General features: G+C 33.7%; 4 protein-coding genes across 8 annotated transcripts in view; 1 reads left to right on the top strand and 3 right to left on the bottom strand.

Moving 5' to 3' along the window:
* The first annotated feature begins 18287 nt into the window (after window positions 1–18287).
* On the top strand, window positions 18288–29719 carry LOC130942856 (protein argonaute PNH1-like). Of its 4 annotated transcripts, none has more exons than XM_057871062.1 (24): window positions 18288–18507; window positions 19572–19771; window positions 24685–24978; window positions 25098–25306; window positions 25390–25536; window positions 25626–25759; window positions 25846–25955; window positions 26040–26146; window positions 26236–26374; window positions 26484–26600; window positions 26858–26965; window positions 27067–27138; window positions 27209–27331; window positions 27429–27588; window positions 27690–27811; window positions 27903–28040; window positions 28125–28267; window positions 28406–28468; window positions 28562–28625; window positions 28713–28848; window positions 28928–29001; window positions 29082–29176; window positions 29267–29298; window positions 29385–29719. In XM_057871062.1, exons 3-24 carry the CDS (start codon window positions 24706–24708, stop codon window positions 29549–29551), a joined length of 2733 nt encoding a protein of 910 aa, XP_057727045.1. In that variant the 5' UTR covers window positions 18288–18507; window positions 19572–19771; window positions 24685–24705; the 3' UTR covers window positions 29552–29719. The 4 variants fall into 4 exon arrangements, with proteins under 4 accessions (XP_057727045.1, XP_057727029.1, XP_057727022.1 ...); XM_057871046.1 differs by having other exon boundaries at window positions 18308–18499; XM_057871039.1 differs by having other exon boundaries at window positions 18308–18503.
* Window positions 29720–30249: 530 nt separating this feature from the next.
* Window positions 30250–32330, bottom strand: LOC130942194 (protein SLENDER RICE1-LIKE 1-like). Its single transcript, XM_057870893.1, has one exon. The coding sequence runs from the start codon at window positions 32300–32302 to the stop codon at window positions 30812–30814; it is 1491 nt and encodes a 496-aa protein (XP_057726876.1). The 5' UTR covers window positions 32303–32330; the 3' UTR covers window positions 30250–30811.
* A 6483-nt stretch (window positions 32331–38813) lies between these two features.
* LOC130934807 (uncharacterized) lies at window positions 38814–39872 on the bottom strand. Its single transcript, XM_057864342.1, has one exon. It carries the CDS (start codon window positions 39870–39872, stop codon window positions 38814–38816), a length of 1059 nt encoding a protein of 352 aa, XP_057720325.1.
* Window positions 39873–71553: 31681 nt separating this feature from the next.
* Window positions 71554–72089, bottom strand: part of LOC130944816 (GDP-fucose transporter 1-like) — a 2957-nt gene continuing 2421 nt past the window's right edge. The window contains exon 2 of one of the 2 annotated variants that reach the window (XM_057873362.1): window positions 71554–71807. In XM_057873362.1, coding sequence (XP_057729345.1) covers window positions 71737–71807 — 71 coding nt within the window. In that variant the 3' untranslated portion in view covers window positions 71554–71736. Of the gene's footprint in view, window positions 71808–71882 lie in introns of those variants that run through there. The other variant, XM_057873368.1, reaches the window with a different exon arrangement.

The following is a 72089-nucleotide window of genomic DNA, read 5'->3' as shown; positions in this document are numbered from 1 at the left end:
CTTTGGCAATGATTACTACTACTCTTTACTACTAATAATAATGATTATTATTTATGATAAGCTAGTGCGCGGCATCAATAGCACCCATCCAATATTTGATGATTTATATGGCAAAGAGAATGTTGGTAAAAAGGAAAATGATTAAGGGTTGTACAAAAGCGATTCCGATAGATGATTGTTATTACGCAAACCAAAAGTCTGAACCGAAGATAGCTGGGGATAAAAGTTAATAGTTAAAAAGCAATGATCCTTTTCAATTAAGATGACAAATTATAACTCAAACTAACCTTATTATTCATGATAACATATTAACATCATATTAATTATGATCTTTTAATTTATTAATTAAACTAATCCCCATCATTCATTGCAAGTATACTCGCTTTGAAGGGGCACCTAAATGAATGAATCTCTTTACCTTGAAATTGATGGATATTCCCATAATCATTCTTAACTTTATGTACATGCTTGCTCCTTTTGATGGTAACGTTTTGTCAATCATTTGTTGTGGTGGGGGCGACTCTGTCTTACGTTCAACAACTTTAAAAACAAAAGCACAATCATTTCTCCATTTGACTTCATCACTTTTTGTTGCCTTCTTAATTTTCTATATATTTTATTTCAAATTTTATCACATCAAATTTCCTCGGATGATGACAACATCTATATGAATGATTCAACTTTATAAATTAAAATAACAAGTTCTTATATATGGACTATGGAGTAATATATAAGTCCCTTATTAAAAAATATATATATGGTATATACAAGTATACATTATTAATATCGAAGTAAAATTTCAGCCTACAACTCCCAGTGCACGCGATATAGTCGTAACATGTCACATCATATCCAAGTCATGCCTCTCTCGTAAGTTACTAACTACTAATACTTTGCTCTCTAGTGCAAAAAATTGCTACGATAATTTTCATTATATAGGTTGCATTATTATTGTGGAATCCTCTCTAGGCAGTGACATATTAGTCTCATCTAACCTTAGATCATGTCTCATCCCAAAACATTAAAATCCTGCCCATAACTTCATGCATGATCTTACGTAACTTCCTTTTCGGGTAATCAGGAAAATACCGACATCAACGTAAAGGGACGGTTACGAAATACGAATTTCTACAAGAGGAGAAACTCCACCTTGCATTGCCTTAGCTTTTCTTTAATAATTCTCACATGCATAGTTGCATACGTTTTCATTTGAAAAAGTATAGGTAAATAATTTATACTCAGCCAACTTTAAACAACTATAATTAATAATTATTAAGTTTATATTTTTAAAAAATAAAATATAATTAATTATAATTAATTAATATAAAGTATAATTCAAAAATACTTGTTAACTTGTTGTTGGCTAAATCTTGTTAATTATTTAGAAAGATTATTTCAATTTTTTTATAAATAATGACGGATCAATAATTTATAACATTTTATTTCAAAAATTAAAATATAATGGTTGTTAATTTAGAAGTTAATTAATTAAGGAACTGGTGTTTATCCGCTTTGATGAGCTAGTTAGCGATAACGACAGTATAATATAATATGTTCTGTATGTAAAAGATGTAGTGGACATTAAACAAATTTGAGTAATAGTGTTAGTGCAGGTCAAGAAAAGTAAGACTCTGTTAGAGTGTTAGTATGAGTCATAGTATAAATAAGAAGTCATTGCTTTCAAAATGAGGAGGTGTAATACATATTTCTCATAATTCCAATTTTACTTTACTGTATTGTCTGCTTTACTAAGTTGTCCTAAGTTCTTTTTTGGTTTTCACTATCTAGCTCATATACATCATCAACATGCCCCTGTTTTCTATTCATCTTTCTCCTTGAAAATTACATGCTTCAATTCTCTTGAGATGGTATCTAGAGCTTAGATTTCTACTCTTCAATGGCTGAATCACTTTCCAATTTCAACTCTATCAACAGTAACAACAACCCCCCAAAATGCCGTCACATCGGTTCCTACCAATGCATCCTTCTTGAATCAATGACTACAAGATCATCTTCTAGCAGAAAAAATTCTCCCTCAATACCTTTCTAAAGAAGATCGAATTGTTGGAAAAGAATCTGCTCACTACAAACAGTGGAGGCAAGATGATTCCAACCTCATGTCATGGATGCTTGCATCAATTGATCCGAATTTTAAAAACAAAATGGTAGACAGTGCTTTTATTTTTTTGGAAAAAGATTGAAGATTACTTCGTTAAGTCAACCCTGTACAAAATCAAATAATTCAAGGCATAATTAAAACTCATCAAGAAACATGGATTATCTGTCTCTGATTATGTGTTCAAAATCCAATATGTTTCTGACTCTCTTGCGACTTTAGGAAGCCCTCTTACATTAGCAGAGCATATTGAAGTACTTCTTGAGGGTCTGAATTCTGATAATCAAATACTAATCTTTATTGTCAATGCAAAATCGGAAATGTACTCAGTAAGTGAAGTTGAAACTCTCATTATGACTCATGATGACATGGTAGATAAGTTTCGAAATTCAGATAGTTTAATAGCACAGGCTCATTTGACACAAGGCAATTTTTTTACCCTCCATCAATCAAGGAAGGGGTTTTGGAGGACGACGAGGTGGAGGGGTAGGTTTTCTCGAGGAGGCAGGTTCTTATTTCAAATTCTAGACCACAATGCCAAGTTTGTGGTCGTATGGGTCATATTACTTGGCATTGCTATCATAGATTTGATCAATAAATTCCTCCTCCCTTAAATCTCACTAAACCCTTTTCCAGACCTCAATCTCATTTTCCTTCATCTTCTATACCATCATTCACAACCACCAGTGCTATCCACCACGCCACCATCACCTACAACATCTTTTCATCATCCTGAGACATACATGGCTGTTCCTTCATCAGTAGCAGACACTTCTTGGTACCCAGACACATGTGCATCTCACCATGTCACCCCAAATCACTCCAACCTACTTATCAATACAGAATATTTTGGCCCAGATCAGGTTCTTGTAGGTGATGGATCAGGTTTGTCTATTAAACATTATGGAAATTCAATTCTTTATGCACAAGACTCAAATAGATGATTTCAATTACAAAAGTTAATTCACACACCACAGATCACGAAGAATTTAATCAATGTTTCTAAATTTGCTCAAGATAATAATGTTTTCTTTGAATTTCATACCTTTATTCACTTTGTTAAATGTCAGTTCTCCAAGAAGGTTCTCATGCAAGGATTTCGTAGAAAAGGAATCTACAAATTTATTAATGTTGATGTTCCTGCTCATTTTTCTTTTTTAAATTTTGTACCTAGAGTTCTAGTTATTAAATGTTCTTCTTTTGAATTGTGGCTAAGAAGTTGGGACATGCTGCCAAACGAACTGTACACACAATCTTAAATAAATACAATATTATTTCTCAGAATACAATTGACTCCTTTAATTCAACTTCTGATAATTCTTTGTGTGAAAACTATGTTTATGCAAAATTACACAAGATGCCTTTTTCTAATTCTACTACTTACATTGCACCCTTTCAATTAGTATATTCTAATGTTTGGGACACAACCCCTATTATATCTTATCTTGGTTTTAGGTATTATATTATATTTGTTGATGCATATAGTAGGTACACTTGTCTATATCTATTACAATCTAAATCTCAAGTATATACTGCATTTCTATAATATAAGACTCTCATTGAAAACTTAACAGGACATAAATTGAAGGAGTTACAAACTGATCATGAAGGAGAGTATAGTCCTAATAGTTTTAAAGAATTTATACTTAAATATGACATACATCATAGATATTCATGTCCTCATACACATGAACAAAACGGCAGGGCTGAGAGAAAGCATCGCCATGTTATAGAAACAGTTTTGGCAATGCTTTCTACAGCTTTCCTTCCCCTTACTTTTTGGGATGAAGCAGTAATTACTACTACATACTTAATCAATAGATTACCTACTTCTATTCTCCAAGGTAAGACACCATATGAATTGTTATTTAATTAAATTCCTGATTATCAATATTTGAAATTTTTTGGCAGTACATGTTATCCACTGTTGAGACCATATAATAGACATAAGTTTGATTATAGATCTTACAAGTGCCTTTTTCTGGGATATGCAGTTAATCACAAAGGTTATAGGCGCTTGTCACTCACTGGTAAGATGTTTATTAGTAGACATGTTGCCTTTGATGAATCTATATTTTCATATAAAGAATTATTTATAAATGTATCTAATGACTTACGATATACGAAAACTAGTACTGATAATAATATCATTAATAAAAGTTCTTTTCAGACTATTCCTACTATACCAACATATGCTGGTTTACCTACACAAACACTCTCTCATGATCAGCCCTCCCATAATTCAACTCTTCATAAGTCAAGTAATAATACTAACACTAGCTCTAATATAGAAATTTCTCAGCCTCATCAAGTTTCTCCTTCAATTCTGCATCATAAAACCTCTATTCCTAGTTCTGCTATAGAGGGTCAGTTACCTTGTGATAGTTCACAACACAGTCATAATGTGCCATAAAATTTTTCCATTCCATCAAACACTAATGTCCACCCTATGAACACCAGATCCAAGACAGGCAAGTCTAAACCTAAAATTTTTCTAACTAAACATAATGATGAAAAATCTGAAGAAAGACCACCAAAAACTATAGCTACTATTCTCACTATACCACACTTGTATGAGGCTATGAAGGAAGAATATAATTCCCTTATGAGAACTAATACCTAGAACTTAGTGTTGCCACCGTCTCATGCTAAAATAATAGGTTCTAAATGGATTTTCACTACTAAAAAGAACCCTGATGGATCTATGCAAAAATACAAAACATGATTAGTTGTACAAGGTTTTGGACAAAGTGAAAGTTTTGCTTTTAACCAAATTATTAGTCCAATGATTAGGCCTACTATGGTGAGAATTGTGCTAAGCTTAGCCTTATCCAAACGTTAGGTTATTTGACAATTTGATTTTAATAACGCATTCTTGAATGGAGATTTATCTCAAATTATTTATATGCAGCATCCCAGAGATTTTGAAGTCAATTCTAAAACCTTAGTGTGCAAACTAAATCGATCTCTATATGGCCTAAAGCAAGAACCACGAGAATGGTTCCTAAAGTTGAACAAAACTCTAGAAACATTTGGTTTTACCACTGCAAAATCAAATACCTCTTTGTTTTTGAAATACACTTCTAATCATGTCATATATCTTCTATGCTATGTAGATGACATCATTATTACAGGGAATGATTCAACTCAAGTTGACTTGATGATTAAAACTTTAAATACAGTTTTTTCATTAAAGAATCTAAGTGAACTGAGTTATTTTCTAGGTGTTGAAGTTAGAAGAACTACTGCAGGACATATTCATTTATCTCAAATAAAATATATGAATGATTTACTCTCAAAATTAAACATGGTAGAGGCAAGTGCAATGCCAACTCCAATGATATCATCTCTTCACCTGTTGACTACACGTTCAAAAGAATTTGAGGATCCAAGACTATATAGATCTATTATTAGAAGTCTTCATTATCTCACAATAACCAGATCGGACGTTTCCTTCGATGTGAGCAAGATTAGTCAGTGTATGCATAAACCTGTGTTTGTACATTGGAAGGCTCTAAAGAGAGTTCTTCGGTATCTTCATGGCACTAAGCAACAAGGGTTATTCTTTCATAAGAATACAGACTTCAGATTGTATGGATTCGTTGATGCTGATTGGGCATCAGACCTTGAAGACCGCATGTCAGTCACTGAGTTTTGCATTTTTTTAGGATCTAATCTTGCGTCTTGGTATTGTAGAAAGCAAATCCCTGTTAGTAGGAGCTTGTCAGAGGCTGAATATCAAAGTCTTGTAGCATGTGTAGCAGAAACAATTTGGATCAGGAACTTGTTGCTCGAATTAAAAGTTCAACTTCAGACATTTTCAACTATTTTCTGTGACAACTTAAGCACTGTAATGCTTGCTTCCAATCTAGTGTTACATGACAAAACTAAGCACTTACAACTTGATATACAGTTTGCTCGAGACAAGATCAAAAGCAATGAACTACATGTGGTCCATATCCCAGGCCAAGAGTAGATTACTGATATATTGAATGCACATATAAAATAATTTTACACTTATAGTGCATTAAAATTAAATCCTTATTTTAAAATCTTGTTTTTTTAATGTTGAGGTGTCTAGAGATATTTGTCACATGAAAAAATTTAAACAAAACAAAATACTATGAATACCATCCGAATAACTTGTTTAGAATTATTAGCTCAATTTGAGCCTGTAAAAATATATATACGAGAGATTTAATTTAGGGTAATTCACATAATTAAACTAACCCTGATTCAATATTACGCAAATCACCCAAAATCGTAAATCACCCTCAATGACATTTCTATATAAATCGAAACGGCTAGAGTAGATTTAGATTTGAATATAAATTGAAACGGCTAGAGTAGATTTAGATTTGAATATAAATCGAAACAGGGTTGTTCGATTTATATGGTATTCTAGTAAATCTAATGGAGCTATTTCGATTTATATATGCATGCAACGTTTCCTAGTAAATCTAATTAAACCGTTTCGATTTATACACATTGAAAGGCCATAGTAATTCAAAACAGCCTATTTCGATTTACACTATTACATAAATCAAATGGCCTGATTAGATTTACTGTGCGGTCAACCTATATATATATATATATATATATATATATATATATATATATATATATATATATATATATACGTTCAATTATGGGGGAGAGAAACAACACAATAGCAAGTGAGGAAGTTCTCTAGTACTAGTGCACTATAGAGGGTCGATTAAAAAAAATACGCTCTGGAATTAAGTTTACTGATAAGGATCCTCTTAGTATTTTTTTAAAGCCTTCAACGAATTTTGCTAGGTTCTTGAATTCTATAATAAAAAAAACTGGGGTTGCAAGGAGTGAAACGGGTTGAGAAATCATTCTATAAAATTATAATATCAGTTTTGCGGAATAACGTGAAATACGATTCGTTCGTCATAGGGAGTGACGAAGATTTAGAAGTTCTATTCCATTGTCGTAGACAGTTTTCCAAGGTGAAGACCCCTGAGCTGTTGGCCAAGCTCGTAGATGTGGTCTTCAACTCAGGCAATTCGAAACCGGAATCCTGAAGCTCCAGCGACTGTAGCCTGTTCTAGTTCGAGGCCTGGCGGTGCCTCCTCATCTGTGCCTGTGATTGTGCCTGAGGCAATGTACGTTGTCTCTCCGTCCTTCGCAGCTGATTTACACCATAGTGGTGACGGAGTTGTAGGTGGTACTGATACGGCACCGGTTTCATTACAGGGTAGAGTACCGGATTGTATAGATGAAACAGATAGGAGGCACCATCAGGAATCACTTGGAATGTGTTCTGCATCCAACTGCGTTTCACCTTAAACTTGTCGATGCAGTTCCTAGGAGGCATTACACCCAGCAGCTCTTGGAACCACACCCAAGCTGGGTGACCACCCTAGATGTATCGCTTAAACTCCGTCAGGCATCCACTAATGTACTATCCATCGATCGGGAGCCTTAACTGGTATGCCACGTTCTGCAGTGTAATCGTATACTCTTCGAAATGGCATATAAAACGTGTGCATCTCTGGACGCCATCTTTCCACGAATGCACTCACCAACGGCTTGTCCAGCCTAAACTAGGCCTCGTTCAACCTCGCAAGATAGTATAAACCGGCCATCTACAAATACGAAACGATCCTCTCATCCACCCGCATACCTTGCTGTCGTCTCATGCTACCGATACATCGATGAGGCTGCATAAACAACATAACAAATCGAACATATCTACATAACAATATCAACTAATGCATATCTTAATGCAAATAATGCCACAAAGGCAACCAAATAATGTAACGGGTACGAACACAAAATAAATTAATGTATTCATCAAACTGGGCCTAATAAAAAAAGCTTAATAATAATAAAACATTCTTTTTTACTGCCCAATTCACGACATCGATTCCTATGACTAGACTTACTCGAACTAAGTTTCACTACACATTATCTTCACTACTCATATTTTTCTACTTATTTGTAACCACTATCCAAATTAGAACTTTTTCGGTTAAACCTCTATAGATTATTAAGCTACTGATCTAACCACTCTATTTAGTTTATCAATTCGAATAACGACTATCATTAAAATAAACAAAAAATATTAACATAAATTATTTAATACTATTTTTGAAAAAAAATTATATACACTAACCTCTTCATTGATAACACTAGCAATGTGGGCAACTCCGTCTAAACGATAAAGACGGTTTGGATTATCCCCCATCAATTAATTTTTTCTAAATATTGGAGTATTTTGGTTGAGGATTCGGTGGGAAAAGCTTTTGGAATGTGGTTCGAATGGCTCCAATTCGAACTCTATTTATAGGGATCCTCCTAATAAATTTAATGGAGCTGTTTCGGATTACAATGGGCACGAAACATGCATAAATTAAAACAGGCAGTTTCGAATTACCATAGACTTTCAAACTGCATAAATTGAAACGGTAGGCATAGATTTACTAAGGTACCGGTACCATATCTTAAATAAATCGAAACGGTGTTATTAGATTTACTAAGAAACGTTGCATGCATATATAAATCAAAATAGCTCCAATAAATTTACTAGAATATCATATAAATCGAACAATCCTGTTTTAATTTATGTTCAAACCTAAATTTACTCTAGCCATTTTGATTTATATAAAAATGTCATCGAAGTGATTCACGTTATATTTTTCATGTTGATGATATACATAATATTGAATCAGGTTGGTTTAATTATGTGAATTACCTTTTAATTTATTAAAGGTGAAGTATGATATGTTTTATTTTCATTCCAAATCTTATTTAAGAATAAAAAAATCATATTAAGTTGATTTAGTGATATATGAATCAGATTTGGGAATGGAATGATGATGATGAGAGTGAAGAAGCTAAGCTTGAAAATGTGCAAATATAGTTCCCACACCTCAGAATGTGAAGATAGGATGGGGACATATTGAGATGTGTGGCTCTTCTTGTTCTACTCATTGTCTGTCTCATGTCAGAGGAATAAATATTTATCTACCTACCTTTGCTTTTTCAAAAAGGATGTTTTTTCAAAAATGGCTTAACTTCCACACACTTACATTGTGAAACCATATTTTCCCCATTATGTAAATTACTGCCTGCTTCTGCTTGCTTTAGTTGCAATGGAGTAGTAATAATTACTCTGTATATATGGAATTATTTTGCATATAGCAAGATATAATAAATTAAAATTATTTTTAGAAATATAATTGACTTTAAAAGATATAATATAATTTAAAGTTACATAAATTAATGATTCTTAGGGAGGATAACGATGATATGGGACCAAAATGTTTGAGTTTTTAAAATACTATATTTTTGTTATTTTTTTATAATATGATAACCATTTTATAAAAAGAGAAAATGAAAATATTTTTGCAATTTTTTACATAAAGCATAATATGTAATTTTTGTTATTTTTACTTATTTAGATTTTCTTTTTAAAAATGGTAAGGAACAGTTTGATCAAGCCAACAAATTGTTTGGTGCCCTAACCATTTGAGTGTATTACTCTTCTCTTTTTGTGTCATATATGTGCATTATTTCACCTATGTTACATAAATTACTTTTTCTCAAAATTTAGAGACGTAAATTGAGTTTTTCTTCCTTTACAAAGATAAATATGATTATTGACAACAAGTGAAAGTAAAAAATAACCTTAAATGTTAAGACAATAAAAAAGTGCAATTTCTTATCTTAACCCAAAACAGATAATTAACACTTAAATCTGAGAAGAGAATATAAAGAAAAAATGCAGACCACATGAAATAAAGGAAAGCTGATAAAAAGAAGAAACAAGTTAAAGGTGTATATGGGCAAAACCGCAAAAGGGATGAAGCTCGAGAGAGGATAGGGAGAAGGGGGGTAAAGTATAGTTTTTATTTTTGAAATTTGTTAAAAATTTTAAAAATATTTTTAAATTTTATTTTGTATTAATTTTGTTTAAAAAATTTTTATTTGTATCAAATATATTTCTGACAGTTAATTTTTAAAAAAATTAGGATCAATTGAGCAATAATTTTACAAAAATAATTTTTAACATAAACAAATCGGATATAGTTATTATGTATTATTGCTAATTAAATTGGTCCTAAACTTTATGAAAGTTGGGCTGTCATGAGTATATACGGTAACACTCTAATTTTTAGCACCTCATGATCATACTAAAAATCTAGGCGTTACCTATCTCTACTCCTTTATTTTAGTATTATATATATATATATTGAGTCTTTGCGGATACAGTCAGATTATGAAAATGAAATGCCTTTATTTTGAACTACTTAATCGCATAAGTATATGCACATAGTATTAAATACATAAAATTATCCTACAATCTCCAAATACAAGTCGTATCCTTCTAACACTCAACATGAGAAAAAAAACTAAGAATCCCAACTAAACTAAATACAAAAGTATAAATCTATAAAGCTTTGTTGTTCGGTTGCAGCTTCGCACCAAAGCTTCCTGAACTTGTCACTGAAATGTTGGATATAAAAAGGGGTGAGAACAAACCACACTTCTCAGTAAGGATCGGAAGGGAATACCATCAAAACAAAAAGATACTCGCAAATAGAAATAATTTCATTATAAAATCAGTTTATGTTTAAATAACTCTTCGGAAAAAAATTATATGAGAAATCTTACTTTGAAAAGATTGTAATGAATCTCCTTTAGTTTACAAAATCGTAAGGTAAATTGTTTAAAAAGGAAAAAGATCAAAGACGTTCCTAATGGTTTCCACCCAACAAACTTATGTCACTCATTCTTATCTATCCAATACATAAACTAAAATATCAGGACAATACCAGTCAAAAGTAGGGAATCAAGTTAAGCATTCCACAAACCTTAAATCACCACATTCATCTCATGAACAACCCTCAGCATCACCATCGCCAGCATGAGAGATTTTTGAGTTATGCAAACACAGACAAAATAATACAAAGAATACACAGATAGAGAGAACAGATAAAGCATTTAGATCAAGTAGCATATAGATACATTTAATCAAGAAGGCAAACCAAATACAAGATGCACACCAAAACAATACACACAAATGCAAATTATGCATGTCTGCCCTATGACCAATGAGCTCATCTGTCGGTTATACAGTCAAACCCGACATGTTCAGTAACTAACCCTGGACAGTCCCTCAGTGCGCACATCCCCAAGAGGAATTCACATCTCAAGGAGGTAATTATCCGAAAAGGTATAAGTGTCCAACCACATTTTGCGACGAAAGGTCAACAAAGTCTCAAGTCTCAATGCGGAGCAAGTGGGGCGAACCACTGCATCTACCGGGAGAGTCTCAATCCTTAGATTCAATTCATCTCGCAAGCGGGATAACACCCAGACCTAACCATAAATAGAAATTCAATCAATACACATGCGGGATATCACCTAAACCTTGCCAACTCAGCCAATCAGGCCATACTCAATCATCATCAATCTCATCGTCCATGGCTTATATCAATTTAGTATTCAGTAAATTCATTACTCACGCGTTCATCAATATTCATTAACATAATCATAATCATTATCCTCAATCTTAATCTCTCGCACGTATCTCAACTTAATTAAGTTCTCATCATAGGTTTCATATTAATCTCACTTCTTATTAGTGATCTCATACTAGACATAATTTTCATCATGATCATAAACTCCACTTTGCTTCGTACTCCACACACTCCAATGCTCAACGGGTTAGGCTTAGACCGTTACATGAGACTTGCGAGTATGAGTTCTCTAATACGATATCGTAAACTTGAGGTCAAGGTTGCATACCAACTCAAACAGAACATAATAATTCATAACCAATATCAATCTAACTCAAACACGGCATATTCCATTCAATCTCATTTAAATTATTTCTCTAATTAGTCACTTTATAGACGGACAAGTCCAACTTTCATAATCCTCAATTTCAATTTAATACTCCCAAGGTCCTCAACCGTTATCACAATTCAAAGCATAACTGCATCTTTTTTTCAAATATCTCTTTTTTCTTCCACTCTATTACTTAACTCTATTAACATTACCTCATTTCACACTTCTTAGACCCGAACCCATTAACTGATAAGATGATTTATCTTTTTAAATTTTTAACTAAAACAATTATACCCTTTTTTGTTATTATTCAAAATTAGCTAAGTTAAATTATAAACTAATTTCACAAAATCATAAAACTCATTTCTTATTATTTAAACTAAATCATTTAAACCAAAAGTTTTGACCCAATTTTAAAACCATTCTAAACTCTAAAAACTTTTTTAACAAGGTTCAAAGTCATACCAGTTAAAAATTAAAAATCCTAATTGAAAACTCCAAAAGTTTTTATTCTCAAATTCATTATTTTAATTACTCTAAAATTTTTAATAGTACTCAAGACATATTTCTTTTAATAAAATTAATCAAACTAAACTCATTTTTCTTTAACCAAAACTTTCAACCCATTTTGAAAACCATAAGTAAAAGTTCTAAAACTCTTTAAATTCTTATAAAAATTCTGGCAGAATCTTTCCTAAAAATCAGAGTTTACCATCCTTCACAGGTTCCTTTAATTCAATCTCAACCGACTTCCATAGCCAACTGATGAGAGAATTTATGCTAGTCTAGAATTCTTCAATAAAAAAGAATCTCTTCGTTGCAAGCATAGTCTAGACCAACAATGAACTCTCCATCAAAGTTTAGTTTTGGTTGTCACAAGTTCAACCCAATAAAAATAACCGAGAGTATTACTCCTGGGTCGTTCTCCCTAAGAATTGCAATTGAATGTTCAATTATTGGTCATGAGATTCACGGGGTGGTTTGATAAAAATGCAAGAATTTAAATAACAAGAAAGTAAATCAAACAACTAAAGATAACAAATGCTAAAGAGGAATTCATGGCAAGAATTGAAAATCAAGGTCTTCTATCCTAGTAATTAATTATAACAATATAATTACCAAGAGTTAAGCCTATTACGTTTCACATTGGAAGAAGGTCAATTAGGCCTAGTTAATCCCAATCTATAAGTAATGTTAATAGAAACAAGATTAACTAACAACTCTAGATCACCAATCCAAATTGAGTATTAATGACTCAAGACTACCAAACTTCTCTTTTCAAGTCAAGAATGCTCAAAAATCCACTCTAAAACTAAACCAAGCATTTTATCAAACACTTGGTGTGCATAAAAAGAAAAGCATATTAATTGTAAAAATAATAAAATCTAAGGCTACTAAATGCAAGAAAATAGTAACAATAACTCAAACAAACATCAAAGAAACATAAAAAACCAAATTACATTAAAAAGAAATTGAAATTAACAATAGTACTCATAAACTAAAAAGTGACATAAAAGAAAATTAACAATGTAAACTAAGAGAACAAAGATGTAAGAACAAGAAAATGACCTAAAACATGATTTCTAAGCTAAATTAATTGCTCCCTCCTTGTTCTTTCTTAAATTCTACCTTAAATATTTCAGAAATGAGTTGGATTTGGGTTTGGATGAGCTTAGAAATCACCAGCCACATTTTCTTTGATAAAGTCACGTGCCGAATGTCACGCGTGTACGCGTGAGGCATGCGTACGCGTGGCCATGAAGAAAGAACAATCCTTGCCTCATAAGCCTGAAATCACTAAACAAACACATCAAGGCATCGAATAGAATCAAAGTGAATTAAATATAGCAATTTACGAGTTTAAAAAGCATGTTTTCAATCTTAAGTGTAATTTAGGAGAAATTCACAAAATCATGCTATTTCATTGAGTCAATGTGAGATAAATTGGTAAAATCCGCTAAATTCAACACAAAATAAATCCTAAAATTGGGGCTTATCATCAACATCAACATCAACATTTAAACATATTTCAAGTCATCATCGGCCAATCAACAATAAATCAATTCAAACTAAAATATTGCCGAAGGATTAAAGAATTGATTCCAAAGTTTCTAAATAATTCTTTGATTGTTAAATGAAAATATTTGCCTTTCATTTTCAAAAAGAATAAATAAATAAACAAACAACTTATTTAATCGGTCTCACCAAAATTTCAAAAATCAACCAATCAATAACACGAACAATTGCACATTCAATCACAGTAGAAAATTATTTATATCACATGCATTCATTTATTTGCACTAATTCACTAAACTTGTCAGGTATTCAAAATTTAAAGCATTTTTAATTATCCCCTACCTCAGCTGATCAAACTCGTAGCAATCAAAACGCAATAAACCCTTTCCTATTAATCCACGACAGCAACAACAACATTCACTGTTTTGCAGTTACAACAATTTGACCCTCAGATATCAGGATCTCAAAATTCTCAGTAACAAATAATCAGAATACTAGCAGTGATAATTTCGGAATAGGGTTAACTTACTACAACAAAAGAATGAAACAACAGCCTCTAAACCGACCTGACAGCAGCTCCGACAGCTACAAAAGCACCATGCGACAATAGTAACTCAACCATGAGCTATTAATGTCGTGTAACACTCAATAATACATAATAGAACAGTAACTATAGAGATTTGGAATAAGGAACATCTTACTATAATTACGATTAAGTGAGAGAACAGAATAGTAGCAGCTCTGGTGACGACATAGCAGCTTGATGTTGTATGCAACAACCATAGAACTCAACATGCAAGAACTGGAACTCGATCCTACGACATTAACGCAGCAAAAATCTCATCAACATATAACAAAATAACAACAATAAGAATTTCGGGACAAGAAAATCCAAAGTACTTAGAGGATAACCTAAGAACAGATTAACAGTGGCTCCCGTAGAGACATTTGGCGACGTCAACGGCAGTGAAGAAAACCACCAACAATAATGCCAGCACGAAACAGTTCTAACGGCGGCACACGGCTCACCGACGACCTTGATCGGCATCAACGATGGTTGCGGAAGCTCCGGCGATAGCTCCTTCTCCCTTCTCCGTCGCGTTCTGCTCCTCAGCGACAACCCTCCATTAACGGCGATGAAGACCTTGATGACGGCACATACAGTTCGGTAATTGCTGGTGGCTGGCGATGATAAGCGTGGACGGAGGCGACGCTGGCGTCTCCTTCAACAGCGAGCACGAACCGGCGACTAAACTAAGCAACGACGAGCATGGCGGCACGCCTCTCTCTCTCTCTCTCTGACGGTGGCGACAATGGTAGTGATGCCCACCAGCACTGTCTTCTCCCTTCCTCTCTCCTCTCTCCTCTCTCCTCTCTTCTCCATTTCTATTTTTTTCTTTCTTTTCTTTCTTTAGGTGGAGGGTAATAAGGAGAGTTAGGGTTGGGATTTGTGGGTTTTGGAGTGGTATGGGTAAGTAAAGATTTCTTTTGAAGAAAATGGTAATGTAGGTATTTTTAATAAAATTGGGGATAGAATAGTAATTGAAAACTAAATACATACCAAGATAATTATTTTGAGAACACTTTATTTATCAATTTACTAAATAATTTAAATTAAAATTAGAGATAACCCAACCAATTTTTCTTGGTTCATAAAATTTAAAAATACTAAACCCCAAATTTCAGTTATTCAAATATATCGTCAAAATCTATTATTTTCCAATTCTCACGACATTAGATTTTAAATATAGAAAATATCTAATTATTATAAAGTTAAATAAAAATTTGAATTTAATTTAAACTCAATTCATCGGATAAGTTTATTTTATTTTTTTAATAAAATAACTTTTTAAAAGTTGAACTTTAACCCAATAAAATAGGTTAAAAATCGGTTTATAATCTATCTTTAAAAAGTTTGGGTATTATATATACGTAAATATAAAATTTTAAGAATAAAATTAAAACAAAATAAAAATTTAACGTATTTATAAGAATTTTGACAATATAGTAAAATTACCTTTTTTATCCTTTCTCTCAATCCGGCTACTGAGAGAGATGTTTCTTAAAATATCTAATATATATAGGTGTAAATAGGATGAGGGGTTAAATTTATTTTGATGAAAATAAGAGTATATGTTACACCACTCAAATAAAATAAACTTTTGAAATATAAATATATTTAAATTAAAAAAATTAGTATGTTATTAATTATTAAATACATGCATTATTAAGATACCAAAGTTTTTTATTCTACAATAACAAAAGTATTTTTATTTTTTTATATGCTAAAAAATTTTACCTAAAAAAAAAGAATGTTTCATATTAATGAACTCGGATGTATAACTATATATATATATATATATATATACCCAAAAAAAAATCTGGAAGAAGAGATGGTTGTTTCTTGTTTGCTCAAAATTAATAAACAAACTCATTGTCACTTTAGTCACATATAGTGTCCAGAGAATCAAATCAAGATCCATCAGATTCTCACCATCTCCATCTTCATTCCGAAGCAGTAGCTTGGCGACATAAGATGCCCAAACAATGGAGTGCCGTTTATGAAGAACGGAGACGGGCACTAAAGCCACCACTCGTTTATAATTAATGCCAAGAGTTTAAGGCAGTAGTGTTTGTTTTTCGGATTGAAATTGAGACTGAAAAATTGATATGTAGTATTGTGTTTAAGTATTAGAAAATAGAATTAAAATTTTAGTCTTGATATTCAAAATTTCAATAAAATAAAAAAATAAGAATATAAAAGATTAAAATTTTTGAGAAAGAAATTAGAATTTTAATAATATTTTTTAATAATTAAAAATATTTTAATAAATATTTTTATTTTATTTTTATATTTATTTTAAATCAAGTAAGATATTAAGATATAATCCAGTTATATACATTTTATATTAAACATAATACGTAAATTTAATTTTCTCAATCTCTCTTCTAAATGTAGCTTAAGAGATTAAAAACAAATTAAATTTTGTTTTTATTCTTGAGATAAAATTTCAACGTGGTTGTTGTTGTTATGTTAACAATCATTTGCTTACTAATTCTTAAATTATATGAATTTCAACTATTATATATTTAATTAATTTTTTAAAACTTACTTTTAAATAAATCAATTGTTTTAAAATTTAAGTATTTTCTCTGGAAATAAATCTTTCAACATTATGTCTACAACAAAGTTATTTTAAAAGTTAAACTAAATATAATTCTCTGAAATTAAAATTAATATTATCATATTCTAAAGTGACAATATTTACTCTTCTTATGAGTAATTACGTTAATATGATGGAATATAGTATTAAATATCACGTCAAAATAATAAGAATGAAAAAATAATAATAACACAGTCAAATTTTTAAGAATGTTTTAGATATATTTGTATGTTTTTAAGAAGAGAAAAAAAAGTATGTTTTAAAGAAATTTTACAATAAATTCACAAATTCTTGAAAAAAGATCAAATAAAATTTAAAGAATTACATTTACAAATTTATAGGTCTTTGACAGAATAATAAATTTTATTTAATATTTAAAATTTTGTACAAGTCTAATGTTTAAACCCCTAAAAATTTATTTGATACTATTTTTCCAATGAGTTATAAATTTAAAAAATCCTTTAATCCCCGTTACTCGAATCTAAAGAATATAATAATGTGGCTGTAAAATATATAATATAATATAAAAAATATATTTTGTATTTTTTAAAATAATTTTTAATATTAAAAGAAAAAATAAAAAAATACACAAATATAATATGCCTGTAAAATTATAATTATCTTACTAATAAAATTTATTAATTTTATTTTAAATTATAGTATTAAATTTTAATAATATTAAAATAAAATATTAATTAAATATTGAGTAATATTAATAAAATAATAATTTAAAAGTATTTTTATTTTGAATTTAAAATTTAGAATAAACAAATCAATTTAATTTATATAAAAGTATTCAAAATATGAGGGATAATTAATTATGATTTAGGATAATTATATAATTTTAATTTGCGGAGGAATAATTTTAGAGCAATGCTAGGGGCCAGCAACTTTAGTATTTTGTAACCATCAATTGGCCATCAATAGTGTTTTTAATGGTGTGAGATTACATCCAATAATAAAAAATCACTTACTTTTCTTTTAATGGTTAAGTGTTGGCCAGAAAACATAAAAGTTGCTGGCCTAGACTTTTCCATCATAATTTTATTTAGCGTTTATTTTATTAAGAAAGTGGTGGGGGAAGGGAGTGTTGGATGTGCCCCAGCTGGCTTTATAGAAAGTTGAAGGAAGGCAACAGTCCACAACACCACATACATGTGCGTCTCTTGAGGCTTCAACTTCTTCCTCTTCTCACTTCACTCCAACAACCTCACATTAATTAATCTCCCTCCTCTGACACACTCCGATCCGCATAACACACATACAACACATACCTTTCTTTCTTTCTTTCTTTCTTAGCTTGCTGGGCATCAAGTGCGTGCGTGCGTGCGTGCACTCCTTTAATCACCCTCCCTCTCTGCACACTCTCTTTTTTTATGTATGTATGTATGGAATCTCACATGCACTCCCTTCCTCTCCTCTTGTCTTTGCAATATCATATCAAATTAAAATCCTACTTTCTGCAATTATTCTTTTCCCTTTCCTTTTTTATGCTTTCCATAACTCAAAGGCAGTGCTGCTCTCTTCTTAACATACATAGATGCAACCATTCCCAATGATTCTCAATTCCCAAAACTCTATCTCTTTTCTTACTCATTCCCTTCCTCCTCAACCTCATGCATATATATAAACTCTCTTTCTAATTAACTTTCTTTTTCTTCTTTTCCCTGCCTAATAACCTTCCTTCTTTTCTATTCTCTTCTCAATTACCCACTTCTGCATGCGTACTCTACTCTTGTACATTTCTATATACTTTTCTTCTATTCACTTGTACAAAAAATAAAAAAGTATTGTTTCTGCTACATGATCCTTTATTTTCAGCTTTAATTTGGATCAGAAGAGAATAGAGCTATTCCCTCTTTATTACTTCTCGCCATATGCTCACAGTATATCTAGTGTAGTGAGTAGTATAGTAGTAGATAGGGTAAACCATAGTCTTAGTTTATTTGCTTGCTTTAAATGACATTCACTAGCAGAGAAGATTAGACTCTACCTGATCAGTGTCAACAAAAAGAGATAATAATAATGAAAACCACTGCTCCTTATGCATGTCTTGTTTCCTAACAAGTACGTCGTGTATTACTTATAGATCTACAACCTACCTACCTTCTGTTTATGCTTAGTACAAGTACAATTACTTAATTAAACCCCTTCTTCTTCTTCTTCTTCTTCTTGTATATAGCATACTCTATAATACTCTATGGTTACAAGCTTACACGGTTACAGTACTATATTATATTATTGGAAGATTTTCAAATGTACCGTCGTACCGGTGTATTAGTGATTTTTAACCGTTGATCTTAATTATATATATTATATATTTTTATAATTAAGATCAACGGTTAAAAATTACTGAAACATCAGTATCACGGTACACTTGAAAATTTTCCTATATTATTATTATTGTTGTTAGTTGTTGTTGTTAATTTATTATCTCTCTCTGTGTATAGGGAGAGAGAGCGTGGTGCTTGCTAGAAGGTGCTGAATTAAGGAGAGAAGAGAGAGAGAATTTTGGAGAAGGTTTGAAGTGATTGGATTTCACAGTTATATGCATTAAAAGCTAAGGCCATAGAGCAGTTACAATGAAATATATGCACGGCTTCAATAATAATAATAATAATAATATCAAATACATGCCGTAAACTACAAGGTTTGCACTTTCCATCTACTTCTAACTGCTTTCACTATTTACCTTATTATTTTTCAGATCACTTCACTACATACATACACTACTGCTCTTCTTTTCTTTTTTATTGAACAATTATGATCTTTTTAGTTTGTGGCCCTAATTCTCTATCCTTAATTATGTTATGTGTTTTGATTTTTCGGTGTATATACATGCATGATTCAAGAATGTATGTGTGTCCTTTCATTTCTTTCTTTCTTTCTTTAATTTTATTCTTTGTTTATATGTGGGTGAGTGCTAGCTTGTACAGTCTCACTTTGTCATGATTGCGATATATGCTTGTCTTTACCTTTATCTTTGGATATATAATAGTATATTCTCATTTATGTCCTCATTATACTTAAATAACATTATTCTTTTTGTTTATCTGTATACATCTTAATTTTATTAAAAGAGTAATACTAAAAAATTAATACTATAATGATCAATTTTAGTCAATATTATAATAGATTGTCAAATTTTTTTGGTGACTGATAGATTGTCAAATAATTTCATTAAAAATAAACTTTTGTTGAAATTGAATTTTGAATGTTTTTTTGTAACTTAATTTTGAGATTTTTTTTTTTTGTTTTAAGAGTTTAAAATAATTTTTTTGTGTTACGTATTATAATTTTTTTATATATTGAAATATGAGTAATAAATTCTTTAAAGATGACTTAAATCTTGATGTGAGTTCTTTTGTATATTATCAGTGATATTTTATCTTTTGATAATTAAAATAATATTTTTTTTATAAAACATCAGTAAAAATTTTTTTTGATAATTAAAAAAAAATATTTTTTTACGAAACATCACTACTACTATCATAACAATGTAAAATATTAAAATAATCAAATATTCTTATATTTTACACTAAAATTATCCATATATAAACATTTTAGCCTACATATTAACTATAATATTAGTTGTGTAATGTGTACTATCAAAACTTTCTCCTGTTAAAAAGCCATGATATATATATGTATATCCACACATAGATAGAATTAGTTTTTGGTTACAATAATAGATGTATGATATATGAGAAAGTGGAGGAGGATGTGTAGGGCAGAGAGCATTGGGGTGGTGCCAATGTAAGTGGGGCTTAGAGAGCATATTGTCATCAATGTTCCCTCGACATTGTCTATATCATATATACTTCACATAATCTATCCATCCAAAATTCCTGCCCTACCTAAGAGGGGACGACATTGTCACCATATATATATAATTTAACCCTACCAAATTTAGGTATAGTTACAAAAAGTGAGATTCATTATGCTTATTTAGTTTTAGCTAAGCTTTAATTATTATTATTATTATTATTATTATTAGATGTTGTTAACTTGTAATATGATTAAAAAATTAATAATTTTTACATCCACTATCTTAAAAGCTAGAAATCATTTATATAATGTGACAAAACTAGATTAAATTAAATGATAATGAAAAAGAATTAGTTTTCTGTTTATGCATTTGTCAATATAAAAAAGTTACATACTGCCATCTATATATATATATAATAACTAAGAATTATAACAGCAGTCAACACGCGCCTCTATTAAGAATTCATATATACATTTTATTAGGATAACTAATTAATCAATCATGATATATATGCAACAACTTCTGTAAGACATAAAACTTTTTTTTTTTTGAAAAAGAATTTAGTTATGGTGCACTCAGAGTATAAAATTAGTATTTATTTAATGTATAATATACATACAGTTCTTGTTTTACTTTTAAAATTATATTACAAACAAATTTTATTTAGAACTATTTGAGAATTTAATATTTAAACTCAATTTGTAATATAATATTACATGAGATAATTTAAAACTTTTCAATTTATTTTATCTTAATTATATTATATTCCATTTTAATTTTTTATTGAAATGAATAATTCAATAAAAAATGGGGGATGAGAAGAAAATTTTCCATCATAGGAAGACGATAGAAAGAAGCTTAGAATGTGAAGTGGGGGAGTGGAGGATTGTTTCCCAACCCCCTCCTCGCCATCCCTAGAGCTAAGCATTATGGAAAATTGAAGGCATACTTTATTATAAAAAATACTATATATATATATATATATTTGTTTATAAATATATATGTTGATGTTTAACTTATTATTAATATATATTTTGTTATTTTATACTTTAAGATATAAAATTTACTTAAAATTAATTATATTATGTGTATATAAAAAATTAATCACTAAACTAATTATTCGTATAAATTTTTTTATTTAAATTATATAAAATTCATCATAACTCAATTATGTTTATGAGGATGATATGGTTTCTGTGGGCTTAAGGAATCTTAACGAATTTCTGTTTTTATTGGACATGATCTTAGTAGGGTGGCCTACATTGTGAGGAACGGACCTTAATTGGGTAACCCGCTTCAATTATCAGCATTCACTGCACACACACTCACATTTACAACTCCGTTATTTGCAATTTTGCATTTATTATTTTATTCAATCAATAATAATTATTCATATATGAAGGATGCTATGCTATGCTCCGAGGCACAAGGGCTATGGTGGTTGTGCTATATATATATATATTCATGCATTTCTTTTAAAATGAATGTAAAGTTCTTTAATGAGAAAGGGGGGGGGGGGAGTGAAATTATTTTTTTTCTTTTTTAGGAAACCTATTAAGCATAAACGATGAAGTGTGGGTTGATTATGATATGACCAGTAGGAAGCTAAGAAGCAGAGATAGGGTTGAAGGAAAGGGGGGGCCCCTGGAAAGTGGGAAAATTTTTCTGAGTAAGAAATTAACTATAGATGTGACAAAATTGAAAGAAAGAAAGAAAGAAATCACATTGACCAAAGCGTAGATCATAAAAGGAGAAGCAGTCAGAAATGGTTCGGCCGCAACTACACCACCATGCAAAATTAATTAATTAATGAGGCTTGCTTTACCATAATCATATAATATAATAATGTAAATAACAAAAATGCCCTTTGATCCAATGTAGTTGGGTTCATGAATCACATGTGTTCTGTTAGTCTTATAATGTTTGATTGATACATTTATTGTATAATGTTTATTATTATTTGTATGTATGTATGTATGTATGTAGGTAGATAATAGATGTGTCCTGTGAAGGCTGAGAGTGAAAGGGACAGGACACATGATTGTTCTTCGTGTCTATGTAATTTACCATCACTGCTTCTACCATTCTCAGCTTAGCTTATGCTTAGTTCCCTTAGCTCCCATCCAAAAGACCAAAAACAAAGAGAAAAGTGACAAAACCCATTTTGTATTTTAGGGCAGGCAATGGCATAATAAGGGAGGCTCTTTGCAGTGTTTTACCCTTGGCCCTTTCCTCAACAAGGTACATCTGACATGAGCCATTAAGCTATTTGCCACCCTACCCTTAACACCAACAAGGACCCTTCAAACACCATTTTCCCATATCAATTTTCAAAATTCTTACTTCTTCTAACTCTTACTCACTTGTAAATCTAGTTGAGTTAAGAGGAATAATAAGTTGAAGTAATTATAATTATTATTGAGTTATTGGACAGCTTTTAGCATTATTGTTGCATTTGCATCTATCTGCACACTCTCTGTCCTGATATCTAAGCAGTAAGCACTCCAAACTAGGAAAAGGGAAAACCCATCTTTAAATTTTGTTTTTTGTTTGACTCCATTTTGTTGTAGCATTTTTTCACTCTGTCATTTGCACCATAGTTGCTGTTGTTTTGCCAACTTTTTTATTTCACACTGAGTAATAATAAATGCAATGGATTTGTATTCTATATTAAGCTGACTCACATTCAAATAACTTAGTACGACCCCACCATATCTAATGGTGGTGTCGACTGACGAGAATGTGAGTCAGCCAAATATAAAATACAAAGCGAGTCGGGTCGGTCGGAGAAAGTAGGTTAAAGCCAGTTTGTCCCGCTTGAGTTGTCTTAGTTATGAGGGGGTGGTATAGTAGTATAAGGCCCCGTAGTGTCACTGTAAATGAACTTGGGGAGGAGTTAAAGGGCCTTTGTGGTCGCTGAAAAGGGGATGTATAACATGCAAATCTTACAAGAAGCCCTGTCCCTGCCAAGAACTTGGAGTAGGGTAAAATTCAAACATTACATTACATTTCATTACATTACGTTACATTAACATTGCATACCCTTTGTTATTAATGTTTGGGACCACAAGCACAAGGGCATACCACCCCCCAAAATGAACCAAAAATCAAGTACCACCATCACTCCCCACACAAATAATTAAACTATAGCATTAACATAGCAGCACGAGCATTTTTATTTTATCTCATGTACAACCTCTGTGCACTGTCCCTGCCCCCTGCCCCCTGCCCCTGCCCCTATCTATCTATCTATCTATCTTACTTATATATGTTTATGCTTCCCCCTATGCTCTCTCAACCTAGTGGAACATAACATACAAGGAAAGTGCTCTGGTATTTTGAGGAAAGGAAAAAACCCTTTTATTATTTAATATCACTCTTAATAATTGTTATTATTATTGTGTTATGCCCATCAAGTATGAAATAGTGGTAAGTCAAATAAATATAACACATCACATAATTTATTTTTTTGCATGTATGTATGCATGTTAGTTTATTTTTGTTCCCATATTTTCAGTGAATAATAATAATAATGCATTGTACTAATACAAGGCCTTGGAGAAGATGAAACACTGTTAAGATTTGATGCCCGTTCTATACCTTTCTTATTCTGTCTTCTGTTTTTTTTTTTTTTTTCTCATTTCCTTTTGTACTTTCTTTTTAGTTTTACTCACCATCCTCCATCACCTCATGTGTGCATAAATAAGCATAAGAAGTTGTTCTCAGTTTAGAAAAACAAAACGTGCAACTTTTGTTATATACCATAAAAGTGAGTTCCTTGTGTCTTTGTATAGAACGTATCTTGAAAGTAGAATATGAAGGATCCAAAGGAGGATGAAGAGAAATCTAGGAGGGTTGTGGAGAAATCCACGGAGCTTAGAAGAAGGGGAAGAAGGAGAAACAAGCAATGCAGCAAAGCAGATAGATTACAAGAGAAAGGACTTGATTCACAGCTTGTGTCCTCTACTTGTTCCAAGAATCTTGTGTTCGCTGCAAGGCCTGGCTATGGCCACCTTGGAACAAAATGTGTCGTCAAAGCTAACCACTTCCTTGCAGATATTTCAGCATCTGACCTCAGCCATTACACTGTAAGTGCTCAGCTTTTTGTTCCTGATATATATACCCGTACTATAACTACTGTTTTAAGCAAATTGGTACTTGATTAACATTTAATTAAGTTACTTATTGTGTGTGTTTTATGGTAAAGGTTAAGATAATACCTGAAGTGAGGTGTCGCAAAACAAGCAAAGCTATAATAGCTGAGTTGGTGAGGGTTCATAAGAACACTGAGTTGGGGATGAGGCTTCCTGTTTATGATGGAGGAAGGAATCTTTACACTGCTGCCATGCTTCCTTTCACATACAAAGAGTTCACTATATTATTGACTGAAGATGATGAGAGTATTGGTACTACCAGGTAAGTTTATTTATTCAAGTTATTATATTACATAATATAATATTATGTTGATCCTCAAAGTAAGTTTGTGTTTGATGTGGCAGGGAAAGAGAGTTTAAGGTGGTAATCAAGTTTGCTGCTCGTGTTAGCATGCATCAATTACGTGAGCTTCTTAGTGGGAAACAAGTGGACACACCACAAGAAGCACTTACTGTTATTGACATTGTTCTGAGGGAGCTTGCAGCACAGAGGTGAAAATCTTGAATTTTTGTTTCTTCTAGTTCTTTCTTTCATAACATGTTCTTGTGTTTCTCATGCTATCATTGTTCTTCATATTTAGTTACGTGTCCATTGGGAGGTTTCTGTATTCTCCTGATTTTAGAAAACCACAGCAGCTTGGTGGTGGCTTAGAATCATGGCGTGGATTCTACCAAAGTATAAGGCCTACCCAGATGGGTTTATCACTTAATATTGGTCAGTTTCATTCTAACTTTGTTTTTATTTGTGATTCTTAAATAACTACCACTTTTAATTCCTTATATATTCTTATGTACTTTTAGACATGTCATCAATGGCGTTTATTGAGCCACTCCCTGTGATTGACTTTGTTGCTCAAATTTTGGGAAAAGATGTGCACTCAAAGCCATTGTCAGATGCAGATCGTGTCAAGGTAACCAAGTTGCTGATTGTTACTATTATATTTCAATAATCAAGTCCCTTTTTCTTCAAAATAGTGGTGTCGTGATTGGAGCAGATTAAGAAGGCCCTAAGAGGTGTAAAAGTTGAAGTTACACATAGAGGGAGTTTTAGAAGGAAGTACAGGATATCAGGATTGACATCACAGCCAACAAGGGAGCTTAAGTATTGTTCTGAACAACACTTTTCTTGTACTGTTTACAATTTTTATTCTTTAATTTAGATATCAGTAAAGGATTCCTTTTTGATAACAGCTTCCCTCTTGATGAGAAAATGAACATGAAATCAGTGGTTGATTATTTTCAAGAAATGTATGGATACACAATCAAGTATCCTCATCTACCTTGTCTTCAAGTAGGAAGCCAAAAGAAGGTGAACTATTTGCCAATGGAGGTAATAAGCTCTTAATTGATTCGATTTATTCGAAAAAACAAAGACCAATTTTGTTAATGCCACTATATTCTACAAAGAAAGAATGCCATGTGAATGGTTGTTGTTATAGGCATGCAAGATAGTTGGAGGCCAGAGGTATACAAAAGGGCTAAACGAAAAGCAGATAACTTCTCTCTTGAAGGTCTCATGCCAGAGACCACGCGAACAAGAGACAGATATTCTTCAGGTCATTCTCATGGATTCTTCATTCACATCACCCTCCCTTCTCTTTATTAATTTGTTTCTTGGAGTCAGAGTTTATAGGAAACTGAATTTGCATGATAAATGTTTTATGAATATCTTGTAAACACCTACTTGGCACTGTCCTAACTTTAAGACATATGCTCTTGTTTTCCATCATTGGATTGAAATCGTTCTTCTTAGTCATTTAAGGGTGTAGTCTGGTTTAAATTAATGTAGGACTTGTTATGAATATGGTTGCAGACAATTCAAGAAAATGATTATGAATATAATCCGTATGCGAAAGAGTTTGGTATAAGTGTAGACAGCAAGCTTACATCAGTTGATGCTCGGGTTCTTCCTGCTCCATGGGTACTAATTAACCAATTCTTATGCTTAAATTGATAATATGTATTTTTGTTTGTTTTTTGAAATCTTCTAATAGGTCATTTTGGCTATTGTTTTCTCTGTAGTTGAAATATCATGACACTGGAAGAGAGAAAGAGTACTTGCCACAAGTTGGTCAGTGGAATATGATGAACAAGGTGAGTTTTCAGAGTTCAGACATAAAGATTAGTCATAATAGGATTGTAACTGTGGTTATTTTGAATTTAGAAAGTAATAAATGGAAGCACTGTAAGATACTGGGCATGTATCAATTTCTCAAGAAGTGTTCAAGAAAGCACAGCTCGTGGATTTTGCCAACAGTTAGTTCAGATGTGCCAAATCTCAGGCATGGTAAAGTTTCAAATTTTATACATTGGAGACTATTTTCAATAGCATCACATCATGTACAATTTTTGCAATATTTGATTGAATTTATCCCTTTTCAAAGGAATTTAGCCAGGACCCTGTGATTCCTGTATATTCAGCAAAACCTGATCTAGTTAAGAAGGCTTTGAAGTATGTACATTCAGCTTCTCTAGAAAATCTTGGTGGCAAGGAGCTAGAGTTGCTTATTGCAATTCTTCCAGACAACAATGGCTCTCTATATGGTATAAATATAATATCATTCTCACTCCAATCCAATATATTCATTATCATCTATAATGATCTATTCATGGTTGCACTAAACATATATATTTTCTTGATTCAGGTGATCTCAAAAGAATCTGCGAAACTGATCTCGGGTTGATTTCTCAGTGTTGTCTTACAAAGCATGTATTCAAGATTAATAGACAGTACTTGGCAAATGTTGCACTCAAAATCAATGTCAAGGTTCATTCACTTAGATCCCTCAACCTTCTTTTGATTTGAATTTTTCTTTAATCCTCATTTTCTTAAACAAATACATCATTGATACTTTTAGATGGGAGGAAGGAACACAGTGCTTTTGGATGCTTTAAGTTGGAGGATCCCATTGGTTAGTGACATTCCAACAATAATATTTGGAGCTGATGTAACTCATCCAGAATCCGGAGAGGACTCTTGTCCTTCCATTGCTGCTGTAAGTGATTGCAGCCTATTATAATTTTCATAGCTGGCCCCATGTTTGAAGTCTGATCCTGTTCTGATTACTGTTGTTGTTCAGGTTGTAGCCTCACAGGACTGGCCAGAAGTAACAAAGTACGCAGGATTGGTTTGCGCGCAGCCTCATCGGGAAGAACTCATACAAGATCTTTTTAAATGCTGGAAAGATCCTCATCATGGTGTAGTTTATGGTGGCATGATCAGGTACTTAAAAAAGCAGCTCTCATAAAGCATCTTCAGAATGGCATTTAGTTAGAAAATTTTTTTTATGCTGCTTACTTCTTAGATTAAACATTGTTTACTTGGTTCTTGTATTTATTATACTATTTGTTGATAATGCAGAGAGCTCTTACTCTCATTTAAGAAGGCAACTGGACAAAAACCACTGAGGATAATATTTTACAGGTAAGTAGTTGGATCCTTTCTTGTATAGTAAATGTGTAATGAACTTTTCTTGCAGAGGAAGTTAGACTAAGGAGTAAGTTCAATTATTTATAGGGACGGGGTAAGCGAAGGACAATTCTACCAAGTTTTGCTATATGAACTTGATGCCATTCGTAAGGTATTATTAGGATTAAATACAACTTCATCTGAGATACTTAAACCCTAAACTCTAAACCCTAAACCTTAAAATTATCGCAATGTGCAGGCTTGTGCATCTTTGGAACCAAGTTACCAACCTCCAGTAACATTTGTTGTGGTTCAAAAACGTCATCATACTAGACTCTTCTCAAGCAATCATGATGATAGAAATAGCACTGACAAGAGTGGCAATATCTTACCTGGTAAGTATTATTCTTTTTTCAATTCAATGAGAAAAGGATTTGGATTACTCACAAGCTTTTGATTGGTTAATTAATGTAGGTACTGTGGTTGATTCTAAGATCTGTCATCCTACAGAATTTGACTTCTATTTATGCAGTCATGCTGGAATTCAGGTATCATTATGATTATATGATGTTACATTATGATTATGATATTAGTATTTACATTTACATTGTGATTGAATTTTCTACAGGGTACAAGTAGACCAGCTCACTACCATGTCTTATGGGATGAGAACAATTTCACTGCTGATGAAATTCAGTCTCTCACCAACAACTTATGCTACACGTAAACTGTTTCTCCCTTGATTATGTTCTCAAATTTATTTACCTTATTTCTTATGATGAAATTGATATTTTTTCATTTTATTGAGTGTAGTTATGCAAGGTGTACAAGATCTGTTTCAGTAGGTAATTCTCCTTTCTTCTGTTCCATTTATGTATGCATTTTTGTGATAGCAAAGTATTCAGAAGGTGTGTATTACATTCATGTGCAGTGCCTCCTGCATACTATGCCCATTTGGCAGCATATCGAGCTCGATTCTACATGGAACCTGGTGCCACTGAGATTTCTAAAGCGCGTGGTGCAAGATCAAAAGATGGTTCAGTTCGGCCACTCCCAGCTCTCAAAGAAAAAGTCAAGAATGTCATGTTCTACTGTTGAATATTATAAGCTCAAATAAATGAGACAGAGACTTCAATTGAAATTAAACAGCACCATAGGAAAAACACCAAGCTAAATATTAGTTATCTCGTGAAAAAGTCCATCATCATCATCATGTACAACAACATATCCTTGTTCATAAAAATTGTATCTGATTATCTCTGGAAATTTTGTTAAGTCTAGTAGCCGTTTTTTTTCAAGTCTGTTACCAACACATGTGATGCAGAAATTGCTTGCTTTCAAGTGCCTAAATGGTGAAAATCAGGTTAGTATTTGTGACTACTGGCATTTGGTGAAACCAAAATTCAATTTATGACCCCGCTCGCTTGTTTTCTAAATTTGTAATTACCAATTTACCATTTCAATCCGCTAGTCCAAGCTGTCAGAACATTCTTCCTATACCATTATACTAAGCCATTTCACCAAATCTCGAGAAAAAATAAATATGTTAATCTACTTAAAAAAATAAAACTCATAGTAAATAACTAAATAAAATGATTCTATCACTTCCTCTAAAATAAATGGTGACTTTTACAAGATTTAAATTATATCTTATAATTGTAAATTTGTGAATGAATAAAATATAAACGAGTTATTCTTCATTCAGTTGGAGCAATAGATACTGTTTTTTCTTAACCAGTAACTACCGAGTGAATGTTAGAAAGTAGTTCTACTAGAAAAGGCATACCCCACAATTCATGACTAAATACTATGCTTTTAGATTCCGAAATTATCCCAACAAAAAGTAAAAGAATGACAAAGCAGGATAATGACCTGTTACATTTTCCACGAGGCAAGAAGGTAAGGGGTGACACTACGAAAGGCATAACACAAATTCTAGTCTCCATCGATCTTTGCCTTCACTTAATGATGATTCCTTGGATGGTCCCATGCCATGAAACCCTTTTCTCATTCATTGTTGGGCAAACTCACATGCATTGCACCCTTGACCTTAACCCCAATCAATTCTCTTACACCACCCGGGTTCCTCTCAATTAACCTATTATACATGCAAGCAAGTTAAACCTTTCATGTCTTTGCTCTATGGAATTAAAAGTAAATGTTGTATAGTAGCCAAGTATATAAGAGATAAATTCTTAGTAGCCATTTCACATAACAAATATGCAACATAAAATGGAAAAGAACATAACAAGGAAAAGCCCAGAGATAATAGAAGAATCCAAAAAAGGGGGGATGAAAATGATTGTACAACCACTTATGGCTCCAAACAGTTTGAAAGATACAAGACTAAGAGTAAGACTAAGGAAGCCAATGTGGGTGCGGGTGTGGGTCAGGGGTGAGGGGAAAGGGTTGCCAAGCCGAAGCAGCAATGAGGGGCCTCCCATGCCAACCCAAAGTCAAACATCCTTCCTTCTCTTCAACGCAGTACCCCTCAGCTGAGAACAAGCTCAATAACATGCTCGCCTGCCTTAACGCATTTGAGCCCAGGCCCACACACTTAAACCCTGATTTCTCCAACCGGGCCTTCCATTGGGCCAGTGGTTCATGCCTCTCCACCCGAGCCGGCCCCTCACAACAAACCACGTTGCCAATCTCTCTCTCCAGGTACATTTCGGCTAGCGACTTATCCGGTTCGTTTGGGCAAGCCTCTAGCGAGTCGAAAACGGCCGAGTAGTAATGCAGCGCTTCCGTGAATCGTTCCAAGAACCCGGTCTGGTTGTGATTCGCTTCTTGTTCAACCACGGTTACGATCTTAGGGTTTAACCTCCGGATCCAACCCAGGACCGAGTCGATTCCCGAATCGGATCCTAGGAGTCGGTGGAGCTGCATGACGGAGTTGATCGCCACCGCCTCCTCCTGCCGCACCTGTAGCATCCACGGCTCCACGTCCTCAAGCCTTGACGCAGCGACTCCTCGGAAAGCGAACCGGACGTTGACGGAGCGGGCAAGTTCGGCGAGGCGTATGCCGGTTTCGCGGAGGGCGTCGCGGCGGTCCGGAGAGGGAGGGCCAATGCCGGTGATGCGGAGGGAGGGGGGACCGCCGGGGCGAAGTGCGAGCGCCTGGATGAGCGGCGGCCACTGGAGTCCATGCGCGAGGTGGAAGTCGACGACGTGGACGGAGGAGTGGCCGCTGAAGGCCTCGAGGATCGCCTGGTTGGCGGTGAAGTGAGCGAACTTGAGATAAGGACATGCCTCGTAGAAATGATGGTAAAGTACGCCTCCGTCGTCGTTGGCGACTACACTGACTCCGCCGTGGCGGTCGGTGAGGGGAGGAGCGAAGATGCGGCGTGTTAAGGCGCCGATGAAGTGAGCAGCGACCTTGCCGATGGCGGAGGCGGTGGTGACGTGTCTTTGGAGTGATTGCATGGCGTCGATGAGGGAAGCGGCGTGTGCCACGTGGCCTCGCTGGAGAGAATCGGCGCATGAGATGAGCATGTGGACCAGCCTTATCGCAGAGTCTTCTTCCACTTGCTGTTGCTGTTCGGTTGGCAGCAGCAACTCCGTTTGTTGATGATCAATCAGTGGTTGCGGCGGCGGTGGTGGTGGTAGGTGAAGGGCGGTGGTAGTGAGCTGAGACTGAGAGGGAGAAGAAACGGCGTCGTTTATCCAGGAGACGGTAGTATCATCAAAGGGGTTATAATTGTAATTGTAATTGTAGTGCGTGGTTTGAGGAAGGTGGTGGAGGGAGGGTGAGTTAAGCATGATATCGTGAAGGAGGCCTTCATCCACCACCATTTCGTTTTGGTTCATGGTGATCATCTCTTTTGATTTTGAAGACTGGAGAATCATATCATATCGGATGGTAAAGGAAAATTGATAGTAGATGATTCGAGAGAGAGAGAGAGAGAGAGAGAGTGAGGTGGCAGAGAGTGGTGGGTGTTGGCCTATTGGGAGTGGAAAGTGATGAGTGATGAAAAAGAGGAGATACAAGGTAGAATAAGTGAAGAGAGGGAGCAATGGAAGTAAATGGTTAAATTAAATGACGTTAATAATAGTGAGAGTGGAGAGGGGTTATTGATTACGGTTTAAGGTAGCATTAAGCGTGAGGTGTTGGTGATGAGTACCTATCTGGCGTGAGGTAAATGCATGGAGAATTGATAGATGCTGGTTTTGTACTTGACTTGTTAGTTGTTAATTCTTCACTTTTTGTCTAGCCACTTTGGCTAATCTACCTCCCGCTACTGTGTGTGTTTATATAATAAAATGGCCTAAGAAGGGGGTGCCAGCCAGCCAGCCCCATCTTGGGATGTGAGAGCACACTGATGCTCTAACACAGGTGGCCTCTCCTTACCACCATTCACCCCTTTTCATTATCTCCTCTGCCCCCCCTCTGCAACTGCTTCTGTTTGAGGATTCTGTGCCAACCCCCCCTCCCACATCTCACTTTTCATTTTTCATTTTCTAAACTATATACATTTATCTCTCCTAATTCTGCAAATAATATATCAACCAAGTTTATCACTTTTTATTTTACATTGCAATTCAATGCACGTGATCCCACTTCATGTGCTCCTCCTTCCATTTTTTATATGTACTCACTGTATTGTGCTAGCCAGCTTCTAGTTTTTTTTTTCTTTTTTTTTTTAGTTTCAGAGATGAGAAATAACACATCACACCCTTGCTTTCTTGGTTTTAGCAAACAGAGTGCTGCATTTTGAGAATGTTAAGTTTGCTTAAAAACGAAAAGCTAACTAATTTTAATTACATAAAAGAGAGTAAGAGAGTCATCCCGTTTTAATTGGCCAGCCATCAACATAATATTGAAGGGCCAAATCATGAGCAGGGAGGTTGATGGGTCATATTTAAGTTTCCCAGTTCCCTCCATTTTCTACATGTGAAGCTCATTCTTTGGGGTTCACTAATTGGAGAATGCTGGCCTTTTTTAATGATAATTTATGGGAAGAATGTCACTTTCATTGCCACAGATCCAAAGCAATCCAAGTTGTAAGAGGTACAATTCAATTACTGTCTAATAAAACCCGTGTCCAAGTCCAACGATGCATTAGTAGTATAGGGATTTAATTAATTAATGGACTCTGTGTTAACTAGTCATTATCCAAAGGACTTGTTACTGTCCCAACTAGATTCGTCTTTAAAGCTTGTACAGTCAAAACATGCTGCTGTCTAAACTCACCTGTGTATCGCCCTTATAAGGTAACGTTTAGTAAAGGGCTCTTTTCTTTACCCTCCTCTTTTTTCCAGCATTATATGCTACCAATAAATTTCATCTTTAACTGCTTATCCCCTTCATCAGTTACTACTACCTTATTCACAAAGAAATATAAAGATATACATGCATTAATAGCACTTTGTTACTTAGTAATTAGTTACCCCAATAGTGTACACCGTTTTCTTTCTTTCTAAGCCCATGATGTCACCTAAATTAGAATATTCCTCTCCGAGCCATTTTGTAACCACATAAGGCATATAGATGCAATTGCTGCTTAGATCATTAGATGGAATGGGTTTAATTGCGATATTCATGAGCATTTGTATCCAGTAAGATTCAGAAGGAGTAGTTGTACCTTAATCAGGTATCGCTCATTCTAAAAATTTAAGATGACCAAAAAAATATATAAGTCATTATATTTTTAATATATATATTTTTAAATAACTTTTCTTTTAGATTTATTTACATTTTTACCTATATATTTTTGCTTTATTTTTTTTAGATTAGAAAAAATTACTATATTATAATACTATTTTTTAAAAAAAACTTAAACTAATTAAAAAATAAGTGCATTATTATATCTCTAATACTATTTATATTACTTTCTAGGATTTGAAATTTGTTAAAAATTTTAAAAATATTTTAAAATTTTATTTTGTTTTAAATTTATTTAAAAAAAATTATTTGCATCAAATATATCTCTAGTAACTAAATTTTAAAAAAGTTTAGGATTAACTCAACAATAATGTATAATAAATATGTTTGATTTGCTTATATTAAAGGTTATTTTTATGAAATTATTTTTAAATTGATCATAATTTTTTTGAAAAACTAGTTATTATGGGTAAATTTGATACAAATTAAAAACTTTTAGAATAAAACTAAAACAAAGTAAAATTTAAGGATATTTTTAAAATTTTTAACAAATTTTAAAGACAAAAAATATATTTTATCCTATTTCCTCTATATTGTTCTCAGAAAGACGTGGAGATCCTGGCAGTGTATGCAGCATGCTAATTAACCCATCAATGTGTCAAGCCGTGACATATTCCAATGCCTATGCTATGCCTATTGAGTGCCTATGTCTTTTTGAAGGGCCTTAAGAGTCAATTTTAATATCTTAGGTTCCCCAAGAAGTGTTAATTCTCTTCATTCACTCCTATGGTTACTTGAGAATAATAATACACCAATAAATTTAATTTAACAGTACCAAGTTACCGTAAGAGGCAAAAACCATAGCATGAGGCGATGCATCGCCAAATACTGGTTTCTGTGTAAAGATATGAAGGTGGAGTTAAATTCGCTACTTATATACAAATCCAATCCTAATACGTAAATGGAATAATTCGTGGTCCTCCACATATTTATAATAATATTATTGGGGGACCATTTCGAAAGCCCAATATGCTCAATGTATCACCACGAATAATAAATTCAAAGAAAAAATAATAATAATAATATAATAACAAAAGGATCGTACTAGCTAGCTAGGTGGTTGACAAGATTTGGAAACTGAAAACCATGTAGCTAGAAATATCATAAATTGATAAAAATTGAAACACCGAAAGAATTTGAATTATATTATTTGCTCTGTTTAATAATACAAGTGGTATATTTGTAGAGAAATTAAAGTGGTCCAGAAATGGGAGCATGGTAAATGGGATTGGGAGTTTGGGACCATTAACAATGTTCGAGCTTAGAGAGAGAGAGAGAGAGAGAGAGGATCGGTGGCATTGGTGTGTATCTGTGATGGGAAAATAGATGAATTCCACGTGCACAGTGGCCAAATGAATTCATTGTGTAATGATGTTATTTTTGTGTTTCTTTTTTCAAGAAAATGGAACGATAAGAAGGCAGGTTTCTTATTCTTACCTTTTTTGTTTCCCTAAAATGGAAAAGATCAGAATGTGAAAATGTAAAAGTTTTAAATTTATTAGGTGGAATCTGTAATTGAACTATGTTACTACACTGTGGTTGTTGTTGAATGGATCGGAGGTTGGTGATAGGCCGAGGGGGGACCCAGGAATGGAAAACGTTGTGGTTGGAAATAGAACCAAAGGATCCGTCGTCAACTTGTGTGAGAACTCAGAACTCTGAAGTGAAGGAGATAGAAAAAATAATTCAGTGTAAATACTAAATACTTGGTAGATTTAGTATATTTTTTATTTTCTATTTTTAATTTCTAAATGACTATATTTGGAAAGTGAAGTATAAAGTGTGTTAAAATTGGAATTAGATGATCTTTTGTGGGTATTACGATTATCTTAGGAGATAGGAGATAGAGTTTACATTTATTATTGTTGAGATTAATTTTATGGAAAATGTTAAGGGACAATGACTTTATTAAACAATATGAACAACTATCAATTAAATAAAAATACACTACATTTTTAAATTAATTCTCTAAATTTTAATATTAAAATAACTATTCGTACACTAGTAAAATAAACATTCGATATATCTATTGTTTACATTGTTTAATATTTTGATTGTTTACCTATACTTTTTTTAATTTTATTTATGTCTTTTAAATTGTTAGTAGCTTTTTTTTTTCTGAAAAATATAGGAGATAAATAAAGTTGTTACTAATATTTTGGTAGTTTAAGGGGTATTCTTATATTGTGTCATGAAATTACTCATTTTAAAAGTTTAAATTTTTTTATATTTAAGAAATTTACCAAAGATTGAATTTTAAACTTTTTAGAGTTTGTAATTTTTTTAATAATTTAGTAAAATAAATATTCATCTTTTGGTGGGTCAATTTTTTTTAATTAATATTGGCGAAAACTTTTTTTCCCTTTATTTTAAGTTCAAAGGATCGAAAACCTGAAGATTGAAAAATTTAGAAGATAATAGAAGAATAAATTGGCTAGCAAAAGAAAGTTTAAAAGTTGACCTAAGCTTTTATTTTAGGGGGTTACTAGTGTACAGATGCAATTCTGTACAGATTTACAGATTTTTGTCTTTTAGTGGCTTTAAAGCGTGTCATAAAAAAGTGTTGTTTAAATGGAAAATGTTGCTTTTGAATCGTTACTTTGGCTCTGATACCAATTTTTGATACTGCAAATTTTTAAAATATTTTTCTTGGGTTGGATTTGCACTATTAAAATCTTCTATTTCTTTTAATAAATTTTCTATTTCTCTTGTTATACTTTCTATACAATTTTTACAAAATTGTTCTACTTCTTCTCTATTTCTGGTGTACATGTTACTATTCTGTAATCTTACTTCATAATATCTTTTTTGACTTTTCTGAAAATCTAGATCATTTTTTAATTCTTGTAGCGTTTGATTTGCTAAACCAGGCATTTTATATGCTCCTTAGATTATAGGATTTTGTAAAGAAGGTATTTGTAATTCTTGTTCAGATTGTACTTGCTCTAGGGGTTCATCCTGCAGAGGTTGCATTACTTGAATATTTTGAACATGTATTCTTGATTCTAAAGCTTGTAATGCAATCATGCTTTGAATATGAAGATAATGTAGTCTTCGACTTCGAAAAATACGTTTATTCTTAATACTTTCTTTTAGATTTTTCACTGTTTTCTTGATCTTTACATGTTGTAAAAGTTTTCTTGTTTTAATTATTTTCTTAGTTGTCTTTTTAATCTCTACTTCCAATTCTGAAGATTCAATTGCTAATCTTTTCATTTTCATGGCTATAGCCAAAAACCTTGTTTTCATTTTTCTTTTAGTAGTTTTTAAGGAAATAAGTCTTTTTTGGAAAACTTTCATATTGAAATTTCAGCATCTTCTGCCATAGATTCATGATTATTTTCTAAAGCTTCTATTATTCTTTCTAGTTCTTCAACTTCCTTTTTTAAATTATTACAGATCGTTAGTAATGTCTCAAAAGCCCTTTGATTTATTGTGGAAAACCTTAGGTATTTCAAATGATTTTCTCTTTCAAAGAGTTCTTGTTTCTTATTTTGATAAGATACGTATATTTCTTCTTTATTTATCGTCATAATTTATTGTTTAGAGTTTCATTCAACTTTTCAATTCTTTTTGTTAATTCCTTTATTTCAGAATCTTTTTCTTCAACTTTTAAGTGAGATAAACTTAGAGGACTATTGATTTTAGATTCTCTTATTCGAAAACTAGAGGAACATGATTTTCTTGATGGATCTCTTAATAATAAAACTGGTTTTTCAATAGGTTTGCGACTTGGTATTTCAGTTTTGACAACCTTCTGGAATAAATCATCAATATAAATTCCTTCTTTATTTTTAAATTCTATACTATGATGACTATTGGTTAATGCATAGTTTATTGCATATGTAATTGAAAAAGGTTCGTCGTTTTGTTCCATTAAACTTTGTCTATGAAATTTATAAGCTAAACTTATGGATCTATCAAAATTCTTTGTTGATAAGGGGATAGCATATCCAATATGGGTATTAAATTTAACATTTATATTTGCCAAATTTCCATGAATAATTCCAATTATTTGATCTGTGGGATCAATAATTCTTTTATCACAGATTGCTAAACTTATTGGTGAATTAATTCCTTTCATATATGTTGATTTTACTAAAACTTGAATAGTACTAATATGGATCCATCCGATCTTAGATCTTTTCTGTTGATCTTTAATTTTCTTTATTTGTTCATTTATTTGTTCTTCATCTATTAGAGCTATTTCAAGTTCTCCATTAGCAGATTCTATTTTTACAGGTGCTTCGAACTGCATTTTTCCATAATATATTATGTTCTTTCTATTAAAATTTCTTTTAACAAACTTTGAAAAGATTGAGATGAAGATGTACCTTTCTGGAGAATAATCTTCTTTATTTATTGCTATTTTACAATATGTGTTTTGTTCTCCAGAGGGGAGATTTACAATTTAACTCCAGAGGGGAGTTTAGACTAATTTTTCTAATGACTTTGGTGGTCAGACTTCAGAATCGCCTTGGCTTCTTCCTCTTTGCCCTCCTGGCTTGTGAGTACTTCTAGCCTCCTGCTTTCTGATTTCTGATGCTCTATCAAATGACTTAGCACTCTATTTATAATGGTTGGGTTTGATGGACAAATCCCATCCTTACCCTTCTTATGACGTCATTGCTTACGTCATTGAGCAATAATTCGCACCAACTACATTATTGGTGCCTTATGACGAAAGCTCTTACATCATTCAACAATAATGTTGATGGATGACTCAGATGTCTCATCCTCTTCTTTTCCCACGTGGGTGGGGTCTTCAGCATTGTTGCTTTCTTCAGACATTTCTGAGGCGCACAGCTGGCACCTATGGTCTTCTTTATCTTTTAGTAAATGGCATAGATTCCTCCTTATCCCGTCAGGAAGTTTTTCCAGTAATCCAGAAAAGTTGTAAAATGCTGATTCAAAATCTACTAGGAGTCTCATTTCTCTTGATTCAATTTGGTTTTTCTTACTAGAAACAATTAGAGTGTTTCTGCTTTTATAGTTTATTCTTGTTCTGGATTCTTTGTTTATTTTTTGGGCTCTCTCGAAGACTCTTGCCAATGTACTGGCCAATCTTCCTTCGTCACTATAAATTGATAGATCTTGAACTTGTTCTATTGGTTGAAAGTCTCCGGGGAAGACTGACATGAAAACTACTTGAAATGCTGGGATCAGACATTCTCCTTCTTCGTTGAAGATTGGCTGACTACTTGTAAATTTTAGGGATATATCCCTTGGTTCTCTTGCATCAATCATACTTTTAAACTTTTTCACTGCATCTATGAAACCTGCAGGAAATTCTTTAATGATATTTAAATTGTCAAAAATTAGGATTGTATCAATTAATCCGTATTGGAAAAACTGATATGTATCAGAGGGTGAAGCCTCTGGGAAGATTACCAGCTTTGTTAGCTGTTCTTTGTTAATGGGATAATATCCCAATATTGCTCTTTTGTCTAGAGTCCAATTTAGAACCAGATTTAAGGTTTCTCTACAGTTTGATCTGCAGACCCTTTTCTTGTCATTTATTTCGGCCCTTGTGGGAATATTTTTCATTAGTCCAGTTCTTTGGGCTTGGGCTGTTCTTTGGATTTGTACTGGAGCTTTTTCTGCTCTTTTTAGAATTTGCTCTGGATGGAGCACTTCATATTCTCTGAGGGATTCTTTTGCGTCTTCTATTGTCAAGAAACCCCCTTTATGAATAGTTTTGGGCTGATGGGTGAATGGGGCTGCTTTTGCCCAATCATCATAAACTCCTTTCATTGGGCCATTGTAAATAACATAATATTTTTTGTCCTGAGTCGATTTTTTAATTATTTCTGCCAAAGTTTTATTTTCAGAAATTTTTTCAATTTTGGTTGGTCCACCACGCTTAGCTGGCTGAACTCTGATGGTGTTGTCAGCATTGGTATTGGAGCGGTAATGTTGACTGCTGGGGTTACCTTCATGGCTTCCATGGCCTTCTTAATGGATTGAATTTGAGCTCTTAGCTGCTGACAGTGATTGCATCTTTCAAGCTCTTGTTCAAGCTTCTGGATTTCTTGATTCATTGTGTTGACAATGAACTCCTTCTCTTGTCAATGTATCTGCAATAATATTTTTATTTCCCTTAATGTACTCGATTTTTATCGGATATTGTAATAAAAACATTTGCCATCTTACCAGACGACCCTGATTATAATTAGATGTAAATTATATCTAATAAAACCTGTTAAATAACTTGAGTCTGTTCGTAATGTAAATTCCTTTGGAAGCAGATCAATCCTCCATTTCTTAATATTTTATTGCTAGAGTTTCTTTTTCATGGGTAGTATACCTCTGTTCTGTTGGTGTAAATGTTCCAGAAATATATCTGCATAGTAATTCCTTTGAGGAATGTTTAGAATCTAGTGATTCTTTTCTTTGTTCAAGCTTTTTTCAGCTTTTTTAGCTTTTAGACAGCCTGCCAGGTCTTGTCTGAAGCATCTGTTTACTATTAATAGTCATCTTCTTCCGGAATATAAAGTTCTGGAAGATTTTTACAAAGTTCTTTAATTTTTTTAATCTGCAGGCTATCCTTTCTTCCCATTTCCAACTCTTTTTTATACTTATTTTTGAAAATAAGTTTTTAGTATAATCTGTTATATTCTTTAAAAATCCTTGATCAGATATAATTTATGCATCCTAAAATCTTTGTAATTGTTTTCTATCTTCCATTTTATCAGGAAATAAATCTACTTTTCTAATACATTTGGTTGAAGTTTTAACTTCCCTTCAGTAGATAGAATTAATCCAAGAAATTCTATTTCTTGTTTTGCTATCTTAGCTTTCTTTTTACTGAGGACTAAACCTTTTTCCTTACATCTTTCTAAGACAATTAGTAATTTTTGAAGATGATCTTCTTTATCTTGTTTTGTAAAGATTAGTATATCATCAATGTAAACTAGAACAAAATCATTTAAATCTTTTAAATTTTCTTCCATAAATCTCTGATAAATACCTGGAGCTTGTTTAGTCCAAATGGTAGGACATTCCATTCGTAGAGTAAAACTCCTGTTGATTCTTTTGTTGGACAGTAAGGCAGTTAATTTCTTTGTTTCTTCGTCTAAACGAAGTTGCCAATATCCTGATTTTGCATCGAGCGATGAAAACCAAGTTGCTCCTTTGATTTTTTCTAGAATGAATCCTTTCTTGGGAGCTTATGAGCATCTCCTATGGTTGCTTCATTCATTTTTTATAATTAATAACCATTCTTCGTTTTTCCCCTTTTAATTTCGTTATTGTTTCAACATAGAAGGCTGGGGCCGCATGAGGGCTTTTAGTCTTATAATTCCTTTATCCAAAAGATCCTTACATTCGGATGAAAATTCTTCCTTATCTCGAGCTGAATAGGGATCTATTTGGAACATTTATTTCCCTTGTAGGAACTTTTAGCTTAATACTTATTATTCTTTGTTTGTATTTTTAATATCTAAAGGATTTTCAGCACAAACTTCATTTAAAAGTTCTTCTATTTTAATTTCAAGGTCATTTTTGGAGTTTTTATCTGAAATATAGGTTCAAATAACATTCTTCTAGAATAGAAAATATTTGAATTTTAGAATTTCGTTTATAGTATAGTTGGGATTTTTATTAATTTTGCCCTTTGATTTAGAGAAGAATCATATGGGGCTTTTAGAACTATATATGTTAATTCTTGGATAAAAGGGTGATAAGTTTAAGGAAATTATTTCCTATAATTAAATCTATTCCAGATTCTAATTATATATACTGGAATGATGAATCTGTAATTTTGAATGAAGACTTTCAATCATTTCTGCTTTAAAATTAATTTTGTGTATAGATTTATCGGCTATTCTAATTTTAGTGGATTTTTTTAATTTTTCCAGTTAAGATTTATATTTGAACTTGCAAACATTTGTTGCCCTGTGTCTATGAAGGCATTAATAAATTTTCTGTAATTTTTACAGTAATAAATGTAGCGCTATTACTCAGTTCCTGAGTTGTCTCTGAGTCTGTTTCTGAGACATATTCAAAAATATATTTTAGTTCATCATCAGATTCTTCTAAAGGTTCCATAAAACAAGTTTTTGCGACTTCTAGTTGTTTAGTTAGGTCTTTTTATCCTTCTTTTTGGACATTCATTTGCATAATGTCCTTCCTCTTGACAATACCACATTTACAGTTTCTTTTTTATTTGGGCAATAGTTCTTTTGTTTTTTATTGATACTACTTTTCCTAAAATATCTCTTTTTTCTCCAATTGGATAATATTTTCTTTTTCTAAAATGATATTTTTTTCTTTGGATATTTTTATAAGGGGTATTCCGAATATTTTATAGAACATATTTTTGAGGAATTTCTTCGTTATCTTGACAACAAATTTTAAATTATTAAATCTTTTCTGAGTAGCTTCTTGCATACAGCGTTCTTTTATTCCTCTCTTATAGCAAATGTTGCTCCACCGAAATATTTTCAATTGTTTTATTATTTATCTCTCTTATAAATCTTCCCATAATAATTTCATTAACAGATATGGAAGTTTTGTAATATACATGCTAAGATAATGTTTTTTATCTTCTTCTTTTAGTTTATAATATATTCATGTTGCTCCACCGAAATTATTTTGTTTTATTATTTATCTCTCTTATAAATCTTCCCATAATAATTTCATTAACAGGATTTTTGTTCTAAATACTCTTTTTCAGAAATTTCATTTCTATGATCTATGACATTTTTTCCAAAGAATTCTTTATATAAAATTCTCATTATGTGTGCTATTTTATCATAAGCTGTTGTCTTTTCATCTAATTCTATTATTTTATTATCTACTGATAACATATAATTCTTATAGTTCCTTTTGTGGAAACCTATGAAATTCCAGATATCTAATCCAGATAATTCATTTAATTTTAGGTTTGTATAAGCTTCTAATAAAAGGAGTTCATCCAATCTCGAAAATTCTTTTTCGTTCCTTTGCAATCTAGATCAAGCATTCTTTCCCCTTCTAGTTCTTGAATTTTTGGAATATATTTAGATGGTATTTAGTATATTTGAATTTTTGCTTATAAACCCTTTTTGAAAGCATTTTTCAAACCTGTTTCCCATTTAAATTGGGTTTGATTACTATTCCCAGATGTTCCAGCTTCATCCTTTACTTGTACTGGATGTACTGGTTCTTCATCACTTGAGTAGTCTAAAACATATTCTTCTCTTTCAGAAATTTGGCTCTTTAATCTGAAAACCTGTTCATAAGATTGTCTTCTTGAGCCATTTTTAATTGTTAAAAGCATTGTAACTTCTTCTAATTTTCATCAATATTCATAATTTAGAGGTGGTTAATCTTTAGATTTGTTGTATCGATTTTATTTTGGACTTCTTCTTTCTTAGGATTTCTTTATGGAAATGTTTATCAAGTATCTGTTCAATTTTTTATTATATTAGGCTCTTCTTTCTTTATTTTTCTGAAATTTTATAGAAACTAATATCTCTTCAAGCATATCTATTATAGAATTTAATTGTGGATTAAAAGTATGATGAAGATGGGGATAATATCTCCATGATAACATTTTTTAGAAACTCCGTGTGAAATATAAGTTTTTTCAGGTTTTTGAATTCCTTCAATAAAACTTAAAGTAAAATTAAGATTTTGAGAAAAATCATTTTGTATTGATTTTAAAAATTCAGTATCATTACAATTAACATTAGTTAAAATCATTAGTTTTTGATCTATTAATTGTGATAAATTAGATATTTCTTTTCTTAAATCTTCTAATCTACTAAGATTTTTCATTAGATGACGCTTTTCTTTATTACACTTTTGAAAATGTGGCTTTATGATAAAAAGTGTGGTTTAAGCAAAAATCTTTAAAATCTGTATGGTTTTTGTCTTCTAGTGATCTGTACCTTAACATTCTCCTTTATTTTATTGATATTCCACCAATAAATTTAAGACATAATGACGTATAGATGATGTTAAAGGGACTATGTACCTTATCTATTCTTCTTTTGATTATGCAGCAGCCCATTTGAATAGAAATAAATAAAAGAAAAGGAAAGAGAAGTTTAAATTGACACTAGCTAGGACTTAACATTTGAATGCCACTGAAAAAATAGGACTCAATCAAAATTAATTTTATGGTACAAATTGGATTAGATAATGTTTGAATTATTGAATATAAATAGGAGTTAAATTGATGTTAATTTTGAAATCATATCAGTTGTTATTAGTAAATAAGACCAATTAAAAATAATAGGACTTGAAACATAAAACAATAAAACAATAATAGGACTTGAAACATAAAATAAACAATAAAATCATAGGAAAATATAGTCACAAAAAAAAAATCATAGGAAAATATTGTTTAGCTCTATAATCAAATCTCATGAGATTAACAAATTAATATATTATTTATTATTTCTATGACATCTGAATATAAAAAAATAAATTTTTTACACTTCAAACCAATTTTTTTATTCCCATTCCAGACATAATCATAATTTGCCAAATTGAGAGGTTTTGATGAAAATTAAAATTAATTTACAAATATATTTTAAAATATATTCTTAAAAATTTTTACATTAGATTCGTTTTTAAATTTATTATGATCGAGATTTTTAAATTTTATTTTCATAAGAGAATAGATCTTTCTAATAGTTAAAGTTGTTGATTACTGACCGAAATATCCTACTCAACCGTTAAATGTAGTAGCTGTGACGATACCACATGATAACAATAACAGAAAAGGAAGATGTTTCTATAAAGACGTATAAAACGTCTTTTTTAAGATATTTTTTAATAATTAAAATTTAATATATATAATTATTTAAATTATATTATTTTTGTTAAAATTAGGTTAGACAAATTAATTTAATCGAAAAATAGTAAATTAAATTTTAAATTAGTCTAAATTAATATTATTTTTATAAAAAATGATTACAGTACCCTTATTATATAAAATGACTTATTATATATATTAATTTTGAGAATCTTAAATTCTAGCACTTTTTTTCTTTGTCTTTATAGAATTAGAATTTAAAGTTTTCAAAATTTATATATATATATATATATAAGTTATGTTTTATAATAGGGATATTGTAGTAATTTTTTATAAAAAATATTAATTTATATTGGTTTAAAATTTAATTTATTAATTTTTTTTGCTAAACTGATTTGTCCGGTTTAATTTTAATAAAAGTAATACAATTTAATTGATTATATGTGTTAAATTTTAATTTTCAAAAAATATCTTTAAAAAAAGATATTTTTAACATCTTTATCTAAGTGACTCCCAACAAGTAAAATGACGTTATTTTGTAGCAATTCAAAATGTATTTTAATAGAAAAAATAGAGCCCCAACAAAAAACTTCTATATATAAAAATTACTTATTTAATAACACAAATAATTAAAGACGAACTTAGCTGATATTGTTATTTTTAGGAGGATCAATCAGTATTATAGTAGATATAATAAAATATTCATTTGTCTTAACAAAAATTAATACCTAAAGACGGTATTTCAGTGATGTTTTCGAAAAATATTGACTTATTTAATAACTTTTGTAACAATACAAGACTATAAATTTAAATGATGTAAAATTTTAATAGGTAATTATGTTTGTTATATTATTTTAATTTTAAGAATGAATATAATACTAATAAATAAAATATTTTTATGATAAATTTCAGGAAATACAATTTTTTATAACAGTATATTTTGACAAAACAATAAAAAAGTTTTAAGAACAAAGTTTATTTCATATTGGACTGTATTTGTTTATATTGATTTTAACATAATAATATTGTCTACAAATTCAATCACTTATATTATTTACATAGAAGCATTTGAAAAGATAAAATTATAACATAAATATTTCAATTTAAGTTTAACAATAAAATAATAAATTGGCTAGCAAAAGAAAGTTTAAGAGCTAACCTAAGCTTCTATTTTATTTATATTTCACCAATAGATTTAAGACATAATGACGCATGGTTGCAGATGATGTTAGAGGGATTATACACCTTATCTATTCTTTTTTTGATTATCCAGTCTTAGACAGTTCGATACCAGTCCATTTGTATACGAAATGAATAAAAGAAAATAAAAAAAAGAGTTTAAATTAACATTGGGACTTAACATTTGAATGCCAATAAAAAATAGGACCTCAATCAAAATTAATTTCTTTTGAATGTTTGAATTATTGAATATAAATAAGAGTTAAATTGATGTTAATTTTGAAATCATATCATTCAGTTGTAATTAGTAAATCATATCAATTAAGAATAATAAGACTTGAAACATGAAACAATCAAATCGCAAGAAAATATTGTTTAGCTCTATAATCAAATCTCGTGAGATTAACAAAGTAATAAATTATTTATTATTTTTATGACATCCGAATATAAAAAAAAAAATTATACTTTAAACTAATTTTTTTTATTCCCATTCCGGACACAATCATAATTTGCCAAATTAAAAGTTTTTTTTATGTAAACTAAAATTAATTTACAAATATATACTACAATAAATTCTTAAGAAATTTTATATCAGATTCATTTTTAATTTTATTATGATCGAGATTTTTGAACTTTATTTTCTTAAGAATATATCACTTTAATAGTCAGAGTTATTGATTAGTGATTACTAATTGAGAGATCTTATGTGGGTGCTAAATGAGGTAGCCTTGAGGATACTATATAATAATACCAGATAAATAGTTCTCCACCAAAACACGCAGTACAAGAAAGACGCTAAGTTTTGTCGGAATCACTGGTAGAATAATGAAAATTATCCGTTGATAATGTGTTTATCGTCAAATTTTTTGTTAAATTCAATCCGACGGTATAACCCTTGCCATTGACGGATTCTGCGACGGATTATTTATTTAATCTGCCAGTAATTATCATAAAAAAAATTTCGTTGATAATTTTGGTGCTCCACAATTTTTTTCCAACCTATTTACCGTCGAATACTGCCCCCAATTATCTGATAGTAAATTCAATTTTTTTTCTTTATACAATAGGTGGTCAAATTCTTTTTTTTTTTAAATGTAAATTTATTTTTTGGCATAATTAGTAGTCAAATTCTAAAAAATAGATATCAAATATGAAAAATTAAATATCAAGTATACAAAAAAATAAACAGTCTACGACAAACTCCAATATCTAAAGATTCTGATAGTTATCGTCATCATCCCTCTGGTCCTGCTAAGACGGTTATGCGGTGATGTCGATGCCCCAGTAACAGCACCATTGCCACTAGCAGCGTTGTTGTAGTTGGCCCGTATCTGTTCTTGGTACGACGCCATTTGTTGCTTCATCCGCTGAAGTTGCTCCAACTCCCATCTCTCCAGCCTGAGAGGATTTGTTTGATATGCATGTGAGAATCTCCTAATACTTCTCCTCAGACTGTTGTAGCTACTCAACCTGTTGGTGAAGGCTCCGAGTGAGCTCCAGCATCTGCTCCCTCAAATCGACGTCGTCATCGGGATCAACGGGCCAACTGGTGGTAGATGTAGATAAATGTCTCAGTGCGGAGGTGCGGAGATTGTCAGCAAAGAACGATCCCAACCCGTAGACGTGGTTCTTATATGGATCAGATGCGGTCTCACACCAAACCGTGTTAGGATCGACTTCAGTTGTGCCAGAGTTGTTGACGTCGTCTTCAGTTTGCTGAAATTGCTGGGTTGTGGCCTCCGCCAATCTCTGCGTGCAAGACTCTTGTGTAACACATGTTTTGATTAGAACTGCAGTTAATTGAAAATTAAACTTTATACCCTATGATGTTTATTCACATAATGATCCGCAGCCTACTGATCAACAAATCTTTCTTTGTTCTCCTTCAAGGTGTGGGTGTGCTTAAAGGTCTGCCATCGTCACATCATGACTCAACGACTTAGACTACGCAGGTTGAAACAACATATTAAATCAAGTTATAATGACATAATATTTCAAAAACAAAACCTAATTAATAACAAATTAAAATAAATGACATACCAGTCTTGACTTTGTCTTCATAAAAGTCGCTGACCTACCAGTATACTTCGACGACCTGACCGATACTCTGTTAGTTCTGTTCGTGAAACAACGACGCTTAAACCCCTCATCAGTCTCCCAATGGACGTACAGTGCCTTTTTATGATTTGAGCAGAGTCAAATAGTGAGGTGATCGTGCTGTTCACGTACGTCCTCCAGCATCTATTACTACAGCCGCCTAGCTATCTGATGGTCAAAGATCTTCTAAATCATGACATCGTGCATCTTGTCGCATATAAATTTCTCTTGTACAAAGAACATTTAGGACTAGTTAATCGAAATTAAATTCATAATTAAACAAAACAGAAGATGTAAACTAAGTAAGATTTGAATATGTAGAGTTTTTACTGCCCACTTCTGGAATTATCGCTTTCTGATTTCAGCAGGGATCTTTGTGTAGCTTGGCCACACATGGTCGTACATTAGCTTGATGATATTAGTACACTTTTGTATAAATGCATTGTTATTTGGTGCAAAACTTATCAATGAAATACTCAAGATTAGTAGTTTATTCAAAAATTATTTGAAACAATCTATAAACTTCAATTATATTTAGATTTTTTAGAAATTTCGACAAAATTTCATCTATAAATAGAATGCGCCACAAACTTTATTCATCAACAACAAACCCTAAACAGTTCACAAACAATCCAATATGAAATTATATGACTTAAGCTACAACATTCATCAACAATGAAGTACTATACATATAAAACTAGATATCTTAACAACGTAAATCCACTAACCTATCCTAACAAGTTAAATCCACTAAAACTAGAAAATTAAGTGTAACTAAATTAAACTAACTAACTAAAATAGTATGCATATAAAAGACTTAAAATAGTACTCACGTTGTCAAAATATCAGGTCAAATCATCATTCATACGATGGGAGCTGGTGGAAAGCCATCTAGCTAGGATCCGTGAGAGGATTCTGGCACCACAGTGTCTGTCGTTGGAGGCGTCGTTATCGTTAAAATAGTGGGCTGCTGAGTGGACGGAGGTGGTGGAGGAGTCCATTCTAGTGAAGCGACCGGATGATTTCATAGTTGTGAGGGTGGTACAACAGAAGGACCCACGTAGTTGAAGTTAGAGACCATGATGAACGACTAATCCTGTGCACCCATTGCCTATGACATCCCAGGAGTAGTCGAAGTAGAGGGCAATGATCGAGAAGTCCCAGAGATACCAATAGACACCCTCCCTCTACCACGACCATACAGTCGATTCGTAACACCTCTATCTATCGTCATGTCCGCAAAGAACATACAAATTAAATTCAAATTTATAACCACTAAAATTAAAATTTTTACTTAGAATTAATCAAATTAAAATCTTATAAAATTTGCAACAACAATTTCCATCATTCTTATTTTTCAATTTCATTCAAAATCTTATAAAAATTTCGACGAAAGCTCCTCTGAAATTCGAATTTCTCCATCCTTCAAAGTTCCTTCCAAACCAAATATCTCTTAATCCTACACAATTTTTCAAATATCAAATAATTTACTCAACATAAATTTTATTTGTTTGTTATCTTTAATTGTCTTTAAGTTATTAATTTTTTCAATCATTAAGGCAACAAACAAGGGTTCAAATCCTAATCCACCCACCAAAAGGTTTCAAGCATTGTTACTAATAAAATTTACTAGCAGAGCTACTAATCCATTTATAATCTTTAATCAACTTTCATTCAATCATTTAAACAAATTTCAAAAACATAAATTATAATACCTAAAACGTTAATCAACTCAAAAACCTAAATCATAATACTAATTAATAACTAAAACCTAAATTAATCCTAAATTTAACTAAAACAAAAAAAATTAATTAAAAAATAATCATGTTACCGGAGAAGGAAGATGGGTGACTGGAGGTGGTCGGCGGTGGTCACTAGAACGTCAACGACATGCTGGCGGTAGCGGGCGCTACGACGACGGCTAACAAAGGGGAGAGAGAGAGAGAGAGAGAGGGGGGGTTAGAGGGGGCTGTTGAGGGAGAGATGAGAGGGTAAGAGAGAGAGAGGGAGGTGACACGGTGAGGAAAGAGAGAGAGGGAGAGAAATTCGAAATGAAGAGGAAGATGGCTCGCATTTCGAATTTAAAGCACAATTACCGTCGGATACGGTGCTCTGAAGCGCAACGTTTCACTAATCCAAGTTACCTTTGGATTTATTCGCATGTAAATCCGACTGTAATGCACGTGCCAATTACTCTTTTTGTTCTTCCAAATATTATCAAAAAATTTATCGTCGGAAGGTAGAATTTGATTGTATTTTTATTTCTTCGACGATTTTATTGAAAAATCTGCCGGTATATTCGACAATAAACTCGACGCTAATGTCCAACAATAAATTTAATAGTACTCAATATTTTTCTCGTGGTGACACAAAATGATACTATTTCGTAGTGGTTCAAAATATTGTATTTTAGTGAAACAAATAGATCCCCAACAAAAAAACTTTTATATATAACCTACTTATTTAACAACACAAATAATTAAAGATCTACTTAACTGATCTTGTTATTTTTAGGAGGACCAATTAGTATTACAATAGGTATAATAAAACATTGATTTGTCTAAATATAATCTTTGGTAGAATGACATATAATATATATATATATATATATATATATATATAACTATTATTAATTTTCTTTATACATATGGTTAAATTATTGAATATATTTTAGTTTATATTTAATTTATATGGGTGAATGAAATATAAAGAGTTAACTAGATTTTGTTGATTTAGAATTATTGAATAATATAAGTTGTTATGGTTTATCTTAACAAAAACAAATACCTAAAGATGGTATTTTAGTGATGTTGTCAATGAATATTGATTTATCTAATAGCTTTTGTAATGACACAAGGTTATAAACTTGAATAATGTAAAGTTTTAATAAGTAAGTATGTTCTATATTATTTTGATTCAAAAAAGGAATATAGTACTAACAAAAGAAATATTTTAATGGTAGATTTTAACAAAGATAGTTTTTTTAATAGTATATTTTGTCATAATAATAAAAAAAAATTCAAGAACAAAGTTTATCTCATATTAAATTGTATTTACTCATATCAATTTTAACATAATAATATTGTCTACAAATTTGACCAATTATGTTATTTACATAAAAGCATTTAAAAAGATAAAATCATAAATATTTTAATTTAAATTTAAATAGAAGAACAAATTGGCTCGTAAAAAAAAAGTTTAAATGCTGAGCTAAGCTTCCATTTTATTGATATCCCACCATAGATTTAAGACATAATGACGCATAGTTGCAAATGATGTTAGAAGGACTATATACCTTATCTATTCTTCTTTTTTTTTTTGGACAAAATCTATTCTTCTTTTGATTAGATAGTTAGATACCAACCTATTTAAATATAAAATGAATAAAAAAGAAAAGAAATAAAAGAGAAGTTCAAATTGACACAAAGACTTAACATTTGACTGCCAATAAAAAAATAAGACTCAATTAAAATTATTTTTTTTGTGTAAATTAAATTAGATAATATTTAAATTAATGAACATAAATAGAAGTTAAATTGATGTTAATTTTGAAATCATATCATTCAGTTGTTATTAGTATATCGGATCAATTAAGAATAATAGGACTTAAAACATAAAACAATCAAATCACAGAAAAATATTATTTAATTCTATAATCAAAACTTTTGAGATTAACAAATTAATAAATTATTTATTATTTTTATGACATTCGGATATAAAAAATATTTTTTTTATACCTCAAAACAATTTTTTTTGTTCTCATTCTAGACACAATCATAGTTTTTTAAATTGGGAGCTTTTGATAAAAAATGAAATTAATTTACAAATATATAATAAAATAGATTTTTAAAAAAATTTACATCAAATTCGTTTCAAATTTTATTATGATCGAGATTTTTAAACTTTATTTACGTAAGATGATAAATCTCTTTACTAGTCAGAGCTATTGATTATTAATTGAGCAATTCTGCTACGTTACTAACACTATTTCTGCCAACATCTGTCAACTCTTATTTATAATTGTGTTTAATGGAAGTGTCTTTGTAGATGTGTCTAATAAAAATGTCTTTTTTATAGCTGTGTTTTAATAGAAGTGTCTTTATAGATATATTTTTGAATGTGTCTCTTTATATATGTATTTAAAATATAATAACTAATCATTGTTGACAATAAGTTGGCAGATAATATGTTGGTACCCTATACTTTTCCTTAATTGAGATTCTATGTGGCCACTGAGTGTGGCAACCGTGACGATATCACATGACAATAACAGATAAATAGTTCTCCGTCGAAATACACAAAATGACGTTGTTTCGTAGTGGTTTAAAATGTATTTTAGTGGGATAAATTGATCCCCAATAAAGAACTTTTATATAGAGCCTACTTATTTAACAACACAAATAATTAAAGACCTACTTAACTGATATTGTTATTTTTGGGAGGACCAATCAGTATTATAGTAGATATAATAAAATATTAATTTTTTTTAAAGATAAATATTATTTTATTAGTATAAAATAAAGGTGTTTTCATAAGGAAGTACAAGAGAATTGGGTAATTCCATTTATCACCAACTGTGACTGAAAGATTAAGAGTTTAGAAAAGAGTAAAGTAAGAGTAAAGAGAATTAGCAGCATCCATCAGGTATAACTCACGAGTTCACGCACTAAATTATTGGCTTCTTTCACTATCTCTGGTGCCGGACTTATTACCTTCTCAAAAACACACTGATTTCTCGCTTTCCAAGTGCTCCAACACAGCGCCGCTATGAAGAGGGTCTTTTGTCTAACGTCGAATTGAGCCGCTGCCCAAGATAAGACTCGTTGCCACCAATTGAAAAAGGTCTCTTCTTCTCTCATCCATAGGTCAGGGGTTATTAAGCTTAGACTCCAGATGATTGAAGACAGGAGACATTGGAACAAAATATGAGAAATTGATTCAACCTTCAACATGTATCTTGGACAAGTGGCAGGGGTAGATGCGAACCGGCTGTGAACTTGTTGCAACACCGGAAGCTTTTCATGAAGACTCTTCCATAGAAAAATCTTAATTTTATGAGGTAACTTCAATTCCCAAATGTTATTCCATACTCTGTTGTTCTGGGGCCTCAATGAAGTAGGAAAATGAAAGAATCCATAAGCAATTTTGTATCCTGACCCAACTTCATATATACCAGATTTTGTCCAGCACCAATTAACTTCATCCTCTTCCTCTGTTGGTTTGATTGAAAAAATTTTATTGCATATATCAACTGAAAAAATTGACTCAATCAGATTTCTGTTCCAATTTCTATCAGGATTTAGTAATGCACTAACGTAATACACTTGCTGATTTGACGGGATTGTGAGTGCATTTTGAGGGACATTAAAGGGCACTGGTGGTGGGAGGCAGGAGTCATGGAAGATGCGGACATGAGTACCAGAGCCTATTTTCCATAACAAGCCTTTTTTGATCACCTTGCGCCCTTCAAAAATACTTCTCCAGCCCCATGACAGTACGCTTCCTATCTCTACATGTAGAAAATCTGTATATCTGAAATATTTAGCTTTGAGCATTCTTGATAGAGTAGAATTAGGGTATTTCATTAGATGCTAACATTGCTTGCCCAATAAGGCCAAATTTTGCGCCCTTAGGTCATTGATCCCCAGCCCTCCATCTTTCTTCGGTCTCGTCATTGTGTCATATTTAATCCAAACCATTCTTCGTTTTGCGCCTTTTTGACTCCACTAAAATTGCGAGAGCATGCTATGAATCTCAGTCAACAGCATGTCCGGGAGCTTGAAACAAGAGATTGTATAAATAGGAATCGCCTCCCCCACCGCTCTCAATAGCGTGTGTCTGCCACCTGATGACAATAGACTTCTTTTCCAACCCATAATCCTCTTCTGAACTTTATCCTTGATAGCTCCAAAGGTTGCTTTCTTTGATTTTTGGACTACAGAGGGCAGCCCCAGGTATTTGTCATGTGCTCCGATATGTTCAATATTTAGTGTCTGAGCAATTGCTAGTCTTGTGTTCTGAGGTGTGTTGTAACTGAAAAAGATGACCGACTTATTCAAATTGACTTTTTGCCCACTGAAACCCTCATAGATCTCTAGCAATTCTAGAATACTTTGGCTTGTATTAGGTGCGCTCTTGCAAAAAAAGATTGAATCATCAACAAATAAAAGGTGATTAACTGTTTGGCATCTCCGATTAACTTGAACTCCTTGAATTAATCTGTTTTGCTCTACCTTGTGTAGCAAGAACAAAAGTTCTTCTGCACAAAAAAGAAAGAGATATGGAGATAGGGGGTCACCCTGTCGGATGTCCCTATTAGGCCTAAAATAGCCAAAAGGTTGACCTTTCACAACAATAGAGTAAGAAACAGTCGTTACCAATTCCTTAGTCCAGTTAATCCATTTAGCATCAAAGCCCAACTTATCCATAATATACCATAAGAAATGCCATTCAACCCTATCATAAGCCTTGCTCATGTCTAGTTTAATAGCCATCTCATGCTCTGTCCCACTTCTCTTATTTTTCAAATAGTGCATACATTCGTGGGCAATTAGAATATTATCTGAAATGAGTCTACCTTTGAGAAATGCACTTTGATTTGGGCTTATAATTTTATTCATAATACCTTGTAATCGGTGCACCATAACTTTAGAAATAATTTTAACATAACTGAAGACAAACTGATCGGTCATACCTGAGTCATATTACTGGCATCTGGCACCTTTGGAATCAAACAAATTTGAGTATGATTGAAGTTTTTTAGAATTCTGCCACTGTGAAAGAAACTTCTTACTGCCTTAAAAACGTCACCTCCAACTATATCCCAGAAAAAGTGAAAAAACTTAGCTGTAAACCTGTCATCACCAGGAGCACTCTGAGCATGAACACTAAATGTAGCTCTTTTGACCTCGTCCATAGTTACTGGCCTTTGGAGCCTGCGGTTCATGGAAGCTATAACCTTAGGCTCCAAATCCTCTAAGTATGGATTCGGATCAGCCGAACAAGAAGAAGTAAAAATATCGCAAAAGTAGTCTTCAGCTACCTTTGCAATATCCTCCGGTTTTGATGCAATCTCATTGTCCCTCCCTACTAATCTCCAAATTTTGTTCCTTCGCACCCTTGATTGAAATTTCTGGTGAAAGAATCTAGTGTTCTGATCTCCTTCTTTTAGCCACTTGACTCTAGATTTTTCTTGCCAATAACTCTCTTCTTTCAATATGCCAGCTCCAACTTCTCCTCCAAACCGGTAACCTTCTCTCCCCTATTGATTCCAGCCACCCGCAACTCCTCTAGTTTAGCTTGAAGGTCCTCAATTTCTTTCTGTGAGTTTGCTTTGTGAGTTTTCTGCTATTGAACTAGTCTATGTCTATAATTTTCAAGTTTTTGAGCCAAGGAGAACATAGCCGAGTCTACAACTTCTATTCTCCACACTTCACTGACAATTTTCTTGACATCCTCTTCTCTACACCAACGTTCCTGGTATTTAGAATGCCTTTTACTATGCCAGGATTGAGGTTCGGTTTCCATCAAGATTGGAGCATGATCCGAGCCTGACTCTGTGAGCCTATGCACCACTGTATTCGAAAACTTCGGCTTCCATCCCATCCCAACTAAATAGCGGTCAAGCCTCTCCTTCACCAAATCCTCTCCTTGTCTTCGACTTGTCCACGTGAAAGAGCGCCCCACCATTCCAATATCCACTAATTCGTTACTGTCAATAAAATTAGTGAATGTTGCAATGGTGGTTGCTGATTTTTAGCCTCCACCCTCCTTTTTTGCTTGGCTTGTTATAGCATTAAAATCGCCTGCTATTACCACTTTTCCTTCCAGATGTTTACTCATTGTTGTAAGCTCCTCAAACTCTAAGGATCGAATTTGTTCTGAACAACTCAAATGGACACCAATGAACACCCATACCTCACTGCTTCCGACTTCTTTAATTTCAGCTGTGACAAAGAATTCTACACTGTTAATAATTTGAACATTGATGCTGTCCTTCCAAGCTAGCACAAGTCCTCCTGCCGGGTTAACAATATGCCAGTTTTTGTAGCCGCATATCCGAAGTTTTACTTTCACCTGTCGAGATTGGTTCTTTGTTTCACTTATAAACACAATCTCGGGAGAGTAGGATTTACAGATCCCTTTTAGGGTGTGAATTGTCAGGGGTCTCTCCAAACCCCAACAATTCCAAACTATAGTTCTCATGGTGCCTTGGGTGCCATTTATAGGCTGGCACCCTCCACCATCTGTTCAACTGCATTTTCATCCTCTGTTCTTGCTTTCTTTGTAGATCATTTAGCTATACTACTCATCAACCTTCTTTTGGATTCACTTTTAGTATCTGACCCTCCAGCACTTTGTCTTGCTAACCTTTTCCACTTCCTACCTTTCTTTGTGGTGAGACACTGTCCAATAGCGAATTGCATAAGCTGCCCTTCATCCTCCTTGGCATTGGACTGACCAGCTATGATAACCTCCATGCATTCTGTTCTAGAATTGGCTGATTGAGGTAACTCAGGTGCTGCCCTGTTATCAGTATCTTGTGGTTTCAAACTTTGTTTTCCTTCTTGCATTGACATCCCTGCAAATTCTTCTAATAAGCATTTTAAGACTAGTTTTTTCTTACGTTGAGTGGCCTTATTCTGATTTTGGGTTTAGCTGTTGAATGTTCTTTCTCCTTCAGAGTAGATTCGCGTTCCCACTTAGTTGGCTTTAACCCATTCGCCAATGTCATCCTCTTTTACCATATCACTCTCTGTGTCCTTCAATAGATCATAGCATTTTTTCACCTCGTGCCCCAATTTTGCGCAATAGGTACAGAACTTTCCAAGTCTCTCATAGCGCAATGCCACTTCTAGCTCCTTTTTATTAGGTACTGCCACTATTAACTGATCCCTCACTTGCTTGGCAGCATCAATATTGATTTTGGCCTTCACAATCCTAGTTTCTCTGCCTCACATATGAAATTTACCTACCTCCAACACTGTGCCCAGTCTCTCTCCTAATTTACGTCCAACTTCGAGGGTTTTAAACGATTCTCGCAAACCCCAAAATTGAACCCAAACTGAAAAATTGGAAATAATCTCTTCATCATAGTTCTGATCTTTCTTTCATCTCTTGACATGGAGCACATAATCTTTGAATAATCATGGAGAACCACGTTCAACACACAAGACATCCACTTCTTTATTAAAAAAGAATTGGAAGGAATTGTCCCCTTTGTCACTCACGCTAAATCCTTCCATATTTTCCCATATAGCCTTTAAAGTATTCCCCATGGTTCCAATTGAGAAGGTTTTGGAAGCAAAGTGTCTGCCATAGAGACTATTGGAACAAGCGTTAATACCTTCTGATATGTCTGTCTCTTCCAGTAGAATCACATTCCTACCTCCTTTCTGGTTGTCTTCCTCGGTCCGATCTTCATCCCTCGTTGTCTCAGTAATGCAGATTACATAAAAGACTTGTATTGAGATTTAATTGACATTGACAATGTAGACTTGACGGCAGTAGAAACTCCGTTAAGAAACCCTAACAGAGTACTAAAAAACCCTAACAGGACCAACAATTTTTCCTAAAATATTGATTTGTTTAAATTTAATTTTTGGTAGAATGACATATATAACTGTTACGATGGGTAACCGGAGATTAATGGGTTGGACAAGTTTAGCTGGCCCAATCGTCTGAACGATGAAACGTCCAAGTGGGTTTGCGCTCCGAGACCCCCGTCCGACTTGTGTAAGGGAGAATGGGGGGTGGTACCTGCAAAGACACTCCGATGCCAAAGTCAGCAAAGGGGTAAAACAGGTCTAGAGAGTGTTGGGCTTCTGAGATACCTGAGAGATGTCAGTGTATTTATAGGGGTGAACCCATAACCACCGCTGAAGTAGTTCCGCCTTTTGAGGTGGATAACCGCCCCCTTTATCTTAGGGAGGTTGAGATATGACTCCTGGAAGTGGGTAGAGAGATTTTAGGGGCAGTTACTCATTTGAATGAGTGATTATCTGCCAGCTAATCTTCGTCCCCGACTTGTTTAGGGTTAGTCGTGGTAAGAACCGACTTCGTAGGGAGAAGGTCGGTATAAGGTAAGGCTCAATCCTTTTGGATTGGGCCTTTTGTTGGGACCTGGGCCTTATCATTGGGCTAGGGTATGAACAGTGCCCCTACTCGAGCCTAATTTCTTTTAAGATTTAGGTTCGAGTATTCTACTCGGGGTCACAACCGACTTGTGAGGGAACCGACGCGATTGTTTGCAACCGACGTGAATTTTCGTGACTTTTGATTTTCACAGTTACGTCTAATCAAACGTCGCGTCTATTAGAGGTATGTGTAGGTATTAATTACCTTGGTAACGGTGCATTCATTAATGTCCGCTTCCATTTTTACCATTATGCCCCTAACATGCTTATAAGTGCTTCCCCCTTCCTTCGTTGTTTCGTTTCTTCGATTTTTCAAATTTTTCCTTTCATCTGTTCGTGGAGCACTTTCGTATCTGTTCGTGGAACACTTTCGTTGAAGGCTTTCATCTTCCTCTACCCCTTTTCCGGTAAAGGTTGGTTCTTTCTTCCCTTCTTTTATTAAGTGCTTTTGCATGCCTTTTATTTTCTTTGGAGAGGGAGAAGGTGATGTCGTAGGTTTCTGTTAGATTCCATACCCCCTTAGGAACTCTCGTTTTTTTATTCTTTTTTCTTTTTCCTTTGTAGGTTTTCATCGTACCTTAGGAAAAATGTCTTCTGTAGAATTTCTTGCTCAATGGGTTGATGTTACGGTCTTGGGAGAGGAACCCTTGGTTGATGCCGAGTTTATCACCAACCTTCGTACTCATCACCATATTTGTACTTCTGAGGAGGATGCGCCAAAGTATGAATTGGTGATCCCGGGTCTGGAAGACCGGGTTTGTTTTGGGAGGGATACTGAGGAGGTCCCTCATTTTTTCTACATGTATGAAAGCATGATTACCCGTTTGGGTGTTTTTCTTCCATTTTCTGATTTTGAAATAGCTGTTTTACGTCACTGCCGAGTTGCTCCTACCCAACTTCACCCCAATTCTTGGAATTTTCTGAAAATTTACCAGTTTATCAGCCACGGCTTAGATTTTCCGACCTCTTTGAGGATTTTCTTCTATCTTTTTCACATGACCAAGCCCTTTAGTGGGCTAAATAACAAGCAGCAATGGGTGTCTTTCTGAGTCATACAAGGTCGGAGAGTTTTCACCCTTTTTGATGAATCCTTCCATGACTTCAAAAATTATTTTTTCAAAGTTCAAGGTGTAGAGGGTCACCACCGCTTTTTTCTGGATGAAAATTCTGTTCCTCGCTTTCCTCTGTACTGGTTGGAGGCCTCCCCCTGTGAGAAATATGGTTTGGACGACTTGGATGAGGTGGAGGCAGCCATTGTGGGGTTCCTCCGAGAAGTGTGGGGGAGGGCCCCATATCTGGATACCAAAAAATTTCTCCAGGGGTCGCCGACCTTTGTCCAGACACAATTAGGTAGCCTTTGTCTTTTCTGCTTTATTTCCGACTTGTTTTCCCGACTTGTCTGACTTTTTTGGCTACTAATTTGTTTTTTACAGAGATGGCGAAGAGGAATTCCAGTGAATCTTACCAGAAGGTCCAGAAGGCCAAAGCGAGGTCCCGTGCCAGGACCGGCAGCGCCTGGGTAACTAGCTCTCCTCTTCCTCTTCCTTCCCCTTCTTCCCAAAATTTGGGGGCCTCTTCTCGTCCTATTGCTGTTTTCTACTCGGCCTCTTCTCAGCCACCCCCTTCCCCCCGATCTTTTCCTGAGCCAGACAAGAAGAAGCGCAAGACTTTAGAGTCTTTCTCTTCTTTTGAAGGTGAGGCTAAGGTGGATGCTCCTGCATTTATCCGGAAACACATCTATCCCCATACCTGTATAGGTATGGATGATGTTTCTGTCCGAAACCACCTCACTATTCTGGCTCAGGAAAATATCAGGGCGGCGGCGATGTGCACTGAGTTTCTTGATATTTTTTAGAAGACTCCTCTTAGCTCTCTGGGTTCAATTTTGAGGGTTGAAGAGTTAGAGAAAAGGCTTCTCATGTATCAGAAACATGAGAAGGAGTTGAAGGAGGAGGTCGCTAAATTAAAGGAGGAGAGGGATGGCCTTTGGGAGAAGGGGAGCAAGTTACAAGCCCAATGCAATATGGAGGAGGGCTTGAGGAAGAAGGCGCAGGAGAGTTATTCGAGCTTGTTCAAAGACCTCGTGGAGGTGAGGAAGGACTTGTTGAATTCTCGGACTGCTTACGCCGAGTTGGAGGACTCTATTGCTGAGGGAGCCGAGGAGGCTTGAAGGATTTTTAAGGAGCAGGTCGGAGTCCTCGCTCCTGATCTGGATCTCTCTCCTTTGGACCCTGACAAGATTGTCATTGATGGGGCCATTGTGTCTCCTCCCCGACCTGTGTCTGAGTCTGAGTTGAAGACTCGGGGTCAGAGAATCATAGAGTCTCCTCCCCGTCCAAACGACGCTCCGAGTTTTTCCAAGGCTCCCGAGACTTCTCTTCCAACTCCTGTGGGTGCTTCTCTCCCTGGTCCTGGTGGCGTTGTGGCCAATCTTCCAGATTTTGGTGGTAATTCGACTACTCCCGGTGGTGATGCTTAAAAATTTGTTGGCTATATAGGGGTCCGGCCTGTGGGTCCCCTCTTTTTAAACTCTCTCTCTTTTTTTATGTTGGTGGTGGTAGTTGACATTTTATTTGGCCTTTTAAGACCGTAAACAAAATATTTTAGAAATACCCTTTTTTGGATAAGGGTTTAAGTTATCTTTCGTGTGCATGCTTTTCTGTTTTTGATACTTAGAAAATTTCTTCGACCTTTTCTTGAAAAACATTTTCCTTTGGCTTGTCTGTCCTTCTGAGCTTTTTTCGCTTTGAGGACTTGGGACAGTCTTTTGGCTTTTTTAATAGGTTTCTCGATCTCTTTTTCACTATTCCTTATACTCAACTTTGCGGTTTATTGAGTTTTTATGACTTAGGTTATTTTTGCGATGCGTTTTTTCTTCTACTCGGTTTTTCATTTCGATTTATGGGTCGAAGTGTTTCCGAGCTTCTTTACTCGGGTTTTCATTTCGACTTATGAGTCGGAGTGTTTCCGAGTTTCTTACGATCAACTTTTATAACATCTTTACACCGACTTGTACCTCGTCGTTTTATCCTGACGACCATCTAGGTCGGTTCATGGGATTTTCACGCTTTGTCAAGCTTAAGTCGGCGCGTTTCGTAGAAAAAGAAAAAGAATAAACGAGAAGGAATTTTTTGTAAGAGATATTTGTAAAAGATCTTTATTTATTTGGAAAGGCACTTTTACTGCTACTAAGGGTTTTTAGCAATTTATTCCCCTTAGGCCCTACTGTGATGCCTCGTTAAAAACCCTTCTTCAAAAAAAAATCCTTTGTTTTTTTGGGAAAAAATCGTGAAGTAGGGAAAAGAGTACATCAGGGAGTAGGGTTCGCTTTTAACTATATTACCTTTTCATGTTGCAAGCATGCCACGACCTTGGTAACTCGGTGCCGTTTAGGTCGGTCACCTTATAATAACCTCTTCCTAAGACTTCTCTAATCTTGTATGGTCCCTTCCAATTAGCAGCGAGCTTTCCTTCCCCAGACTTGTTGACTCCTATGTCATTTCTAATCAAGACCAAGTCGTTTGCAGCGAATCTCCTTCGAATGACTTTCTGGTTGTATCTGTTTGCCATTCTTTGTTTTAATGTCGTTTCTTTAATATGGGCTTGTTCGCGGACTTCAGGGAGGAGCTCGAGTTCCTCTTTGTGCCCCTGTATGTTCCCGATTTCATCATGGAAAATCACCCTTGGGCTTTGTTCACTGATTTCCACCGGTATCATGGCTTCTATGCCATAAACAAGTCAGAAGGGTGTTTCGCCAGTGGCAGATTGTGGCGTCGTTCGATAAGCCCATAACACTTGTGGGAGTTCTTCTGTCCAAGCTCCCTTTGCTTCTTGTAGTCTTTTCTTCAGCCCGGCCAGTATGACTTTGTTGGCTGCCTCGGCTTGTCCATTGGCTTGTGGATGCTCCACCAAGGTGAACTGGTGTTTGATTTTCATGCTGGCCACTAGGCTTTTGAAGGTAGAGTTGGTGAACTGGGTTCCGTTGTCTGTAGTAATGGAATAGGGTATTCCAAACCTTGTGATGATATTTTTGTAGAGGAACCTCCGACTTCTTTGGGCTGAGATGGTGGCCAATGGCTCTGCTTCTATCCACTTTGTGAAGTAGTCTATTCCCACGATCAAGTATTTGACTTGTTCTGGCGCCTGGGAAAAAGGACCTAACAAATCCATTCCCCATTTTGCAAAGGGCCATGGAGAAGTTATGCTGATGAGCTCCTCAGGGGGAGCCACGTGGAAATTTGCATGCATCTGGCATGGTTGGCACTTTTTCACAAATTCTGTGGCATTTTCTCCAAAGTTGGCCAGTAGAATCCAGCTCGAATTACTTTTCTGGCTAGTGACCTGGCTCCGAGATGGTTTCCGCAGATCCCATTATGAACCTCTTCTAGTACTTCCGTGGTCCTTGAGGTCGGTATGCACTTCAACAATGGTGTCGATATTCCCCTTTTATAAAGAATATTTTTCACCAGAGTGTAGTATTGTGCTTTCCTCCGGATTTTCTTAGCCTCTTTTTCCTCTTTGGGGGAGTGTTCCGAGGGTTACCTGAAACTGGAGGTCGATCTCGGACGAGATCTTCTGTACTGGTCGGTGCTAACGTGTCCGGCTGGTGGGAGACGGCCGGAACTGTTGTGTCCGACTTGTTGGACTTGGTGGTGGTGCTGATTCCTTTGTCCCGGAGGGTGGGGGGTACCTGCAAGGGACTCCGATGCTTAAGTTAGCAAGGGTATTAAGCAGGTATTGAGTAGAATCAGAGTATGCGTTATACCTGGGTGCTCCAGTGTATTTATAATGGTGAGATGTGACCTTTTGGATAAGATAAGTTAGTTATCTTTATCTTATCTTTTATCTTCGAGTTGAGGTCAGCGTATCTTCAACGGAACCGCCTTTGTCTCTATAGGCTTGGGCTGCCTTAGGATTTGAGTCGTGTTCCTCTACCCGGGCCTTTTATTGGGCTCTCTTTGTTGACTCGGCCGAGTTCTTTATGAAGAAGTCGGTCCGCTTGACCTGAAGAGGTCAGTCGCTTTGTCGTCGATCATCCCAGGTCGGATAGCTCGACCCAGGGTATGAACAGGGAGAATGTCGAATTTTAGGTATTCGACCAAAGGATTCATCCATCCGAGGTTTAGCCCAGTTATCTCAAGGACATCTCGTTTGTCCTCTTCTTTTACTACAGAGGATTCTTGGAGAGTTTCCTGGATCAGGCTTCTATTATTCCCTCCTGGTTTGGTGCTTGCTAACTTGGAGAGGGCATCTGCTCTGCTATTGAGATCCCGAGTTATATGCTTAACTTCGATTTCCGCGAAGTGCCCTAAGTGTTCCAGAGTTTTTTCCAAGTATCTCTTCATGTTTGGGTCTTTGGCCTGATACTCTCCATTTATCTGGGAGGTCACCACTTGAGAGTCGCTGTATATCATCACTTTCGTTGCACCGACCTCTTCTGCCAGTTTCAACCCTGCAATCAGAGCTTCATACTCTGCTTGATTATTTGAAGCTGGGAATTCAAATTTGAGGGACACCTCTATTTGGGTTCCCCTTTCGTCGACTAGTATTATGCCTGCGCCGCTTCCTGTCTTGTTTGAGGATCCGTCTACATAAAGTTTCCATGTAGTTGGTTTTTCCTCTTGATCTCCCGCGTATTCTGCTATGAAGTCGGTGAGGCATTGGGCCTTGATTGCTGTCCGAGTTTCGTACTTTAAGTCAAATTCGGAGAGCTCTATTGCCCATTGAACCATTCTCCCTGCAACATCCGTCTTCTGGAGGATTTGCTTCATGGGTTGGTTCGTTCGGACTCTTATGGTATGCGCTTGGAAATAAAGTCGTAGCCTTCGTGAGACTATTACTAAGGAGTAGGCAAACTTCTCTAGTTTGTGGTACCTTAGTTCAGGGCCCTGTAGAACTTTGCTGATGAAGTAAACTGGATGCTGTCCGACCTCGTTCTCCCTTATCACGACTGATGCAACAGCTTTATCTGCTACTGACAGATATAGGATGAGATCTTCCCCACTTAGAGGTCGGGTCAAGATTGGTGGTTGGCTCAAGAACTTTTTAAACTCTTGGAACGCTCCTTCGCATTCTGGAGTCCATTCGAACTGGCATCTTTTTTTTAATAAAGAAAACAGTGGGAGGGATTTGAGTGCTAATCCTGCCAAGAACCTGGAGAGGGCTGCTAGTCGGCCATTCAATTGTTGGACCTCTCTTAAGCAAGTCGGGCTCTTCATTTCAAGGATAGCCTTACACTTGTCGGAATTTGCTTCGATCCCTCTTTGTGTTAGCATGAACCCTAGAAATTTTCTGGCCTCTACTGCAAAGGTACACTTTGCGGGATTTAACCTCATCCCGTGTAGCCTTATGGTGTCGAAGACTTGTGAGAGGTCTGACAAGAGATCGACTTCTTCCTTGGTTTTCACTAGCATGTCATCTACGTAGACTTCCATTGAGCTCCCCAGGTGGGAAGCGAACACTTTGTTCATCAGTCTTTGATATATGGCCCCTGCATTTTTTAATTCAAATGGCATGACCACATAACAAAAATTTGCTCTGGGTGTGATGAACGATGTCTTCTCCTGGTCCGGTTCATACATCGGGATTTGATTATATCCCGAATAGGCATCCAAGAACGACAAGTATTGATATCCCGAGCTGGAGTCTACTAGGGCATCAATACTTGGAAGTGGATAAGGGTCCTCAGGACATGCTTTATTTAAGTCGGTGTAATCGACACACATTCTCCATTTGCCATTTTGCTTCTTGACTAGGACTACATTTGCTAGCCATGTTGGATATTTGACTTCTCTGATGAAGCCGGCTTCTAGGAGTGCATGTACTTGTTCTTCCACCGCTAGAGCTCGTTCAGGGCCAAGCTTGCGCTTTTTCTGTTGTACAGGTCGGGATTCTGGGTATACCGAGAGCTTGTGGGACATTAGTTTGGGGTCTATCCCAGGCATGTCAGAGGCTTTCCAGGCGAAGAGGTCGAAATTGTCTCTTAAGAGCTTAGTCAACCCTTGCTTCAGGGTTTTCCCTAGGCTGGCTCCTATGTTGGTATTCTTTCCTTCTTCTTTGTCGATCTGTATTTCCTCGGTTTTTTCCCCTGGCTGTAGCCGCAACTCTTCTTTGGCCCTTGCTCCCCCGAGTTCTATGGTGTTGACTTCCTTGCCTTTTCCCCTTAGGTTCAGGCTTTCATTGTAGCATTTTCTTGCCAATTTCTGATCCCCACGCACCGTTGCTATCCCCACTGATGTCGGGAATTTCATGCAAAGATGGGGGGTAGATACCACTGCTCCTAGTCGATTTAGGGTAGCTCTGCCGATTAGGGCATTATACGCTGACCCCACGTCGATGACTATGAAGTCTATATTCAGAGTTTTGGATTTTTCCCCTTTTCCAAAAGTAGTGTGAAGGGGCAGGAAATCCAGTGGTTTTATTAGCGCATCACCTAGCCCGTACAAGGTGTTGGGGTAGGCTCTCAGCTCCCTTTCGTCGAGCCCTAGTTTATCAAACGCAGGCTTGAAAAGGATGTCTGCTGAACTTTCTTGATCCACCAGAGTTCTGTGGAGATGGGAGTTGGCTAGGATCATAATTATCACCACCGGATCATCATGTCCAGGGATTACTCCTTGCCCATCTTCCTTTGTGAATGAGATGGTAGGAAGGTCGGGCGATTCACTTCCGACCTGGTAGATTCGCCTAAGATGTCTTTTGCGAGAAGACTTGGTGAGCCCCCTCCCGCAAATCCGCCTGAGATCATGTGTATATGTCTCTCCGGAGTCTGCGGTGGTGGGTCTCTTCTGTCTGTATCATCTCGCTTTCTCTTTCCATGATTGTTCGACCTCTCCATGAGATATCTATCAAGTCGGCCTTCTCTGGCCAGCTTTTCTATTACATTTTTGAGGTCGTAACAGTCGTTTATTGAGTGACCATATATTTTATGGTACTCGCAGTAGTCGCTGCGACTCCCCCCTTTTTTATTCTGGATGGGTCTGGGAGGCGGCAGCCTTTCAGTATTGCAGATTTCTCTGTATACGTCCACTATGGAAACCTTTAGAGGAGTATAAGAGTGATCTTTCCTGGGTCTGTCGAGACCGAGGTCTTCTTTCTTCTTTGGATCCCTCTCTCTATCTTTTATCGAGGGGAGGTGTCCAGGTTGCCAGCTTGACTCTCTTAGTCTGGCGTTTTCCTCCATGTTGATGTACTTCTCAGCTCTTTCTTGTACATCACTCAAGGAGGTGAGGTGTCTTTTTGATATGGACTGTGAGAAGGGTCCTTCTCTAAGCCCATTTACCAGCCCCATAATGACTGCCTCGGTGGGCAGGTCTTGAATCTCTAAGCATGCTTTGTTGAATCTTTCCATATAATCCCGTAGAGGTTCTCCGACCTCCTATTTTATTCCCAGGAGGCTCGGTGCATGCTTTACCTTGTCTTTCTGAATGGAGAACCGCATTAGGAATTTTCTCGAGAGGTCTTCAAAGCTGGTAACCGACCTTGGAGGGAGGCTATCAAACCACTTCATCGCTGCTTTCGATAAGGTGGTCGGGAAAGTTTTGCAGCGTGTTGCATCAGAAGCGTCAGCCAGATACATCCGACTTTTAAAATTGCTTAAATGATGCTTTGGATCTGTGGTTCCATCATAGAGATCCATGTCGGGGCTTTTAAAGTTTCTTGGAACTTTTGCCCTCATTATGTCCTCACTAAAGGGGTCCTCCCCTCATGGGGGCGACTCTTCTCGGTCACCATGGGAGTTCTGACTTTTGAAGGAGGATTCTAACTTTAAGAGTTTTTCTTCTAGCTCTTTTTGTCGTTCCATCTCCTCTCTTAAGTGCTTTTCTATTTCTCTTTGTCGCTCCCGCTCCTGTTCCAGTTGTTCCAAGTGACCTTGGTGGCCATGGAATAGCCTTATTAGTTCGGTTGTATGGGGTGGCCCATCCTTTTCTGATTCACGCCCCTCGGAGGAGTTCATCTTCGGATTTTTAAATCCAGAGGTGCCTTCCCTATGTTGGTCATTGGTTCCCTGGTGAAGGGTTAGGTCTGCGTCATTATTTCCGGTATCTAGATTCTCTTGTTCAGAATCTGATGCCACATGACCATCTTCCTGTGACATGTCCACCATTACTGGTTGATCTCTCGGGTCCCCGACAACGGCGCCAATGTTACGATGGGTAACCAGAGATTAATGGGTTGGACAAGTTTGGCTGGCCCAATCGTCTGAACGATGAAACGTCCAAATGGGTTTGCGCTCCGAGACCCCCGTCCGACTTGTGTAAGGGAGAATGGGGGGTGGTACCTGCAAAGACACTCCGATGCCAAAGTCAGCAAAGGAGTAAAACAGGTCTAGAGAGTATTGGGCTTCTGAGATACCTAAGAGGTGTCAGTGTATTTATAGGGGTGAACCCATAACCACCGCTGAAGTAGTTCCGCCTTTTGAGGTGGATAACCGCCCCCTTTATCTTAGGGAGGTTGAGATATGGCTCCTGGAAGTGGGTAGAGAGATTTTAGGGGCAGTTACTCATTTGAATGAGTGATTATCTGCCAGCTAATCTTCGTCCCCGACTTCTTTAGGGTTAGTCGTGGTAAGAACTGACTTCGTAGGGAGAAGGTCGGTATAAGGTGAGGCTCAATCCTTTTGGATTGGGCCTTTTGTTGGGACCTGGGCCTTATCATTGGACCAGGGTATGAATAATAACTATTATTGATTCCCGTGATACATATGGTTAAATTATTGAATATATTTTAGTTTATATTCAATTTATATGGATAAATAAAATATAGAGAGTTAATTAGATTTTTTTGATTCAGAATTATTGAATAATATAAGTTGTTACAGTTTGTCTTAACAAAAACAAATACTTAAAAATGATATTCTAGTTATGTTATAAAAGAATATTAATTTATCTAATAGTTTTTGTAATGATATAAGACTATAAATTTAGATAATGTAAAGTTTTAATAGATAAGTATGTTCATCATATCATTTTGATTTTAAGGATGAATATAATATCAACAAATGAAATATTTTCATGGTAATTTTTAACAAAGGCAGTTTTTTATAATAATCTATTTTGTCATGACAAAAAAAGTTCCAAGAACAAAATTTATTTTATATTAAATTATATTTATTCATATCGATTTTAACATAAGAATATTGTCTATAAATTCAACTACTTATATTATTTACATAGAAATATTTAAAAAGATAAAATTATATTGTAAATATTTTAATTTAATTTTAAACTATGTATTTCTACCGATGAATAAATGTTCTATTTTAAAGGCAGGTAAAATGATTATTAATTACTTTTAATCATTTTAACAGTAAAAACAATTAATCTTTGAATTTAATTATATCTTTATAAAATATTTATAGTAGTAATTACTATATGTACCTTCATTTAAAAAAAAAAAAAAAACTTCATATGTTTTCATGTGTTTACCCTGCGCTAGACACGAGTATATACTATATGCTAATATCATTTATTCCTTTCTTTTTTTTTTTAAACGCAACGTTAAGTCAATTTTGGTGATCATTAATTGAATTTTTTATTGATTTAAATTATTAAAATATTGTTGCAAAAATATGATCATATATATAATATATCATTTAATTATTCTACATAGATCGCACGGGTTATTCCAATGAGTGAGAACATAGAGGTAGTTTATAGAAATAAGGGTCATTTTGGTCTCTAAGATTTGTTTTTAATTTTTTATATATATAAAATTGTTTCTAAAATTTAAAGTTAAATTTTAAAATTGTTTTTTTTACTTAAATATTAAAATTTTATATCAAATTATTCATAACAAAAAAATTTATAAAATAAAAAAAAAAAGAAAAAATAAGAGAAAGAGAGTGTTTCTGCTCGTATAAATAGAAAAGAAAAGAAGAAGAATAAAAAAGGAAAGAAAAAGAAAAAATTGTCAACGATCTCTATCTCCACTCCTGCCGCCATGTTCATACAATTTTAGTTTCTAAGGTATGAACAATTTTAAAACCAAGTTAAATCTTAAGACAATTTTATATGCAAAAAAAAAAAGTTAAAGACAAAAAATATTTTCGATCTATACCTTAAAAATCAAAATTGTACTTAACCCTTCGTAAAACTAACATATTATATTGGATAAAAAATCTTAATAAGCCAAATTAAGAATCATGTAACGTAAATACGCCAAAGTGAAAATCGTTTCAGCAATAAGCCAAATCATATTTTTATATAATTCGAACCATGCTGGTTCGAATTTCATTTCTACATAATTCGAACCAGCTTGGTTCGAATTATACATAAACACATGCATACACATAATTCGAACTAGCTTGGTTCGAATTACACACAAACACACGCACACACTAATTCGAACCAGCTTGGTTCGAATTACACACAGTAATTCATGGTATAATTCGAATTATGCTGTTAAAAAATTAATAATTTATTTAAAAAAATTTATTAAAAAAATTAATAATTTAAAAATTAAAAAAATATATATTTTTATTTCATACGTTAAAAAAAGCTAACAAAATATTTAATTACGAGACTTCTTTAAAATATTAATGAGCTATCAATTCGAATTCCATACAATACTTTTCTGTCCATTTTTAATAGTTCATGAATATTTTTTAATAAATTTTTTTAAATTATAGTACAAAAAATATTTTATCCTATGCAAAACAATTTAAAAAAAATTGCTTAAAAAATGTTAGGAGTACTATAAAAATTTGTAATGTTATAATAACTTAGGTAAATACATGCATGTACTCAGATTTTAAATAAAATACTCTACATAGTCAATAATAATTTAGAAATGAAAGAAAATATTTTATTCCATACAAAATAATTAAAAAATATATTTTATTCTATACAAAATAATTTTAAAAAATGGCTTAAAAGATGTATGAGTACTATAAAAGTTTGTAATATTCTAGTGATTTAGGTAAATACATGATAAAAATATTTTTTCTTTAATTTCTAAATTATTAGTGACTATGTGGAGTATTTCTTTAATGTCCTAAGTCATTAGGACATTACAAATTTTTATAGTACTTCTAACATCTTTTAAGCCATTTTTTAAATTATTTTGCATAGAATAAAATATTTTTTTATGATATAATTTAAATAAATTTATTAAAAAATATTCATGATAATTTTTTAATAAAATTATTTAAATTATATGGTGAGATATTACATGATTCGAATTACGCATAGGGAAGTTCGAATTACTCTGATTCAAATGATATGGTGAGCAATTCGAATTCTATACAATACTCTTCTGCCCATTATTGATAGCTCATGAATATTTTTTAATAAATTTATTTAAATTATACCACAAAAAAAAATATTTTATTCTATGCAAAATAATTTAAAAAATGGCTTAAAAGATGTTAGAAGTACTATAAAAATTTGTAATGTCCTAATGACTTAGGACATTAAAGAAATACTCCACATAGTCACTAATAATTTAGAAATTAAAGAAAAAATATTTTTATCATGTATTTACCTAAATCACTAGAATATTACAAACTTTTATAGTACTCATAACATCTTTTAAGCCATTTTTTAAAATTATTTTGTATAAAATAAAATATATTTTTTAATTATTTTGTATGGAATAAAATATTTTCTTTCATTTCTAAATTATTATTGACTATGTAGAGTATTTTATTTAAAATTTGAGTACATGCATGTATTTACCTAAGTTATTATAACATTACAAATTTTTATAGTACTCCTAACATTTTTTAAGCAATTTTTTTTAAATTGTTTTGCATAGGATAAAATATTTTTTGTACTATAATTTAAAAAAATTTATTAAAAAATATTCATGAACTATTAAAAATGAACAGCATAATTCGAATTATACAATGAATTACTGTGTGTAATTCGAACCAAGCTTGTTCGAATTATGTGTATGCGTGTATTTGTGTATAATTCGAACCAAGCTGTTTCGAATTATGTAGAAATAGAATTCGAACCAGCATGGTTCGAATTATATAAAAATATGATTTGGCTTATTGCTGAAACGATTTTCGCTTTGGCGTATTTACGTTACATGATTGTTGACTTGGCTTATTAAGGTTTTTTACCCTATTATATTGCTAAAAAGCTAACAATTTATCTTTATTAAGTCATATTACTATGATATAATCACAACTATTATGATTATTTGAGTTGTTAAACGTTGTCCAAATTTATTTTGTGAATATATTAATGTTTCTTTTTTGTTGAACAAATTAACTAATCTATGTATACTTTTATTCTAAAGTATATAATAATATTGATTATAAAATAATCTCCGTGCATGCCACAATTATTACACTTGTTTTAAACCAATAAATAAGGGAGACTGAAACTCATCAGATCTCTTAATTATCCTTAGTCCTTACTATTCTTTTCCTTTGATATCTTCATCCTTCTAACTTCTAAGTTCTAACCAAGTTCTGTAGCCATTGTAAACATGTGTCCTTCTTAATGGTAGTCTAAGTTTTCGATCGCACAACTTCAAGATCTTCTTGTTCTCTCGTCGTACTATCCTTAACATTCAGTTCAGCTACAAGTGCATCAGCCGAGGCATGAAGTTAGAAGGGAAAAACAAAAATTGCTATTTCTATCTGAGAGAGAATGATTACGATAATGATAACTGATAAGTAATTGTCATTATAGAACAATATGAATAAGTTATCTCCATCTTCAGCATTTTGAAGTGCCAAGACAGATACAATCTTGCCCTGCACTAAATATGAATAATAATAATAGATAGCAGTGTTGAAATAACTTGAAGCCGCACCCTTGATCGTTTGACAAAACCTTTACATTTTGTAAGGACCTCATG

Source organism: Arachis stenosperma, chromosome 1 (assembly GCF_014773155.1).
Source record: "Arachis stenosperma cultivar V10309 chromosome 1, arast.V10309.gnm1.PFL2, whole genome shotgun sequence".
In the NCBI taxonomy this organism is placed as follows: Eukaryota; Viridiplantae; Streptophyta; class Magnoliopsida; order Fabales; family Fabaceae; genus Arachis; species Arachis stenosperma.
The sequence above is the reverse complement of the archived record's forward strand: the minus strand, read 5'-3'. Positions and strand labels throughout refer to the sequence as shown.

Coding starts and splice junctions, on each gene's coding strand:
- LOC130934807 (XM_057864342.1), bottom strand. CDS start 39,872: ATGAAAGGAGTTTATGATGATTGGGCAAAAGCAGCCCCATTCACCCAT.
- LOC130942194 (XM_057870893.1), bottom strand. CDS start 32,302: ATGATTCTCCAGTCTTCAAAATCAAAAGAGATGATCACCATGAACCAA.
- LOC130942856 (XM_057871062.1), top strand. CDS start 24,706: ATGAAGGATCCAAAGGAGGATGAAGAGAAATCTAGGAGGGTTGTGGAG. Junction 26,375..26,483: donor TGAACTATTTGCCAATGGAG/GTAATAAGCTCT, acceptor TTGTTGTTATAG/GCATGCAAGATAGTTGGAGG. Junction 28,626..28,712: donor AACTTGATGCCATTCGTAAG/GTATTATTAGGA, acceptor CGCAATGTGCAG/GCTTGTGCATCTTTGGAACC.